This window comes from Gigantopelta aegis, chromosome 15 (genome assembly GCF_016097555.1).
Source record: "Gigantopelta aegis isolate Gae_Host chromosome 15, Gae_host_genome, whole genome shotgun sequence".
Classification (NCBI taxonomy): domain Eukaryota; kingdom Metazoa; phylum Mollusca; class Gastropoda; order Neomphalida; family Peltospiridae; genus Gigantopelta; species Gigantopelta aegis.
This window is the reverse complement of record NC_054713.1, coordinates 17,151,030-17,223,118: the sequence shown is the minus strand read 5'-3', so window position 1 is coordinate 17,223,118 and position 72,089 is coordinate 17,151,030. Positions and strand designations below refer to the sequence as shown.

The 72,089-nt window shown below is 37.4% G+C and overlaps 2 protein-coding genes across 3 annotated transcripts; both read right to left on the bottom strand.

Annotated features, from left to right (window-relative positions):
• Positions 1–14,512: 14,512 nt before the first annotated feature.
• Positions 14,513–22,180, bottom strand: LOC121390088. Of its 2 annotated transcripts, none has more exons than XM_041521804.1 (3): positions 22,102–22,180; positions 19,060–19,629; positions 14,513–16,456 (listed from the first exon to the last, which is right to left on the bottom strand). In XM_041521804.1, exons 2-3 carry the CDS (start codon positions 19,610–19,612, stop codon positions 16,227–16,229), a joined length of 783 nt encoding a protein of 260 aa, XP_041377738.1. In that variant the 5' UTR covers positions 19,613–19,629; positions 22,102–22,180; the 3' UTR covers positions 14,513–16,226. The 2 variants fall into 2 exon arrangements, with proteins under 2 accessions (XP_041377738.1, XP_041377737.1); XM_041521803.1 differs by lacking the exon at positions 22,102–22,180 and adding an exon at positions 21,467–21,529.
• Positions 22,181–28,958: 6,778 nt separating this feature from the next.
• Positions 28,959–56,746, bottom strand: LOC121390222 (E3 ubiquitin-protein ligase UHRF1-like). Its single transcript, XM_041521990.1, has 9 exons — positions 56,614–56,746; positions 54,212–54,376; positions 51,804–51,903; positions 47,010–47,070; positions 46,589–46,701; positions 38,684–38,721; positions 35,198–35,351; positions 32,337–32,452; positions 28,959–30,366 (listed from the first exon to the last, which is right to left on the bottom strand). Exons 1-9 carry the CDS (start codon positions 56,695–56,697, stop codon positions 30,043–30,045), a joined length of 1,155 nt encoding a protein of 384 aa, XP_041377924.1. The 5' UTR covers positions 56,698–56,746; the 3' UTR covers positions 28,959–30,042.
• Positions 56,747–72,089: the final 15,343 nt, after the last annotated feature.

Here is a 72,089-nt window from a genome sequence, read left to right as displayed (position 1 = left end):
AAACATATTCGTAATTCGTATTCGTAACTATTACAGGAGAAACTCAAACCGCAATGGCGTCGTCCAAGAAAGGTCTCTAGTTAAAAACAGTGTTTACTACACGGCTGTCGGAGATGGTGACGCCTTTGACAGACCACGCCAACCGGATCCGGTAACCAACGATCAACAGGCACCTGGAGGCAGTCAGACCTGTGTGAACGGCGAACAAGAAATAAAAATCATCAACCCGTTTCGTTCTGGTGTGAACTCGCACAACCAGCTTGATGCAAAGTCTCGAGGACATGACTGTGGTTCGAAACTCCACAGTCCTGGTCGTGAAGACGATCCATATGAAATCCCTGTGGTGAAATCTCCCAATATTAACAGTGCTGGTTTGGAAACCTATAATCACCTTCAAGATGCTTCTGGTGAAAGCAGTGTTCCCTGGACTGGCGAGGAAACTTATAACCACCTTCAACATACATTTGGTAAAAGCAGTGTTCCCTGGACAGGCGAGGAAATTTATGACCACCTTCAAGATACATCTGGTAAAAGCAGTGTTCCCTGGACTGGCGAGGGAAATTACAACCACCTTCAAGATGCTTCTGGTAAAAGCAGTGTTCCCTGGACTGGCGAGGAAACTTATAACCACCTTCAAGATACATCTGGTAAAAGCAGTGTTCCCTGGACTGGCGAGGAAACTTATAACCACCTTCAAGATGCTTCTGGTAAAAGCAGTGTTCCCTGGACTGGCGAGGAAACTTATAACCACCTTCAAGATACATCTGGTAAAAGCATGGTTCCGAAGATCAGCGAGGCAACTTATAACCACCTTCAAGATACTTCTGGTAAAAGCAGTGTTCCCTGGACTGGCTAGGAAACTTATAACCAGCTCAAAGATGCTATGGATATAGCCAGTGGTTCACGATGCGTCGAAGAAACTTATAATCACCTCCAGGATACTACAGATAAAAGTGGTTTGTAGACTAATAGAGAAATCTATAGTAACCTCCAAGACGCTACCACTAAAATCAGTTGCCCATGGACTACTGACGAAACCTATAATCGCCTCAAAGACGCAACCAATAAAATCAGTGGCTCGCCGACCGATTTGGAAACCTACAACCATATCCAAGATATGACCAATAAAAGTAGTGCGCTCCTGGCCGATGAAGAGACATACAGCCACTTTCAAGATACACTAAACCAAAACAGTGGTCCACGGATCGGCAAGGAAACTTATGACCATCTCCAGGAGTCTATCAATAAAACTGTTTCACCGGCTTGTTTCAAAACCTATGATCGCCCCAATAATATAACCGATAAAGGTTGTATTCCGCGGACTTGTGACCAATCCTACGATCACCCCAATAATATAGCCGATAAAGATTGTATTCCGCGAATTTGTGACTGTCACGGGGATTCTATAATTCCCGTAACTGAGTAAAACACGATTATCAAAATATCTCTCCTAACTGTATATCTATTAGATCTCTCTGTAACAGGCTGTTAAACCTAGTATGGCTCGTCTCTAGGTATGATCAGAGATACGATCTTATATAAAGTATATATTATTATAGCACGTTAGTTCTCTAGAAAACACAACAAAAACACAATACACTTTGGAATCTGTATTAATCTACGCTGACAATTGTACAGCCGTAGTAGTTAATTAATAACAACAATAATAACAACCCAGAACTGATCACTTAATTAGTTAATCTCTGGGTGTCTAGTTACACAATATGCGAATCACTTCACCGTTACACCACACCCACACGTGTGATAATTGAGAAACGTTTACAGGAGAAGTTAATTAATAAAGGAATTACAACACCATTCCTAACTGGTTAATTTTTAATTAACCCTTACTACTCGTTCAGTAACTTGTGATAATTTAGGAACGCTTCTTGGGGAACTTAATTAATAAAGGAATTACAGCTCTATTCCTAACGGGTTAATTTTTAATTAACCCTAACTACTCATTCAGTAACCTTGTAACACAGAATTAATACTTATCACAATAAAGACAATAACCTACAGTGTACCTAGGGTCTTCTAGGATGACTGGCTAAGCTTTATATTACCAAATACTCATATAATGTTAGAACAAAAAGTCTACGATTTACTTCGTCAGATGACCGAAGACACTGTCTAAAGAATATTGGTATAATACTGTATTAAAATATTTAAAGTCACATCAATCACATCAAGGTTATACACAGAGCAGAAATGATATTTACCAAAGTCCAAACGGACTAACGTTCCCAGGAAGCTTCCTAATTCGTTCTCATCGATATCTCTAAATCCTAGCTATTTATTATAAATTCAGAATTGGCCTGGGAGTACAAGGCGGTACCTCACGTATCATCTCATAGTCTGACTCTACTAGAGTCGGTATTATTTCTCTCTGATCGTCAGACTTAATGACGCCATCGTCGCCAAATCACGGTTGTAAAACCGCACTCGCAGAGGTATTACGTAACTACTCGCCACATGGCCTCCACAGCGGGACTAAGTGCATATTGGAATGCCAGATCGCGCGAGAAGTATTACGTAACAAGTTGTCCACCTGGGCTACGGGCAATAAACTGCACACGGCCCTCTAACACAATTAAAATCGCCACAGGCGAAACAAATTTAAAAGCATGTACCGTGACAGTGACCAATCCTACGATCACCCCAATAATATTGCCGATAACGGCAGTGTTCCGCGGGCTTGTGGCAAAACCTACAACCATCTCTAGACACTGCCAATAACAGCAATGGTTCATTGGCTCATGCGGATTCCTATAACCATCTCCAAGATCAATCGCTTGAAAACCAGCAGTTACGTCAATGCACCTTCCGGTCTTACTGCAGAACTGTATGAAAACCTCAGCATAGCTGACGACAGCCGCAGGGAGTTGGGGCCGGATTCTGTGGATGTCGGACACACAAGCTTCAGCGATACTTCAAAGGACACCGGGGCAGAAGAAACAGAAGATGACGTATACGTCAATACAGCTCCAACTTAAACACACTGTTCTGAGTTTGCTTCTATTGTTTCCTATTAAAGTAAAGTTTGTTTTATTTAACGACGCCACTAGAGCACATTGATTTTTTTATCTTATCATCGGCTATTGGACGTCAAACATATTATGGTCATTCTGACACTGAGGAAACCCGCTGTCGCCACATAGGCTAATCTTTTACGACAGGCAGCAAGTGATATTTTATTAGCGCTTCCCACAGGCAGAGTAGCACAAACCATGGCCTTTGTTGAACCAGTTATGGATCACTGGTCGGTGCAAGTGGTTTACACCTACCCATTGAGCCTTGCAGAACACTCACTCAGGGTTTGGAGTCGGAATCTGGATTAAACATCTCATGTCTTGACTGGGATCCGAACCCAGTACCTACCAACCTGTAGACCGATGGCCTAACCACGACGCCACCGAGGCCGGTATGTTTCCTATTAATAATGAATCGATTTAAATGCATGTACATTTATTTAAATATTAAACAAATTTTACTTTTAATGTCAGTCTGGTTACTGGTTGTCCTAATGTTAGGAAACCCAGCAACACGCAGACAATTGACACACCAAAAAAAACAAAAAACATTTAGGAGTGAAAAAATCTTACAATGGCAGCAAACTCGGGAGTCTCTTTTGAGAAAGAGGAGAGAGAGAGAGAGAGAGAGAGAGAGAGAGAGAGAGAGAGAGAGAGAGAGAGAGAGAGAGAGAGAGAGAGAGAGAGAGAGAGAGAGAGAGAGAGCCAGAGCCAGAGCGAGAGACAGAGAGAGCCAGAGACCGAGAGAGAGACAGACACACACAGAGAGAGAGAGAGAGAGAGAGAGAGAGAGAGAGAGAGAGAGAGAGCCAGCGCGAGAGACAGAGAGAGCCAGAGACCGAGAGAGAGACAAACACACACAGAGAGAGAGAGAGAGAGAGAGAGAGAGAGAGAGAGAGAGAGAGAGAGAGAGAGAGACAGAGCGAGAGACAGAGAGAGCCAGAGACCGAGAGAGAGACAGACACACACACAGAGAGAGAGAGAGAGAGAGAGAGAGAGAGAAGAGAGAGAGAGAGAGAGAGAGAGAGAGAGAGAGAGAGAGGGGGAGTTTCAAATTGCTTCAAAAGTTGACGATATAGGTTTATAACAAATTGTTTACATTGTAAAACTAATAATGTGAATGAATTAATGTAAGAATGTTTAAGGTCAACCCAGGACACAAAACATGCATGGGATTAGTGTGTCAAAGCAGGTAAATGCATCAGTAATGTGAATACGAGACTGAAGCTTAGATAGCAATATAATTATAGACATTGGATCTTTAAGGCCCAGACCCTAGTTATTAAGCAGTATAAAAATGTACACTTACTGCTTTTCTTTTTTCATGTTTGAAGTACACGTACATCCAGCTGGTTGATTAAATTAGTAATTGTCACAAATCCAATCAATGACCTTCTATTCCTGGTGCTTATAAAACTTTTGGTCTAAACTTGAGACTAATATATTAGAGTCCAACGTCATTAAAGATTGAATCTAGACTTAAAAACGTTTTATAAACACGGACCCTGTTTTTTAATACATCCGAATGCACGGTAAACTTGGTTGTTTTCTTTGTGCAAAACTGGTATCACAGACCTGCAGTAGTGAAGAAGACACACAGACTAAATAAACGAAAAAAAAAAAAAAAGACTTGAAAAACCTATACCTGTAAGTTTATTATACCCGTTGCAACTTTTTGTTTAACAACACCACTAGAGCACATTGATTAAATTAATCATCGGCTACTAGATTTCAAACATTTGGTAATTCTGACACGAGGCCCAGGCACCTAATTCACTAAACTCTCGCAAAAGACTTGCAAAGATGATGCCACAGATAGCACAAACCATGGTCTTTGTTGAACCAGTTATGGATCACTGGTCGGTGCAAGTGGTTTACACCTACCCATTGAGCCTTGCGGAGCACTCACTCAGGGTTTGGAGTCGGTATCTGGATTAAAAATCCCATGCCTCGACTGGGATCCGAACCCAGTACCTACCAGTCTGTAGTCCGATGGCTTAACCACTGCGCCACCGAGGCCGGTCCAGTACTATATCAACTTCATCAACGTATTAACTGAAACAAGTGGAACCTTTCATGGTTCTCATTCACTATACAACCAGCTTTTTTTTTTTACAGCACCCCAAGTTTTGACTCTATGTTAGCATGGCCATATCCTGATCAACATTCGGGGGGGGGGGGGGGGGGGGGGGGGGGCACTATTTGTTTTATAAACAAAGGAAACACTTCACAAATTAAACCTTGAGATATGTATGCTATATTCAGGGGGTCAACTGCCTTCCCTGCCCCACCCCCACCCCACCATCCACCCCCGGAGCGTACGGCCCTGGTTAGACACCAAATAGCCATAGCTTGAAATGACGTTAAACAAATATTTCTTTCGTTTCCTTTCACTGGTTGACCCGTTAGTTAGGGGTTATTTCATATCTCAAAGAGTCATGACTGGCCAGACATTTTGAAAAAAAAGTTAAAGTTTGTTTTGTTTAACGACGCCAATAGAGCACATTGATTAATTAATCATCGGCTATTGGATATCAAACGTTTGGTAATTCTGACACATAGTCATCAGAGGAAACCCGCTACATTTTCCTATTAGGTCAGGTCAGAGTGTTTAACGTGCACATTCAGAGCAAGCTGTCCTGGGCACATTAGCAAAAAGGGATCTTTTATATGCACTTTACCACAGGTAAGACAGCACATACCACGGCATTTGACCAGTTGTGGTGCACTGGATTGAACGGGAGAAAAAAGAACAATCAGTTGAGTGGATCCACCGAGGTGGTTCGATCCTGCAACGCATGTACCTCAGGCGAGCACTCAACCGACTGGCTAAATCCCGTCTCAGAAATGTTTAAAGACCATGGTATGATTCATCCTGTATTTATCCCTGTGGACCGGCCTCGATGGCGTCGTGGCAGGTCATCGGTCTACAGGCTGGTAGGTACTGGGTTCGGATCCCAGTCGAGGCATGGAATTTTTAATCCAGGTACCGACTCCAAACCCTGAGTGAGTGCTCCGCAAGGCTCAATGGGTAGGTGTAAACCACTTGCACCGACCAGTGATCCATAACTGGTTCAACAAAGGCCATGGTTTGTGCTATCCTGCCTGTGGGAAGCGCAAATAAAAGATCCCTTGCTGTCTGTCGTAAAAGAGTAGCCTATGTGGCGACAGCGGGTTTCCTCTAAAAAAATCTGTGTGGTCCTTAACCATATGTCTGACGCCATATAACCGTAAATAAAATGTGTTGAGTGCGTCGTTAAATAAAACACTTCTTTCTTTATCCCTGTGGCAACAGTACATAAATTTCGACTAATTCTATATTCCACAAATTAGTACACGCGCGCGTACGCACAGACATACATAAACAATATTTCACACAGAAACAAACAAAAAAACCCACCAACACACACACACACCGCACACATACATACACGCGCGCGCACACACACACGCACACATACACACACAAACAGACACACACTGATACACACACACACTAAGACACACATAGACAAACACACACACACACACACACACACACACACACACACACACACACTGCACAAACAAACACAGACACACACAAAACACAAACACACACACACGTATACAAACTGAATAACACATTTCACATTTCGAATTTCTATTTTTAACATGTTTCAAGGCATAAGTGTCATCTAGGCAAATATATACAATTCTAATATTTATTTTATTGTTAACTCTGGGGAATTTGAGATATTATTTTCATTTAATACATATACGGTCGTGTAATTATAACATGTATATATAAAAATGCTCCAACGCTAATATATATGGATGACAGATTCATTGTCGGTCTTTTCAAATCTAGTCCACATTAGATATGTGAAGAACTCTATACATAATTATAAACTGTTTGACAAAATAATATACGAAATGTACGATTGAGGTCCATTAATTTTTGACAATATATGTATGACGATCAATTTATGCATTGATTAATAACTAAACAAGGACATAATATGTAGGTAATGGAAATTAATATACATTTGCTTAAAGGCGCATACCCTAGTTTCAGCCCGTAAAAATGAACACTAAGTTTAGTGAATCTACAAACCTGCAACACACATTTGGATACGGTTATAACAGAGAGATGCTAAAGTCTGCGATGTTTAAACAGGGAAATACCGTCAAAAATAACTAGAGCTTGTCTCATTAACCATTACTTCTCAGACGAAAGTGCGTTTTTAAAAACTAGGGTACAATGTTGTAAATGTAACGCAACTTCCATTAAAAATTATAAACGTTGATCAAAATATATTTTATTGCATATAACATGTAGTGGAGAATATACGAAGAAGTGTGGATTCATGGAAAATAATCAACAAGCCCCGTAAGGAGAGTTGATGCATTTTCATAAATCCACACTTCGAGTACATTCCACAACTTAAAGGGACAGACCCTAGTTTTTAAACACTAAGGTATATTTTCCACCTAGACTAGTTTCAACCCGTAAAAATGGACACCAAGTTTGGTTCATTTACAAACATGTAAAAAATTTGGATAAAACACAGTAAAACAAGAGTCTGTGATGTTGAAATACCCTTAAAAATAGATTAAAACACGACTTCATAATCGTTACTTCTCAGACGCACGTGCGTTTTTAAAAATATGAAAAATGCATTTTGTGGTATTAGAAACACCAGGATGACCAGAAGCACTTCGCTTGTACGAAAATGGATAATCTAAACAATAAAATATAAGTAATGTTTGATTTCAGTGATCATAAACAGCTCTAATAGTGAAAAATATGTGTCTTAGTGTTTAAAAACTAGGGTCTGTCCCTTTAATTCATTATTTATTAAAACGGTTTTTTTTTTAACGTAAACACTAAAGTAACTAATTTTTTTAAATGAAAATACTGGTTAAAATGGTAAGGATTACACATATAGTAAAACTTCTAAAAACTGAACTCTCAATAAACCGGAATTCCCCCAATACCGAACGTTGTCTGCGGTCCTGCGATTTACGCATCTTTCAACGTTAAAATTCACCTCTGAAAACCGGAAACCCCTTAACTTTGGATATTGGATTAGATTATTAATGTGTAAAAATTGTATCTCTAAAACAAAGACGTCCGGTGAATTTCATTTCGACTTAATTTCTTGCTTATATCAAAGTAAGATTCAAGCATGCTTTCATGGGCAAACACACCTCAGCTATCTGGGCTGTCTGTTCAGGACAGTGGGTTAGCAGTTAGTGGTTAGTGAGGGAGAGAAGTCGGTGTAGTGGTCTTACACCTACCCATTGAGTTGTTAAAACTCGCTCTGGTTGTGAGTCGGTACCGGGCTGTGAACCCATTACCTACCAGCCTTATGCCCGATGGCTTAACCACGACACCACCGAGGCCGGTGTCCGGTGCCATGTGCATGCTCCGGTGAGGTGTGTCAAAGGTCGGCTGTATCTGTTGGCGATACACTATCTCATTTAGTCACTGTTGTTTATATGGTTCAGGGGCCGGGCGTAGCTTGATGCGCGGTCGGTCTAGGGTCGATCCCCGTCGGTGGACCCATTGGGCTATTTCTCGTCCCAGGCAGTGCTCCACAACTGGTGTAACAAAGGCCGTGGTATGTACTATCCTGTCTGTGGGATGGTGCATATAAAAGACCCCTTGCTGCTAATCGAAAAGAGTAGCCCATGAAGTGGCGACAGCGGGTTTCCTCTCTCAATATCTCTGTGGTCTTTAACCATATGTCTGACGCCATATAACCGTCAATAAAATGTGTTGAGTGCGTTGTTAAATAAAACATTTCCTTCCTATGTGGTTCAATGGTAAAGCGCTCGCCTGATGCGCGGTCTGTTTAGGATCGATCCCCAGTGGGCTATTTCTCGTTCCATCAAACGGTATAAGAAAGGTCGTGGTATGTGCTATCCTGTCTGTGGGATAGTGCGTATAAAAGACCCATTGCTACTAATGTAGCGTGTTTCCTCTCTAAGACTATATGTAAAACAATTACCAAATGTTTGACATTCAATAGCCGATGATTAATAAATAAATAAATGTGCTCTTGTGGTCTCATTAAGCAAAACAAACTAACTTTTTGTTAAAATGTGGGGCGGGACGTAGCCCAGTGGTAAAGCTATCGCCTGATACGCGGTCGGTTTAGGATCGATTCCCATCAGTGGGCCTATTGGGCTGAAGCATCCGCCTGATGGAAAGTAAGTCTAAAATCGACCCCCATCGGTGGACCCATTGGGCTATTTCTCGTCTCAGCCAGTGAACCACGACTGGTATATCAAAAGGCCGTGTTATGTGCTGTCTTGTCTGTGGGATTGTGCATATAAAAGATCCCTTTCTACTAATGGCAAAATATAGCGGGTTTCCTTTCTAAGAATGTCAACAAAATTACCACATGTTTGACATTTAATAGCCGATAAATCAATGTGCTCTAGCGGTGTCGTTAAAACCCCCAAATATTAACTGTTTGTTAAAATGTGGGGCGAAATATAGCACAATGGCAAAGCTCTTGCCTGATGCGCGGTCGGTCTTGGATCGATCCCCGTCAGTGCGCTATTTCACGATCTAGCCAGTGCACCACGACTGGTATACCAAAGGTCGTGGTATATGCTATCCTGTCTGTGGGATGGTGTAAATAAAGGGTCCCTTGCTACTAAGGAAAATAATGTAACGGGTTTCCTCGCTAAGACTATATGACAGAATTATAAAATGTTTGATATCCAATAACCGATGATTAATGAATCAATGTGCTGTAGTGGTGTCGTTACAGAAACCAAACTTTTTGTTAAATTGGAGTGATTTTAAAGTTTACTGTATGTTTACTTGAAAAAGGTGATCAGTATGTCCACAGTCTTACTCGGCGACGTGTTTTTTTTTTTACTTACAATTTTAAATCTGTTGCTAGTTTAACAATATTTCACATATGGGCCTAAAATTTTCACACGAGTGTAAAATATTAAATTAGTCTCAATATATTTTTTAACTAATTCCATATACAGAAAGGTTCACTAGCTATGCCAGTGTTGATAATGGAGGGGGGGGGGGAGCAACCCGCATTATGTATGTTTGTCTGTATGTATGTATGCATGGATAGATGGATGATTTTATAAAATTGAATACAGGGTTGAGGTTTTTTAGAGGGGTTTTTTAAAGATTTGATTGGGTGCGGGACATGGATCCCGTGAACCCCCTTTGTTTACGCCACTGGAAGAGTTATTTATTTATTTATTTTTGTTTTGTGTTTGTTTGTTGTTGTTGTTGTTTGTTTGTTTTGTTTGTATGTGTGGTGTCTTGGTTTGTATGTAGTTTTTTTTTGTGTTTTTTGCGTGGGTTTTTTTTTTTTTGGGGGGGGGGGGGGGGGGTGTCACCCGATATAACACAGTTCATGTAAATTCCACGGACATTCACCAGAAAAATGTATATAAAGAGACAAGGCTGTGTCATATGTTCCAGTTAACATTAATCCTTGATGTTATTCATTGTATAAGTCGTGTTACCCGACATCTGTTGCCAAATATATCGAATACATCTACACTACACAAAAGGTCTCAGAAACATAACATGTGTACTTCGATCGTCAGACATAATGAGAATATATCTGTATTCTTATTGGTCAAAAACCAGTAACATGACCTTCCGTAAATAGTGTTTTTGCTCTGAGACGGTCCCACCGGTCCGATATTGCCGTGAGAGATGAAAACAAATATCTATCTAATTATTGACTAGGTAACATAATGCAGCGTCAACTGCTAATTCTAATGCTAACCATAAACTTGTGACAAAACGCTTTGCTGTCCTTAATCAAAACATATCTTTATTCATATTGAGTATAATTCCGCAAATACGACAAAGACAAAGAAAGAAAGAAAGAAAGAAAGAAATGTTTTATTTAACTACGCACTCAACACATTTTATTTACGGTTATATGGCTTCAGACATATGGTTAAGGACCACACAGATTTTGAGAGGAAACCCGCTGTCGCCACTTCATGGGCTACTCTTTCCGATTAGCAGGAAGGGGTCTTTTGTTTGCGCTTCCCACAGGCAGGATAGCACAAACCATGTCCTTTGTTCAACCAGTTTCGGATCACTGGTCGGTGCAAGTGGTTTACACCTACCCATTGAGCCTTGCGGAGGGTTTGAAGTCGGTATCTGGATTAAAAATCCCATGCCTCGACTGAGATCCGAACCCAGTACCTACCAGCCTCTTGACCGATGGCCTAACCACGACGCCACCGAGGTCGGTTGACAAAGACAAGGTCAGTAATCATCCAATTGTGTAAGGAGTATCTCGAAGATTTAAAAACGTAAGCTACATGATACATCAACATGCAACTGGAATCGGCACTCTCAGGATTTTATGTTACAAATAAAACATGCATTTGGAGGCAGGTGATGCGCCACTTCCGGATCACTTCAAACTCAGTTGTGAATTATGTCAACATGCGCGCGTATGACTTTGATAGAAATGCTTGGTAATAAAAAAAGAGTAAAGTTTGTTTTATTTAACGGCACCACTAGAGCATATTGATTTTTTATCTTATCATCGGCTATTGGACGTCAAAAATATGGCCATTCTGACTGTTTTTTAAAGGAAACTCGCTATCGCCACATAGGCTACTCTTTTACGACAGGCAGGATAGCACAAACCGTGGCCTTTTTTTAATCAATTATGGATCACTGGTCGGTGTAAGTGGTTTAGACCCATTGAGCCTTGCGGAGCATTCACTCAGGGTTTGGAGTCAGTATCTGGATTAAACATCCCATGCCTCGACTGGGATCCGAACTCAGTTCCTACCAGCCTGTAGACCGATGGCCTAACCACGACGCCACCGAGGCCGGTACACTGCTTGGTAATAAAGACAGTCAACCATAAAAATAAACAGTGATATAAAATGTAAATTTATGTAAACATTTGACACCAAAACAGTGTTGTTCGAGAAGGCGTACTTACGCCAGTTGCGGATCACTTTGTCCAGTTCTAGACCAGTTTTGAAAATATCGGGTTTCGCCTTCAAAAACACAATTAAAATGTCCAACATCTTAGCACTTTCAGTGCGGTATTTCTCTTTCTAGCCAGTGCACCACGACTGGTACATCAAAGGTCGTGGTATGTGTTATCCTGTCTATGGAGGTGGTGCATATTAAAGATCCCTTGCTGCTAATCGGAAAGAGTAGCCCATGAAGTGGCGACAGCGGGTTTCCTCCTTCAATATATGTGTGGTCCTTAACCATATGTCCGACGCCATATAACCGTTAATAAAATGTGTTGAGTGCGTCGTTAAATAAACCATTCCTTCCTTCCTTCCTTTCAGTACATTTGTGAATCCTGCCTGTAATGTATACAGCATTAATACCAATAGCGATAGAGAAAGTGAGCTTTAATATGGGATTAAGTTAACCATGTTAGTAACATTCATTCAGTAAATTTTCAAGGAATTATGTTTTAAACCTAGAGGGAAAGGAATGTAATGTATACAGCATTAATACCAATAGCGATATAGAAACTAGTATCGTTTAGTTACTATTACCTGAAGTGGCTGTATTTTGTCCTTTATTTTGTAAAATGTGTATTGACCTTTTGGGACATGGGTGTATAGCGCAAGAGACAGCCGGAGTGAATCGGTTAATGAACCACCTGTTCGGACCGGTACTATGCTGTTAGTGCCAATGAGAACCTGTTCTATTGGCAATCTTGTTTCGAAGTTGGGCAATTTAACATGGGTTTCAATGGCAGATGACATCTGTGTAGTGAGACATGACCAAGCAGACGACAAGTCTATGTTCTCAGAGCATGTATGAATAAATGCCACTATCATTTTTGAAATGAGTTTGTTGAACCTGAACATTATAAAATTGGCGACGAAGTAAATCTGGAATTACTTTATTATGGCAGTTTACGGTAGAGTCGATCCGTTTAACCAGGATATCTTGGACCGCGTACGTCGAACGCCTATCGGCTTACTTCGAAGCTAATGTAGTTACGGACGCGTCAAAACAACGAGCTATTCTGTTGAGTGTTATTGGACATGGTACACCAGTTGTGGAGCACTGGCTGGAACGAGAAATAGCCCAATGGATCCACCGACCGGGATCGACCCTAGATCGATCACCCATCAACGACGGTCTAAAGACAAGGGCTAGCTCAGATTGGCTTTGCGAATACACAGTTCAGTCGCCGACTGACTTTCCTGCATCAGAATGTGATTGTGTATATATATATATATATATATATATATATATAAATCCCACTGAAAAAATTAATCCATCCTATAGTGGTACAGACTGTTGAAATGAGAAACCGCATACAGAGATTTCTACTTCGTTGGCAAAACAAAATAGAGGATCACTTTCCCCTCTACCAAAGTCGAGCAGTCAAGTATGCGAAACGCACGTGCAATGACACTGGCGTTTTATAAATGTCCTATAAATTGTCAAACTTGTACTGATTATTTTGTTCTTTGTACAGTAAAATGTAGTTTTTTCAATCAATCAAGCAAGCAATAGGGTGGAGGGCTCTCACACTGAGGGTGGGGCAACAATACTGAATCGTCTTATGCGGCAAATACAAGACACGTGTGCAGGGATGTGGGGTCTTGCCTGGCTATCGAACATAGGCCATGCGGGCTCCCATTTTTGTAGGGGGCAGGGCAGACTGATTTTTGCCCGAATTAAACGAAAATGGAGTTTAAAAAAATATTTTATTTATATTAGCCTTACTGTTGAATAATTGTAGCTGGTATTTGTACGAATGGCAAATGAGATGTTCAAATATAACGTGAGAGACAAGTGGACGAACACTTAAAATCGTAGTTTCAGTTTATAAAATACAGTATCTTTAAATTATATACATAGAGAATATTTCATGTTTTTTGTAAAATATGATTTATATCTCATCGAGTGAAGTTTGCAATCATATCTCACGAGTCGCGATTGCGCGACAAGTGTGATATGATTGCAAACTTCACTAGATGAGATATAAATTATATTTAACAAAAAACATGAAATGTTCTATTTATTATAGAACTTTTGGCAATTTAGCTTTATTTTTAAAATGCCAGCAGTAAAATAGTTCCGACTTTCTTACAGTGAAGATAACATTTTCTACAGTGACGATAACACATTTTAGAGTAAAATATCCACTCTAAAATGTGTTATCGTCACCGAGTGACTGATAACACTTTTATTTCACTGATATTTTAAGATATTTCACCAAATATTATATAATAAATATTGTCATTACCTGTAGAAAAGAACAAATAACAAAAGAAAAATAGATGGAACTACAATGATTAACATAATATTTTGTAGAGGACGACTGGCCATGGGACGAACAGTCTAGGGCTACTATGATATGGGTCCGTCACATGCAGGGCCGAATTATTATAAACTAGCGGTTGAAATGACGAATCATAATAATGTGACTGGGTTCTTTACCGGATGATTACTTATAATTAATAAATAAAAGACCGAACAAACACAATTTGAAAGGTAACACAAAGCATAGATATTTATTTACAAATGACAACAAAAAACAACAACAACAACAACAAAACAAAAAGGCATGCATACATAATACCCAAAATAGATAAATAATAAAGTTAATTTCCCCCAAAATGTGTTTGTCACTTAAACCCCGAACGTTCTCGGAAGTTAATCCGACTTAAAAAGAACATTTATTATATGCCCAATATCCACAATAAAGCAAAGAATCGAAAATTTGGAACAACCGAACAAGAACAGTTACTGAAACCTTGAAAGACAGGCCTGTAGGACGGATTTTCAGTGTATGTGTGGGAGGGGGGATTCTGGCGTGTTTTCCACGTATTACCTGAGACATTTAAGTGGGCCTGAAAGCACCCAAGTGTTCTGAAACACCAAAACACCAAAAGGACAATACCGTACCGACCGTCGTATGCCAATTATGACGTGTACAGGTAAGTTAGAGACAACTGACAAATATATAATTCATTGTTACCCTACAGAGGCTTCATCGAAACTGAGCTATAAATACACATTGTTATTGTTATTATTATTTACAAATAGGTGATTAGTTTCAAGCCTAGACCAGTGCTAAAGTTCTCTCGTGTTGCACGTCGATCGGTCTAGGATCGATCCCGGTCGGTGGACCCATTGGTCTATTTCTCGTTCCGGCCAATGCATCACAACCGGTATATTAAAGACCGTGGTATGTGATATCCTGTATGTCGGATTGTGCATATAAAAAAATCCCTTACTACCAATGGAAAAATGTTGCTGGTTTCCTGGTAAAAAATATCAAATGTTTGACATCCAGTAGCCGTTCTTTACTTGGCCACCGTTTGAAACAAAACGGATACCTGTTACTCCATGGACCAGAAGTGTTTACCGGTGCCACCGGGGGGGGGGGGGGGGGGGGGGGGGGGGGGGGGGGGGAGAGAGATTAAACTTCATATAATTTATCATAAAGGTGACCATCCCAGTAATACATTCCAATATGATGGAAATCAGGTCTTGACCGTGACTTTTCAAGTTATGAAATCTAGTAGCCCTCAGTAAAATTGGTAGCCCATAATTTTAATAAACTTTTAAAAAAGGAGAGAAAAAAAAGCTAAATAATTTATTTTTATTTAAACATTGTTTTAGGATGGGTTTGTTGTTGCTGGGGGTTTTTTGGGGTGTTTTTTTTTAAGCATCTTGTTGATTGCAGAGAAACTGGAGGTGCAAAAAAACAAAACAAAAAACATCTAGTAGCCCAGAGGACTACCAGGTTTAGACATCTGGTAGCCCGAGTGATAAATTGGTAGTCAAAACACCCCGGGCTACTGCTAATGTCGAGTCCCGGACATCTGAAAAGGATAATTTTGACCCAAATTTTATAGGTCAAATAAAGATCGCCATTCATGAATGCTGCATATCACATAAACAAGTCTATGTATTCTCTGTAATAGTGTATTGTTAATGAAGTTTTTATTTCGATCATCCACAGAGGCGGATCTCGGGGGGCTCTAGGGGTTCGCCCCATCCCCACCCCCTAAATTTTCCCATAGTTATGATATTATTATATATTAATTTTCATTTTTTTTTACGATTCCCCTCCAAACCTCCCTCAAAATTCCCTTGACATTCCACCTCATGTCACTGGGGCCCCCTAAATGGAATTTCTGGATCCGCCACTGATCTAAAACACGGAAACGGCATTCCACGTGTACCTTAAGTCAAATATGGATAACATTCCCGGAATCATTTATCGTCTCTTTAAGATGTGGAAGGTATGTGAATCCAATGCCATAGAATATGGGTATAATCATGTACATCGCAGAGAGATCTTCACAGAGTTGTTTGGTGTACAAAAGCGCGATGGGACGCGCTACAAACGTTATTATTGCCAAGTATACACAGGAATACCACAGACAAGGTCTGTTTTTAGAACACACAGCGCAGGCTTCTGAAAAGAAGAAGAAAAAAGGAGAGTTAACTACAGTTGTTTAAATTAAATTTCAATAGGTTGGATTATACAGTATCTAACCACCGAGGGTACTTTTCCTTTTTTTTGTGTGCACCACGACTGGTATATCAAAGGCCGTGGTATGTGCTATCCTGTCTATGGGATGGTGCATATAAAAGATCCCTTGCTGCTAATCGAAGAGAGTAGCCCATGAAGTGGCGACAGCGGGTTTTCTCCCTCAATATCTGTGTGGTCCTTAATCATATGTCCGACGCCATATAACTGTAAATAAAATGTGTTGAGTGCGTCGTTAAATAAAACATTTCCTTCCTTCCTCTCTGTCAGATGATGCATATAAAAGATTCCTTGCTACAAATGGAAAAATTCAACGGGTTTCCTCTCTGTAAAAATATATGTCAAAATTACCAAATGACATCCAATAGCCGATGATTAAAAAATCAATGTGCTCTAGTGGTGTCGTTAAACAAACCAAGCTTTAAAACAAACTTTTTGAACGTTTTATGACATAGAACTTCCCTACTGCTACTATTAAGTATCCCATGATGTTTTATTTTTTATTATTTGTTTTTATATTTATGCTTCTCTCATATTACGACTATTAAGTATCCCATGATGTTTTTTTTTTATTATTTGTTTTTATATTTATGCTTCTCTCATATTACGACTATTAAGTATTTTACAAGATCTTTGTTTTTGTTTTTGTTTTAAATATATTTATATGTATGTCTATATTATACTATTAATGAATCATGTTCCAATATGTCACGAAACGTGCCCCTACCCAACACCCCAATATAGTATCTGTTTCGCCACCATTGAAGTTTTAAACAGATTGTAGTGGACAACTGAAGCACTCAATATATTTTATGTATGGTTATATTGATGTCGGACATATGGTTAAGGACCACACAGACATTGAGAGAGAAAACCCGCTGTAGCCACTTCATGGGCTACTCTTTTCGATTAGCAGCAAGGGATGTTTTATATGCACCATCCCACATACTACAGCCTTTGATATACCAGTCGTGCACTGGCTGGAACGAGAAATAGCCCAATGGACCCACCAACGGGGATCGATGCCAGACCGACCGCGCATCAATGCAAATTCAACGTCTTTCTGATCATGCTGTTGTTGCTCAAAATGCATTTTATCAGGGCCGTACCCAGCGGGGAAAAAAAATGCTCCTTTTAGTTTAAACTGCCCTTTTAGGCTCTTCATACTGCAGTTTTACATAATTATATAATATTTATTTTTAACATAAATAATCATATTCATGTATTTACTTTTGTTTTACACACAATAGCCGATGTGTATTTTTGTGCTGGTGTGTCGTAAAACATGAATACATAATCATATACGTACATTTGACAATCAATAGCCGATGTGTATTTTTTTGTGCCGGGGTGTCGTCAAACATCCATTTATTCATTCATATTCATGTACTTACCTTTGTTTTAAACCCAATAGTCGATGTGTATTTGTGTGCTGCTGTCGTCAAACATCCATTTATTCATTCATATTCATGTACTTACCTTTGTTTTAAACCCAATAGCCGATATGTATTTGTGTGCTGCTGTCGTCAAACATCCATTTATTCATTCATATTCATGTACTTACCTTTGTTTTAAACCCAATAGCCGATGTGTATTTGTGTGCTGCTGTCGTCAAACATTCATTTATTCATTCATATTAATATACTTACCTTTGTTTTAAACCCAATAGCCGATGTGTATTTGTGTGCTGCTGTCGTCAGACATTCATTTATTCATTTATATACATGAACTTACCTTTGTTTGGCACCCAATTGCCGATGAGTATTTTTGTCCTGGGTTGTCGATAAACATTCATTCATTCATCCACCTATTCATTGACTTTCATTTCATTTCAACTTATTTTCCTGCTTATATCCAATAAAGGTTCAAGCACGCTGTCCTGGGCAAACCTCAGCTACCTGGGCTGTCTGTCTAGAACAGTGGTTTAGTTGTTAGTGGTTAGTGTGTGAGAGAGAGAGAGAGAGAGAGAGAGAGAGAGAGAGAGAGAGAGAGAGAGAGAGAGAGAGAGAGAGAGAGAGAGAGAGAGGAGAGTGTAGTGGTCTTACACCTATCCACTGAGTCGTCAAAACTTGCTCAAGGTGGGAGGCGGTATCGGGCTGCGAACCCAGTACCTACCAACCTTATGTCCGATGGCTTACCCACGACACCACCGAGGCCGGTATCCACCCATTAATTCATCTTACGAAGGAAGGAAATGGTTTATTTAAAAACGCACTCAACACATTTTATTGACGGTTATATGGCGTTGGACATATGGTCAAGGACCACACAGATACTGAGGGAGGAAACCCGCTGTCGCCACTTCATGGGCTACTCTTTTCGATTAGCAGCAAGGGATCTTTTATATGCACCATTTCACAGACAGGGTAGTCATCTTATGAAGATACTCTTTTTCTGTGCCCTGATTAAAATGCACAGCCTCACTACTTATCTTAAGCAAGGTACGGCCCTGTTAACGAAACACCGAAAAACGCCCATGGCACCTCTAGAACTAAGGTCAGTCTCTAACTTAATAAAAACAATGTTACCTGTTTTAGATGCTCCTTTGATCCATTTGTAAAATAGTATCGCCAGCATGGTGAAAACCGGGAGATAATAAAATACGTATGACAGTACAACGCATCGTAGACAGATATCATTGCCGATCTTGGAAGATGAAACCACAAAACTGTCATCCACGTGTACGATATACGTCATATCTTCTGCTGGGTCCATATTTCCCCAGAGATTCGTACAGTAAACAAAGATTGATGAGAAGAACGAAAAAGAAAAAAGGGAGATGAAGAATGCTCTTTGTAACAGCGACTTCTTTAAATCCTGGTTGCAGTGTAATTCCGATAGCACCATGGAGTTCAGAAAGCCCATCACTAGAATGAGGTAGAAACTTGATATGATCGTCAGTTCGTGTTCAAGAAAGCAAATGGCTGCAATGTTCATGAATAATACTGTGGCGCCACCTGTGGATAGGACAATAAGTGGAAGTGACCTAATTAACGAATGTCCGGTGTTAATGTTTAGATGCACCAGCGGTAACAGTCCTGCGAACACCCACGTTACTGGAGCCAACACCAGTGATGGCATGTTCGTTTTTGCTTTGTCTGCAAGAATAAAAAGTTTGTTAAAGTTTGTTTTGTATAACGACACCACTAGAGTTATGTGACGAAGTACACTGTGTCATTAAAGCAAACCATTTTCGACAAGTACAACTTTCTTACTGTTAACGAACATGTTACGGGCTGTTAGTCTATGTATATTTATCCTGCAACCACCTTTTCTATTGACAGAATATGATGACGGACAAACCAAAGTCATATTCTGCTACTAGATGGTTATGACTTTTGACGTCACTCATATGACGTCACACGCACAATAATAGCTTTTCCCCTTAATTTTTGTGGTCTGCAGGATAAAGATTAGTTAATGACGTCGGATATTTGCTTTATCCTGTTCAGGCTAAATGAGAAATTACGCTCGGCAGAACCTCTCGAAATTTCCCATTCTTACCTTCACGGGATAAACTAGTTACTATCTACTTATACAAGACGAGCGAGACGTAGCCCAGTGGTAAAGCGCTCGCTTGATACGCGGTCGGTTTGGGATCGATCCCCGTCGGTGGGCCCATTGGGCTATTTCTCATTCCAGCCAGTGCACCACGAGTGATATATCAAAAGCCGTGGTATGTGCTATCCTCTCTGTGGGATGGTGCATATGAAAGATCCCTTGTGGATTTCCTCTCTAAGACTATGTTTGACATTAATAAATCAATATGCTCCAGTGGTGGTGTTAAACAAAACAAACTTTATTATATACACAAGCTATGTATTGTAGTTAGACAGGCAAGGGTTGGGATATGTAGGTGAAAAGCAAAGTTGAAAGATGAAAGGAGCTGCCAAGTCGACAAAAAGGACACCACTAGAGCACATTAATTTATTAAAAATCGGCCATTGGATATCAAACATTTGGTAATCTTGACATATATACAATAGACATATTTAATTGTGTTTGGACAGGCAAGGATTAGGATGTGGAAGTGAAAAGCAAAAGAAGTTGAAAGATGAGAAAAGCTGCCAAATTAAGAAGAAATACATATTGATTTTAAACGAATAGAACTGGAGAGGAGCTGTGTACTAACTAACCAACTAATTAAGTAACTAAATAATATCGTAATCTCGATGTTGAAGCGACCAAACCAACAGAGTCGAGATATCGATATTTGGAGATAAACATAATTACTATAGTTGTACATTTTATCTTGACCTCCAGACATCGACGATTCGAGATAAACAGTAGTTTGGTTCATTATTTTATGTCTCGACCACGAGATACCGATGGTTGGAGATAAACATAATAGTTATGGTTTAATATATATATATATATATGGACATCGAGATATCGATGGTTCGAGATAAACAATACTTATGGGTGAAACGTTTTCTACGTTTGGACCTGAAGGTATTTTTTTCTGACGACGTTACAAACGCATGCACACCACCCAGAGGTAAAACACAGAGGTAAAGTCTTTGCTTGATGCGTGAACGGTCTAAGATCGATCCCCGTTAATGGGCCCATTAGGCTATTTCTTGTTCCAGCCAGATATCCACGACTGGTGTATCAAAGGTCGTGGTATGTGCTATCCTATCTGTGGGATGGTGCATACAAAAGACCCCTTGCTACTAATGGAAGCGGGTTTCCTCTCTAAGACTATATTTGAAAATTACCAAATGTTTCACATCCAAAACCGATGATTAATAAATCAATGTGCTCTAGTGGTGTCGTTAAACAAAACAAACGTTAACCACTATACAATCATGTCGTTGACTTCGTATATTGCACAACTGGAATGTTGGGATTTTGTTTTTTTAAATTTAAATAACCAAATAATATATTTCTTCTTCTACACATAAGCAAACGAGTAAATTAACACAAATTACATACCCATATTCTTTTGAAGTGTTTGTTTAGAGAGACAAACTTGACTTCCATTCAGCAGGCCTATGGATAAATATCTCAATGTGATTCTCTAGAAAGCGTGCAACAGGTGGGTTTTTTGTGTCAGCTTATGGATTTGGAGCGATTTAGTCACTGACATCTGGCTCAGATGTCTTGCATTTAGAACTGTAACCCAGATAAACAATAACAATATATATATACAGATATATACATACATATACATACGTATACACATACATATACATATATATATATATATATATATATATATATATATATATATATATATATATATATATATATATATATATATATATATATATATATATACGTATACGTATACGTATATAGATATACATATACATATACATATACATATACATATACATATACATATACATATAATATATATATATATATATATACATATATATATATATATATATATATATATATATATATATATATATATATATATATATATATATATATATATATATATATATATATATGGGTCATTATCAGATAAAGTCCCATTTTGATGTCGCCAGCCTTTAAGGGCTACGTTTTACAACATTACTCATAAGATTCTCATGATTTGTAACTAAATAGTAACTTACAACAAGAAACATGGAGGAGGACAGCAGAGAAGGAAATCCGAGAGGGCAGTCAGAGCTTGGGGCTGCTGGAGAAGCTGACAAAAAACAGGCAGCAGTGGCGACCTCTGGTTACAACCGTATGGGCTTCTCAGAACAAAGGGGAGTAAGTAAGTAACTTACAATATTAACTCGCTGTCGCCACATAGGCTACTCATTTACGACAGGCAGCAAGGGATCTTTTATTTGCGCTTCCCACAGGCAGGATAGCAGAAATCATAGCCTTTGTTGAACCAGTTATGGATCACTGGTGGCGTCGTGGTTAGGTCATCGGTCTACAGGCTGGTAGGTACTGAGTTCGGATCCCAGTCGAGGCATGGAATTTTTAATCCAAATACCGACTCCAAACCCTGAGTGAGTGCTCCGCAAGGCTCAATGGGTAGGTGTAAACCACTAGCACCGACCAGTGATCCATAACTTGTTCAACAAAGGCCATGGTTTGTGCTATCCTGCTTGTGGGAAGCGCAAATAAAAGATCCCTTGCTGCCTTTCGTAAAAGAGTAGCATATGTGGCGACAGCGGGTTTCCTCTATAATAAAAAAAAACTGTGTCAGAATGACGATATGTTTGACGTCCAATAGCCGATGATAAGATAAAAAATCAATGTGCTCCAGTGGCGTCGTTAAATAAAACAAACTATACTTTGCATCCTCAAGCTCACGACTGTATCCAAATCTTTGATCTTGTGTAATATCCCCTCCATACTCACACAACTCATCTTGTGGAATATTAATGGGAAGATTTTTTTTTACATGTCGCACTGACATTGTTTAACAACGATGGCCAAGCAACTTCATATTCACGTGAATTTTCAATAACGGAAATGCTGAACTCTTAGAATAAAATAGTTAAAATCACGACAAATAGCAAATACTCAATCTTGACTGTTTTGTTTCTTTGAATGCTATGTTTTTGGTGCTTTTAGTGCATTTAGATCAATTTTCTTGTGACAAGCAAAATATGCTTACGCATTCTAGCCGATATGCGTTTTTGTGCTGGGGTGTCGTTAAACAAACATTCATTCATTCTCATTCTCGAGATAATGAGAAAGTGAGGCGGGGATATACAGCAGTTTTTACAAAGGTACATGGACTTCGTTACGTGTGACATAATGTAATAAATATAGAGATGATGAAAAAAGAGAGTTTAGTATGTGTACGTCTGAATATCTACCGAAGTGTACCTTTGATTGCCTTCACTTCTGGCACCTTGTACGGCGAATTCTGCTAATTTGCCAAACTGATGGCACTCTGCCGACACATACATAATTTGTGTATGGTCCTCAATAGTGCCTACATCACATACCACTTGAAACCAGAACACGCACTTGAAGTTGTGCTTATTGGTCAGCATTTCGAAGCGGTGTTCCCATCAGCGTCTTAAAACGTTTCAGGAACGTTCTGGAAATGTTTTAATGACAGTGTTGTTATAACGTAAAATATTTCAACCAAAATGCGTCTGGACAATTTTCACACCGTTTCAGCTAATACGGATAGGCTGGAACAGTTTAGGTATTGAATTAATCTAATTAAAATTAGCTCCACGATTACATGTGGATCTAACAGCTCATGTCCAGTTGACCTTCCATTCGACGAATCAAAACCCTACTTGCAAAATCATGCCAGTCATTTGAAAAGAATTTGAAAACATTCGGGATTATGCCGAGGGTATACGAAATTATTCGGGTGAATTACGAAGTATGCCGGAAACTAATTGCAATATAAAAGTTTATATAAATTTCGTTTCAAGACGAAAAAACAACAAACAAACGTGATGGTATAGCCATAAAATCTGTTTATACTAATATACAATCCAGTTTATTACTGCACATTTTCCCCGGGGGTTTTTCAATGTTGAAATAGACCAACAAGTTCGCCTATTGCATAAATAGTCTCGCCTGATATTTTTAGAATGTGCATGCACCCGAATAACGCTATAAAAGGCGAAGTGTAATTGATCGATATTTAAATTGTTATTTATAGATGAAATGTCACCTGGACATGGGAGTCCACGCAATGCTGTTAGATCTACTGGTAGACCCAGTAGAGCTAATTTTAATCAGATTGGTATTGAATGTGAACGCTTTGTTGTGTTTTAACTAAGTCGTTTGCATCTTGTAATCAAATTTGACGTAATACTAACCAGGTGTTGAGTGTGAACGTTAAGACGCTTTCAAAACGATATAAAAAGGCTTGTGGGAACAGCTGATGGATATTGATAAAAACATGTTTCACGAAACAGTTAGGGGTCGTTTTAGAAGTGGTTTTAGTGGGAGCTCATCTTAACATACATTGAGGCAGATTGCTGATGCTGACGAGGTGTCAATAACTGTTCTGGATAGTGGAATGTATGAAATTGGTGAAAATCGATTTCCTGTTTTGTTTCTTTCTTTCTTCTTCTTCTTCGTGTGTGTGTGTGTGTGTGTGTGTGTGTGTGTGTGTGTGTCTGTGTGTGTGGCCAACACGCAATAACTCCATTAATGTAAGTACAATACCTGTTTTTGGCATCGACTGGGTGGTGAAATAGGGTAAGATATTCAAATTGACGTTAACATTGTGGAGTCAGACCTATGGACTCTTGTTTTTGTCCCTTCGTGCCACAAAATACAGACAACATGGATTATTAAATATTCCGTAACCCCAATATGTAAGTCTAAATAGTTGATAAGGCAAGGACAATATTAGTGGATATAAACTGGATGTAGTATTTATTAACATTTTATAATAAAACGAATCATATGACAGACCCGTGACGACCGGACGCCGACTAATGTGCCTACTCCAGCCGGAGTTCGTACTGGCAACAAAGCCGTGCCCTTCCTAGGGTCTTCAAAGGTAAAGGCTCACCGGGTGCACCCAGCATGAATACGAAAACCATGTCCATTCACGAGGGTCCCAAGCGTGAACGTATTCATATCCATACCATATGAGTGTACCCCAACACACGGCGGTGTGCACCTACCCAAATACATTTAGGTTACCATTCTCGAGCGAGGGTCCCTAACATTGAGAATCCGCCCTGTCACCACCAGTCCGCCACAGGACTCGTTTATATATATATGAGGACATCCCACAATCCATTGACAACATTATAGTGCATACTGTGGATGCCTGTATGAACGAGTTACAGCACGCATATCAAAGACCACAAAACACCTTCGTGTTCCCTTTAAGGAATGTTTGCAAAACCTTTTGGAATGTGTTTAAAAGGATGTCGTTTCCCACGTCCGACAGGTGCACCCATCATCCCTGAATAAGCCTTTATCCACACTAACGATTTCATGCTTAATCCCAAATCCCCCATTTTTACACAAGTAGGAGGTAAGTGAAGGCTTTAAATCCTGCCACCGCAGGATTCTCATTAATATGCACGATAACTAATTAATATGATAATATATGCACGACGTCACAGATCAGCCGCGTAGAGGAAAGGTCGGCGGACTTTGTGCACTAATGCAAATTTCGAGGAGTTTATTAATTAAGCTGGAACAATGGGTAGTAATCAATACCATATACGGCAAACGGCGCGAGTCACGTGGTCGTTGTATGAATGACACGGACCAGGTGTTCGGGAAAATCAATACGACTACACCAGAGTGAAGGAAGGAAATGGTTTATTTAACGACGCACTCAACACATTTTATTTACGGTTATATGGCGTTGGACATATGGTTAAGGACCACACAGATATTGAAGGAAGAAACCCGCTGTCGCCACTTCATGAGCTACTCTTTACGATTAACAGCAAGGGATATTTTATATGCACCATCCTATAGACAGGATAGCACATACCACGACCTTTGATGTACCAGTCGTGGTGCACTGGCTGGAGCGAGAAATACACCAGAGTGAATGCGACGTCACGTAGTAGCAAATTGTGTATACCCGACCACGGTTCGGTATTGATTTTTTTCTTTGCTAGACAAAAGAGCAATATTGTATTTTAAATTCTAAAGTTTTAAAAGATGGGATTTGTTGCGATTTAGTTTATCTCAATTCATGTAAAATTATCGAATTTTATTGGTTATTTAGCCTTGGAAAAAACACGTTATACCCCGCGTGGGCGGAGTCAAATCTCTTATACCCCACCTGTAACATCGAACTGTTGTTATAATGTATTAATACGCCAAGCAAAGATTCGTCCGTTACCAACATACGGTAAATAAAACGTGACTGTCAAACGATTTGCCAACCACTTGGAAAATGAAATTGAAGAAAAGCGAGCATTTTAATGTGGCGAAGCATTGTAATAATACAGATAATTTTGACTTTAAATGACGTCAGTTTACATTTCCTAACAATAACATTAAACTGGGTACATGACGTTGCTATTAATGCACTTGGATGTCTTTGAAGAAAATGTTGTAGGCCTAATTAAACATGTCGGCAAGATAAATTCATCACCAGGGGTTTATGGATTTTTATAGGCCTACCCTCTGTATGCTCTTGTACCCCTCGCCTTTGGCTCTCGCTATGCTCGTCTTTGGCTCGGGGTACAAGAGCGTACAGAGGGTATAAAAATCCATAAACCCCTGGTGATGCTTCTACAACTTATAATAAAACGAACTGGATCATAAAAAGGTGCGGGGACCTGCCTCATCTCTAAAAAATTAATTAAGTGCCATCTTTTTTTTAAATTTGTTCTCAATGTCCATTTAAGTACCCATTTCAGAGAGTTGGTCCACGCGCTGTTTTTTTGTTAATCTCCCCTCCCCCACCTAAAATAGTGGCTGGATCCGCCCAAAAGTAACAGAAATCAATAAATAGTTCACTGTAAATATAAATCGATAAATGTTTTAAAATCTTGATCCCCAAGATTGTTGGTTTAATATTAAACTATTAAGAGTTCTCACTAGCGGCTTAAAATAATGTCACATCATAATAAAACCTCAGGCACGACAGAGGGGGGGGGGGGGGGGGGGGGGGGGTGGAGCTGGAGGGGATCTAGCCACCCCCACTGATTCTAAATAAAAACTATTATTGGTAGTAAATCTTAAGGCAGAGATGAATTTTACTTGCAGAATGCAGGTACTTACATTTCAGGACATTTTTTTTTTTTTAAATGTATGAACATACCCAGGAACCCCCTTAGAAACTTTGTTTTGTGCCATCGATCTCAGTCTGGCCCACCAATGTCCACTGTGCCTGAACATTCCTGTTATAAAATATTTACAAAAAAATAAAAGATTAAAGAAAACATTTTAAAACTTTTTATTGCAAAAATATAATTCGTAACAAGTCTTTAATAAAAAAAACTGTAAAAGAAATATAACTAAATTTCCATAAACATAAAAGAAACTATAAGTAATGTACATTTAAAAGTGGTTTACTACAAAGAAATGTTTTTACCTCAAAAGGAATTGCATGCACTAGCACTGAAACTTATTGTTAATTCAAACTTCACAAGCAGCTAAGGGAGACTACCTGGACAACTACGACAACTCTCCAGAAGAAGCTGTACGGCACAAGAATTGAGTGATCTACAGAGAACAGTATCGTTCATAGTCACTGCTGGCCTCGACGTGTAGTCAACAAGCGAACGATTAGAAAAATAAAACTTCACAATGGAACCAAACGAAAAACGTACCCTCAACTCTACATTAACATTATGATTTCTTGAAGAAATGTTTATTAGAATTTGTTTTATATCAATGTAAACTGCACCATTCACTGTTGATGCTACCTCATAATGTAAAATTATACTTTTTCAAATACAAGTGTAAAAAAACATGACTGCTAGACTAGGTATGGGAAACTAAATCTCAAGTATAGTGTAACAAAAACAAAAACATTTTGTCACGAGACAGTTTCCTTTCTACCGATAGTTATCCATCCTTAAAGCTAAAATATGTTTTAAAATGGGAAAAAGTAAATGTTTACCATGTTTTACAGACATACTTCTTTGGTGTTAAAAGCCACAGACCCAAGTTTCAACCCTTTCAAATGAACACAGAGTTTGATTAATCTACAAACCCTTAAGGCATCTGGATAAAGTTACACTAGATTAAAACAAAGTCTACGACACTGAAATGGGGAAAATATCCTTAAAAAAAAGAAAGCTAGAGCTCGTATCCATAACCGTTACTTTTGAGAAATTCATGCTTTTAAGAAAAAATATATAAAAAATGTATTTTATGGTATTACAAACACCAGGAGCCTAATTCACAAAGGTCTCTTAGTCTCTGCTAGACAACAAGTCTTTTAACATTAGGTCGCAGAATATTAGCAGGAACACTTCGGATGGACAGAAACGGATAATCTAAATAGAATCTAAGTATACTGTCGGATTTCGATTATCAACATCGGCTCCAATTGCCTAAGTGTTTAAATTCAAGAATCTGCCACTTTAAGGAAGGTTCTTGTTCCTTTGGAAATGAACAGATGAAAGATTACTTACTATATATATGATTTAAAACCGCTGACCCTAGCTTTTAGGTACTACAGAACTGGAGATTAATGGCAACACTGATCGCAATATCCATAGCTACAATTTGAATTGCCACTGGTAAAGGTATTCAGAGATTGCCGGTTTCTGCTGCTGAATAAAAATTATTGCCTTTTAATTTTTTGTCCATTTCTTTCAAAAGAAACTAATTTCAAAATGGCTGTGGACAGGCTCAAAATTGTTGAAGGTGAGCATTTAAAAAGTTAAAAAACTTTTAAATTTGCCATAGGCAAGTTTGAGACATATTTTAGCTAAGGGTGGGATATAGCCCAGTGGTAAAGCACTCGCTTGATGCATGGCCAGTTTGGGATCGATCCCCATCAGTGGGCCCATTGAGCTATCTCTCGTTCCAGCCAGTGCACCACAACTGGTATATCAAAGACTGTGGTATGTGCTATCCTGTCTATGAGATGGTGCATATAAACGATCACTTGCTACAAATGGAAAAATGTAGCATGTCTGACATCCAATAGCCGATGATTAATACATCAATGTGCTCTACTTTTATTTTGACTAGTACAGCCTTTTTTGTTGTTATTTTTTTTTATAATTTACTGACACATATTACTTACAAGTTTAATTAAATTATTAATTTTGGCAAATTTAATGTATTAATTGTTGTCTTTGTGTTAAAAAAAAAAGCTAAAAATTAATTTTATATGAAATAGAAAAGCATGTTCCTCTAAAACTACAATCCATGGCTTTAATTGTGTGGTTAAGAGTACATGTAAAATAAAGCAGTGTGTTCGTAAAATACTAACTAATTTTATAAAAAAAAAAACAATTTCATGAAAAAAGTGTAATCTTTAAATTCCTGGACAATGATTTCCAGTTCATTCAAACATACACTGTAATAAAACAATTTTTAATTAACTTTCTTGCATGATTCAATTCAACTTTTTTTTCTTCAAACAACATTAGTCACAACTAGGAAACAGTTTCATCAAACTCAACTTGTTTACTTTGTGTTTGGCTTTTTTCAAACATATCTTTCATGCCAGATAATTACAATAATATATATATATCTTGAATTCCCCCACCTCCCAGTTTATACTATAAACAAAAAATCTATGCCAAAGTACACATTTAAGTCATTTATTTAATTTTTCCATTTTACCTTTTATTCATAAAAAACCCCAGATTTAGTATTTCAGGTTTAGTTGTTATTTTTACCCAGTGTACTAATAAAACCATAGTCCATCCCACAGGGAACACCTTTTTTCATGCTATGGAATTTACTACAAGTTATTTATTTTTGACCCAAATGTTTTCTAAATTGGACACAAAAACAGTATTTTTTTGTTATTTCCAAAACACATTTAATTTTCTTCTTATGTTAAACCAAACTTAAATTATTTACAAAAAAACTACATTTTTGTTGGAGAATGGGATGGGATATAAGTCATTTCAACTTTTTCAAATTTTCTTCCAATTTAGCCACTGGCAGAATTTGATACATCACTATTTTATCAGCTCAGAAGAGTTATTTTGATCATCTGACTGATCAGCAGAATCGGACTTTGCATCATTCAAATGAGCTTGAGAACTTGATTCTTGATCAGCACAATTAGAGTTCTTTAAATCCAACTGGTTGTCAGAATGTAACCTGTCCTCTGATTGGTCAGTCGGTTGAGATCCCACATTTGATTCCTCATCATCTGATTGGCGGGGAGATCCAGACTGCTCGCTGTCTGATTGGTCGGACAGTTTTTCAGAATTCCCAGTGTCTGAACCAACTCCAGAATCCTGGGAGTCAGGCAGGTCGTCCTTCACGGTTTTATTGCTCTATTGTAAAAACAATTAAAAAAAAAAACTAAGTAAGTCAAAAGTTTATGTGAGTCTGGGAATTGCTCAGTTTAATTGCTCTATTGAACAACAAAAAAAAAAAAACAAAAAAAAAAAAAAAGTGAACAGTTTATTTACGGTTATATGGCGTCAGAGATAGGGAAAAGGACCACACAGATAATGAGAGAGGAAACCTGCTGTTGCCACTTCATGGGCTACTCTTTTTGATTAGCAGCAAGGGATCTTTTATATGCACCATCCCACAGACAGGATAACACATACCACGGCCTTTGATGTACCAGTTGTGGAGCACTGAATGAACGAGAAACAGCCCAATGTGTCCACCGGCGGTGATCGATCCTAGACCGACTGTACATCAAGCGAACGGTTTACCACTGGGCTACGCCCCGCCCCCAGATTAAGATGGATACAGGCCCCCAGATTTCACGAAAACTATCATTTCCGGTACTGTGTCGGTAAAATCATGGAACTATGATTACTACTGCATGATAAAGTAAAGTTTGTAAAGGCTGGTAGGTACTGGGTACGGATCCCAGTCGAGGCATGGGATTTTAAATCCAGATACAGACTCCAAACCCTGAGTGAGTGCTCCGCAAGGCTCAGTGGGTAGGTGTAAACCACTTGCACCGACCAGTGATCCATATCTGGTTCAACAAAGGCCATGGTTTGTGCTATCCTGCCTGTGGGAAGCGCAAATAAAAGATCCCTTTCTGCCTGTTGTAAAAGAGTAGCCTATGTGGTGACAGCGGGTTTCCTCTAAAAAAAACAGTGTCAGAATGACTATATGTCTGACGTCCAATAGCCGATGAAAAGATAAAAAAATCAATGTGCTCTAGTGGTGTCATTAAATAAAACAAACTCTACTTTCATTATATCATGGAGCAGGAGCCCAGTGGTTCAGCGTTCGCTTGATGCATGATCGGTCTGGGATCAATCCCCATCGGTGGAACCACTGGGCTATTTTTCGCTCCAGCCAGTGCACCACAACTGGAATATCAAAGGCTATGAAATGTGTCATCCTGTCTGTGGCATGATGCATATAAAAGGGTCCATGAAGTGGCAACAGTGGGTTACCTCTCTCAATTTCTGTGTGGTTCTTAACCATATAACCGTAAATAAAATGTGTTGAGTGCGTCGTTAAATAAAACATTTCCTTCCTTCCTTCCTCTCTCAATGTCTGTGTGGTCTTTAACCATATGTCAGACGCCATATAACCGTAAATAAAATAAAATGTGTTGAGTGCGTTGTTAAATAAACCATTTCCTTCCTTCCTTCCTTCCTCTCTCAATGTCTGTGTGGTCTTTAACCATATGTCAGATGCCATATAACCGTAAATAAAATAAAATGTGTTGAGTGCGTCGTTAAATAAAACATTCCTTTCTTTGTTATAAAATGATGACGATTTAATGTGTACATGTACATGAAAAATGGATCATGCCCAACAAGATTTTCCCCAAGTGCTAGGCAAACACTGATTCTAGCTATTTTCTAAGGCCTGAACTCCAAGCAACAAGTAAGTCAAGAATGATAAGAATCAAACCCAATTACAAGCTGAAGTTAAAGGGACATACTCTAGTTTCAACCCGTGAAAATTAACACTAAGTTTAGTTAATCTACAAACCTGTATCACACATTTGGATAAAGTTACATTTGAGTGAAACACGAGTCTGTGACTTTGAAATGGTGAAATACCCTCTAAAAATAGACTTAAACTCAACTCTATAACTGTTACTTCTCACGCACGCGTGTTTTAAAAAATATGAGAAATGGATTTTGTGATATTAAAAACACCAGGATCACCAAAAACAAAAAATGGATAATATAAACAATAAAATCTAATTAAAATATGATTTCAGTTATCAAAAACGGCCCTAATAGTAAAAAATATGCCTTACTGTTTAAAAACTAGGGTATGTCCCTTTAATATTTATAACAGTATAATTTGTTACCTGAACCAACTCCCATGGTGGTGAGGGCTGGTCACTACATCGTCGCAAGGCAAACTTCCACACACCAAACCCTGACAGACCTGTTGTGTACCACGCCTTCTCAACCGTGTAAATTCCTGAAAAACAAACAATCATTCTTTGTTGTGAAAATTAAAATAAACATTGGCAGACTTACTGGAGAAAAAGCCTTTTATTAATACAGTGAAACCGGTCTAAACTTGATCATACAGCAGTGTTCGAGATTAAAAATTTTGGGCAGTATCCCAGTTGGATACTAGCATTTCAAAATCTGGTATCCCACCTGAGAATTTAGTATCCAACGTATATGAAATTCATAAATAACATCGTAACAAAATTGGATGACACTGTTCTAGTTCCCAGTCTATTGCTACGCAGTAATCAAAACTGCAGCATCTCTTTTTGAGTAATACTGACATAAATTAATATTTAGCAGTAATCTATAAGTGTTTCTGACATTACTAATGATAAATCTACCTGTGTCAATTTTCTGCAGATGGGGAATCAATATCTCAAATAAAATTTGAAGGGAGGAAACATCTAACAAAAACAATAGTGACTTAGAGGTTCCCAGTCCATTGCTATGCTGCTATTGCTCCAGTGTAGCATTAGACTGGGTACGAGTTAGGTGAGATATTGCTACGGCATAGCATTAGACTGGGTACGTGCTCGAAAATACTGTTACTTAACTTCACCAGTAAATGATGACTTTCATTGTTTCAGTGAAAAATAACAATGCAGGATTAAAAAACCGAACAACATTTTATGGTATCCCAGTGGGATACTGGGTTATTGAAGTCTGGTATCCAAATTTAAATTCTGTTATCCCCGGGATATTGGGATACCATTAATCTTGAACACTATACAGCAGAACTAAACCGGTCTAAACTGGATCATACAGCAGACCTAATATTTATTCGATTTACACAGGATCATACAGCAGACCTAATATTTATTCGATTTACACAGGATCTGGTATTTAGAGGGTTACATATTATAATTTTTTAATTAAAAAATATGGGACCATAAAACTTGACAAGAATCTGGTTTGTCCAGGGTCAGTGGTTTAAACCAGTTTCACTATATTTTCTAAGACATGAATTCTCTGTGAACTGAAACCAGAAACTATTTTTCACCTACCTCTGACACTTGCCAAATTCAAATTTGAGGAAGACTTGGTGAATTTTATTTTAATTTGGTGGCAAATATTTTCGTAATAATTGATATTTTGTTGGAAAGTAAACTACAGGTTTTGCAATTTTGAGACAATCTTGTGAAAATTTCGCAACAATCAAAGCTTGCCCTAGGTACAGCTACCTCGTATGAGGTGCTAACTCAGTAGCACAGGATGTGTCCAAATTAGTAATATTTTTTTTCTAAGAGATTTGTGTTTGCTTATAGAAAGAAAGTAATTAATGTTTTATTTAACAATGCACTCAACACTTTTTATTTATGGTTATATGTATATGGCGTCAGTTGCTTATAGAAAGTAGAACCCTACAATCAGGAAGGAAGGAAATGTTTTATTTAACGACGCACTCAACACATTTTATTTATGGTTATATGGCATCAGACATATGGTTAAGGACCACACAGATATTGAGAGGAAACCCGCTGTCGCCACTTAATGGGCTACTCTTTTTGATTAGTAGCTAGGGATCTTTTATATGCACCATCCCACAGACAGGATAGCACGGTCTTTTATATACCAGTTGTGGTGCACTGGCTGGAGCGACCTACAATCAGATGTACATCAAAAGGTGCAGCTGTAACCGAGATTTTACTGACAGCCATTTAACTTGTGAAAAGAAGAGGTTGAGCCAAGAACTGCATTACGGGTGCAGTCTCTGTGTATTTCCCTGCATCCTCGTCCTCTGCTGCTAATAAAACTGGTCTGACCCACGGCACTAACTAACGACCGCCGGTAGTAGGGGTGTAGAGTAGGTGGTTACAAGTGCCTCTTAACAATGTCAGCGATAACTACTGAACACTCCCTGAAGTGGTCAGACTAAGTAAGCCCACAGCTAAAAGCTGATGGGGAATGGCAGGTGTGTGGCACAAACACCTGCCACAGTTGAAGAGAAGAGGACTGGGATGTGGAGGTAGACAGCGAAAGATGTTGAAAGAAAGGAGAAGTTGCCAGATCGGGAAGAAAGGGGGCAGTGGGATAAAAAAAAAAAAAAACCCATCTAGGTCCAGACTCAAGATTTCACTGGCAAGGTTATGCACTTTGTTATTTACCAAATTCCATAACTTTTAAATACAGTTGCTAGGACATATTTACATGTAGAGTTTTCAAAGATTTCTCTGCCATCAGGAACAACATAGCATTCAAGAAACATTTATTTTGTGCATTATTTGTTCGCAACACATGTTTCAGACATCACTACACAATTTAAAAACATTAAAAAGTAGTTGCTAATCAATTTTTAATTGACTAGAAATATCCTTAATCAAGATTTTGAAAACAAAATGTTCCCCGATGCAAGGTTGTGATTCCAGTGTCCACCCTTCTTGTGTCACTTCAAATGAAAAAAAACCCAAAAAACAATTCCACCAGTTCCCCCCCTCCCCCCTACTCCTTGAATGTCTACCAGCAGGGCTAGCTGTGGGTGAGCAAAACATTTCGCCAAATTTATCTTTAAAAAAGGTAAAACCCAGTTATTTGCCAACAAAACATCAATTATTACTTGAAATGTTTTCGCCAAATTAAAATAAATTCACCAATTATTCCTAAAATTCGCGAATGGCAGAGATAGCCCTGACCAGCCCTATTCAAAGTTCTACATGTGGCTTTCCTAGAAATCTATGAAACCTCACTGAGGTGAATAAAATGTTTTTACCATCATATCTGTAGCCTTCCTCAGGTGCAAATGGACTATCAAGTTTGTAACCTCGAATGACGCGCACAGGGCGACCGGTATCAACGCTCGTCTTCAGTGCCAAATTACCTCTCGACAGGGTTTGATCCTTCGACTGGGGAGCAGTCCTTAGATTCTGTTTAAAAAATAAAATAGAGCTGTACATAATATTCAGAGATGTATTTACTAGGGGATACAGCTTTGCCTATTTAATAAGATTTTCACTAGGTTTAGAGTTAACAAGAGGCTAGGGCCTCCACGAGTTTAAAATATTGGACTCGACTACTCGAGGGTCAAACTCGACCCGAACCCGAGTACCCGCCATTTACACCAGATGATAATGAGACTAATATAAGGAATAAAGTAAACTAGCAAGTAGCATTCTGTTTTATCTTAATTCCAGTGCTGAACATGGATCCAAATCACGCCACTGGCAAGCTCTGGATGATCAGAAAATTTTGCCAAATTATACAAAAAATGCCAAACCTATAGCTATTTTCCAACAAAATATAAATTATAACACAATATTTTTTTTGCCAAATTGAAATAAAATTCGCTAATTCTTGTCAAAATTTGCCAATTGTTGTCAAAATTCTCAATTGGCGAATTTGGCGAGTGGCAGACCTACATTGTAGTCCTGATAATGCTTTCCACACATTCCACGTTTGTTTTTACTCCATGTTTCATAACTTTATAATGTAACCGGCGTCAAGGATAATATGGCAATATGACATATAAAAAAATATAATTAAATGACAGTGTTCTTCTTTGCACGGGTACTCGAGTCCTGTGAATGGAATCGAGTCTTGCTAGAATCGGCTCGGACCCGAGTACTCGCGGAGACCCTACAAGAGGCCTATTGAAATAGAGTTACAGTTTGTTAAAAAGTTTTTTTAGAGCACATTGTTTAATTAATCATCGGCTATTGGATGTCAAACATTTTGCAATTCTGACTCGGCCATCAGAGGAAACCCGCTACATTTTTCTTAATTAATGCAGCAACAGATCTTTCATATGAACAGTTCCAACAGATAGGACAGCACATACCAAGGCCTTTGCCCTGTTGTGATGCACTGGTTGGAACGAGAAAATAATAATATACAAGGACGTAATTAAAAGGCAGCAGGTGGCGATATTTTGTTGCCTATTTAATTGGAAGGAAATGTTTTATTTAACGATGCACACAACACATTTTATTTATGGTTATATGGAGTCCGATATATGGTTACGGGGCACATATATGTAGATATTGATGGAGGAAACCCGCTGTCGCCACTTCATGGGCTAGTCTTTTCAATTAGCAGCAAAGGAAAGAAAGAAAGAAATGTTTTTTATTTAACGACGCACTCAACACATTTTATCTACGGTTATATGGCATCTGATATATGGTTACGGGGCACACAGATATTGATGGAGGAAACCCACTGTCGAAACTTCATGGCCTATTCTTTTCGATTAGCAGCAATGGATCTTTTATATGCACCTATCCCAGACAGGATAGCACATACCATGGCCTTTAATGTACCAGTCGTGGTGTACTGGCTGGAGCGAGAAAGAGCCCAATGAGCCCACTGACGGGGATCGATCCCAGACCGACAGCGCATCAAGCGAGCGCTTTACCACTGGGCTACGTGTTGCCCCTATTTTTCCTGTATGGAGACATATTTCAAATGTGCAAATGTTACACATTGGCAGATAATGAACACCAGGTGTATAATTTGCCATCGATGAGGAGCTTTACTAACGGCATTTTTATGCTGTCGAGTGATACTCCAATCCTACATGTATGTCAAGTTATATCTCAGCATTAAGTCTAAGCCCTGCGGTTAGAATTATATACACATCATAAGGATTTGAATAAGAATTGTATGCACCATGCACAAATTAGTGTCATGTTCACTGGAATAGGCCTCACAAATTGCTAATTTTACTTCTAATAACTTATGTATTTATATATTTTTTCTTCAAATACACATGAAAACAGGGCTTGAAACTCGCCAAAAAATATGTTGGGCCAAAATTAATAATGGATGTTGGTAAATTTTTATGTGGAATAAATATATGCAAAACAAGTATTAATAGCGGCTCTCATGTTATAGCTCTGAGCGACTAACGTCATTATGTTTTAATATACAAGTCATCCCAACGGGACATTGGTCGCATTTGGCAACCTGGCCACAGGCCGTTTCGAGCCGAACCCAATATATTTTCCTCAATTCCATCATCTACATGTATACCGGAGAAACATTACAAATAACATTTTCCCACACAATCGATTATGGATTTTTATAATTGGTCATCACATCGGTAGAGCCAAACCAGCTTTTTCAATTATAATCGATTGAAATATCACTAGTAGTAGCTGACACGTGCGACGGTTATCTTGTATGTTATCTTCTTATCAGTAATTGATCAAGTTGTAGGTGTATTAAAATCCAGTGCCTACACAGGATGGTGCACACTGTAGAGTCATGATATATGTTTGGTTAATAGTATGACCAAGAACAGTAACTCTGTTTAGTTGGTTTGGAGTTGGCAATAAACGCCTCGTGCACAAGTCAGTGTGGTCTCCAAGTTTGGAATCTACAAACACAACATGGTGGCAGCGGTGGGATTAAATTAAATCCCACATGTAATTATAGTAAAATGTGGGACAGACAACAAACTGATTAGAATTTCCAGGGATGTGATCAATAGGCGGAAGTCGGTGAATATTTGCTGGCTATTTAATAAATGCTTGCCGAGTATTGATTTACTAAAATATAATACTTCCCGTACTATTCACACTTTATATGCACAGCTTGCCGTATGCACATTTCGAGCCACATGCTCCTACTTGATGTAATTTTATCACTGGACCACAAAATGAAATAGGTTTTCTTTAAGATTTTGTTACAGTGAAACCTTTCAAAACCGAACCCTCTGTAAACTAGAATTCTCTCAAAACCAAACCCTCTGTAAACTAGAGTTCTCTCAAAACCGAACCCTCTGTAAACTAGAATTCTCTCAAAACTGAACCCTCTGTAAACTAGAATTCTCTCAAAACCGGACATTTTTCAATATCTGTACAGAAGAGAAACTCTTTAAACCGGACACCTCTTAAAACCAGACTTTTTACTTGGTCCTGTGGGTGTCTGGTTTAGAGGAGTTACACTGTATTTCCATAATAACATTATATTTTGGTATCGATGTTTTGCTTCATATTTTATTCCACAAGAGTCCTTATAATGATACACCATGCCAAGAATTTAGATACTAGACTTTTGGAAGTTATACACAGCCACAAACTGGTTTTCAATGCCTACATACTAAACTACTAAAATAAAAATGGTAGGCCAAGTTACAAGATGCAAAGTGGGTTTAAAAGTTCTAATATTTGTATATTTATAGTAAAATACAAACACTAGCCAGGAATTAGGACAGGCCTTTGATTTATAATTCTAAATATAAGTCACTGAAACACAATACCTTTGGGTTCTGTCGTGTTCCTTTCAAATCTCTACCACCTACAAAAAAGAAAAAACATTATTTAGTAAAAATATTTAAATGCTACTTCCCAAAAAGAACAATTAATCAAATCTAGTTGAAAGATATACAACTGAAAACAAACATGTTAAATGTCATACATTTAGTAGTTAAACAAATATTTCAAATTTAATTTTAATAGTGTAGCAAAATCCAAATATATAAATATATATTGTTATCTTTCATTTAGCTGTTAAAATATGACGAAATTTAAACGATTCCCTTTTCTCAATTAGCCTTTAACAAAAACAACAAAAAACAGAAAACAACAATAGGTCTTTATTAACAAAAAATAAAATTATTTGTTATATGATGCCATTAAAAAAGAAAGAAAGCATCATGTAATAATTATAGGATATGAAACAGGCATCCTTAACGAGTTTAATATCCTATTTACATTACCCATCATCAATCTTAATCTATATCACTAAACTCGTTTGGTTGACGTTCCTGTAAGGTTCTAGTGTGCCAATCGATGACGACGAAGTGTTTTGCTATTCAGAATCCATAAGTTTAAAGAACAAGGCAGGAAACCAATCTAAGATTGTAGACGTTGAAGAGGGAAAAAGTTCCATTTCTCCGGTGTTAACAACATTTGTGCCTTCAAAATACGATCAGACACCAAATAGGCGAAATTACAATTTGCTTTCTAAAAATCGGAATTTTGAACAAGACAACCGTAATAGCGCAATCTATGTTTTAAATTCATAATGGTTGGTTTCTATGTTTTGATAAGTACAAAGATATTTTTAACCATATGGTTAGTAATAGACCATTCTTACAAATGATTTATTTATGCTAACCCATTCTTCCATTTCAATGACGTGCACTGAATTTATATACAATGCTAGATGTAATCCATATTAGGTGATAAAGATGGCTGCATCCTTTGCTGTGGTATTTATGGAATTCATCTCTGTATGCAATATGTAACACAATGTATGTAGGGCAGTCAACTGGACCCGAGCTGAAAAAGATTCTTGCGAAATGTAACATCGAGTAAATACAAAGAAGGATGTCGGCAATGCATAACAAAAGAAGGAATGAAATGTTTTATTTAACTACGCACTCAACACATTTTATTTACGGTTATATGGCATCCGTCTTATGGTTAAGGACCACACAGATATTGAGAGAGGAAATCCACTGTCGCCACTTCATGGGATACTCTTTTTGATTAGCAGCAAGGGATCTTTTATATGCACCATCCCAAAGACAGGATAGTACATACCACGGGGCCTTTGTTGTGGAGCATTGGCTGGAACGAGAAATAGCCCAATGGGTCCACCGAAGGGGATCGATCCTAGACCGACCACACATCAAGTGAATGCTTTATCACTGGGCTTTGTCCCGTTCCTGCAGATCAAAAGAATGAGAACTGTTAAAATGGCCTTGCATAATTTATCATACATTGTATTCCAAAAAACAAGAAGCAGAAATTATGCCTGAAATAAGTTAGTCATACTAACATTAAGAAATCTGCTAATTTCAGAAGTCTGATTTCAGGAGGGGGGGAATTGTTTTGTTTAACAATACCACTAGAGCACATTGATTATTAATCATCAGCCAGTGGATATCAAATTTTGATCGTCAAAGAGGAAACCCACTATTTTTTTCCATTTGTAGCAAGGGATATTTTATCTATGCACTATCCCACAGACAGGATAGCACATACCATGGCCTTTGATATATCAATCACGGTTCAGGGCCATTCCGTGGTATTTGGTCCATGGGTGTGGAAATTTCAAAATGATCTGTTAAACTAAGTTTTTAGTATAGCTTAAAGATAACACCCTTAAGCACATACAAATATACTTTTATTGCCAATTTACTCATCTTTTATGGGTTTTATTTTTGTAAGCCAGGATGTGACATTTGTTTTTTGGTAATATTTCATGACTGTTATGGCAAATTTAAAAATTAGGTATCAGGACATCATATCTAAAATATACTGCATATGAAAATACTACTTTGCCATCTTTCATATCATAATTAGTATATTAAATTATTTTTCAAAATATATAATGTCTGATTTGACATATAAAAGTTAGTTTTATTTAAAAACTATTTTTCAGAAATAAAAATATTTTTTAAATTTCCCTTCTTCTCAATGTTCCAAGTATAAATAAAAGGTATAATGATGACTGGTTGTATTAAATGATTAAAATAACAACCTTAAACGTTGAGCCAGAACGAGACATTCAAGAAGGCATGTTAAATTGAGTAATGATTAAAAATGTATTATATCTCTCTATGTAGAGAAATTGGCAAAACTGACTAGATAATGCACATGTACACATGTACCTAAAAGAAATTACTTTTATTTTCAATATTTTTGCTCTCACCATCAAGAATCGGAAACTGAGAAACTGTACTTTTGGGGGAGCATGTTCGAATATTTTAACATGGATTTATGTAGATACAAAAATACTATTATCAATTAATTCTATGCTACTATGTTTTGACCAAACAATGAATTAAGCTTATACATTAATTTATTTTAGTAACAGAAGCATGTTAAATGTCGACAATCCCGACTAGTTAGGCCTTTGCATCTATAGGTAAATTTATTGTTAGTCGTACGCGAAAAACTCTAAACATCTGGATCACAAACACCGTCATTTTCCACCTTGTCAAATTCATTATTATACAAAATATTCCATAACAGCTGACTTGGGATAGGAATGGTTACATTTTTAAAGAATACTCTGAACTAGACGGTGTTTATATACGATGTGATTATATATACACGAAGGCCGTGTCTATAACCTCCACTAACGAGGGCTGGCTATATTCACAGCAAAAATGTATATAGGCGGTAAATAAGTACATGTATTTGATTGATCCACCCCTGCACGTGCACCATGTAACATCACCATGGTGCAGGGGTGTAACATTCTCTTTGAGAATGGCCAATACAGCACAAACTGAAATTTGAGTAAAAGTCAGTATCTATCTGTGATATTTGTATTTTTGCAGTTCTTTACATGTTTTTATTTAAATCTTGACTTTTTATATTGATGTTGATCATCACCTTATGTGACGGAACATGCTCTTAAATTTGTTTCGCCTGTGGCGATTTTAATTGTGTTAGAGGGCCGTGTGCAGTTTCATTGCACGTAGCCCAGGTGGGCAACTTGTTATGTAATACTTCGCGCGATCGGGCATTCCAATATGCACTTAGTCCAGCTGTGGAGGCCATGTGGCGAGTAGTTACGTAATACCTCTGCGATTGCGGTTTCGACGACCGTGATTTTGGCGACCAAGGCATCAGTAAGTCTGACGATCAGAGAGAAATATACCGACTCTAGTAGAGGTGAAATATCAGATGATAAGATTTTCGGTGCCACCTTGTACCCCCAAGCAATATTCTGATTTATAATAAATAGCTAGTTTTTTTAGAGGTATCAGGGAGAACGAAAAGGAAGCTTCCCGGGAACGTTGTCCGTTTGGACTGGTAAATATTTTATTTCTGCTCTGTGTATAACCTTGATGTGATTGATGTGACTTTAAATATTTTAATACTGTATTATACCAATATTCTTTAGACAGTGTCTTCGGTCATCTGACGAAGTAAATCGTAGTCTTACTGTTCTATATTTTATACGAGTATTTGGTAATATAAAGCTCAGCCAGTCATCCTAGAAGACCTAGGTAAACTGTAGGTTATTGTCTTTATTGTGATAGGTACCAGTATTAATTCTGTGTTACAAGGTTACTGAATGAGTGGTTAGGGTTAATTAAAAATTAACCAGTTAGGAATAGAGCTGTAATTCCTTTATTAATTAAGTTCCTCTGGAAGCGTTCCTAAATTATCACACGTTACTGAAAGAGTAGTAAGGGTTAATTAAAAATTAACCAGTTAGGAATGGTGTTGTAATTCCTTTATTAATTAACTTCTCCTGGAAGCGTTTCTCAATTATCACACGTGTGGGTGTTGTGTCACGGTGAAGTGATTTGCATATTGTGTAACTAGACACCTAGAGATTAACTAATTAAGTGATCAGTTCTGGGTTGTTATTATTGTTGTTATTAATTAACTACTACGGCTGTACGTTTGTCAGCATAGGTTAATACAGATTCCAAAGTGTATTGTGTTTTGTTGTGTTTCTAGTGAGCTAAACGTGCTATAAATATATATGCTTTATATAAGATCGTATCTCTGATCATACCTAGAGACGAGCCATACTAGGGTTTAACCGCCTATTACAGAGAGATCTAATAGATATACAGTTAGGATAGATATTTTGATAATCGTGTTTTATTCAGTTACGGGTATTATAGAATCCCCGTGACACCTTATTTGTTTGCATTACCATAGTTTGACACCCTATAGCTGATGTATTTTTCGTGCTGGGGTGTTGTTAAACATTCATTCATTCATTCATTCATTGATCCATATTACCGAACCATCTGTAACAGGAGGTATACATACTAAGTACTGTACGAACAGTGCATTTTCTGAACAGGGGACAGCGTGGGGGAGTATATGAATTTAGCGGACCCTTTTGTGTACGTTTTCCATAGATATATGAATAGCGTCATATTGTCCCAACAGTACTAACAAAAAATTAATTATAATAAATAAATAATGATGATGAATAAATAAATAAATAAATTATCAGTGGCTGAGGTAGATTAACCGAAAGAGAAACTAACTACGGACAGTACACAAACTAACAACAGGGCTTGAACTTAATAATTTTTCACTGATTGCAATTTTGAGGCTCCTTACGTAAATTTTGTAAAAAAGTTAATTTTACCGTAAATAAATGACTAAAAGGTTATTTTGCTGTATTTAGTCGCATTTCAAATGCTCAAAATTGCAAGGGCCAATAAAACTCAAAATACATTTTTTTATAGGCTACTAGTAAATCTTAGACCACTGCCGGGTCCCCCTCTAAATTTATGTAACGTTTCTGTAACAACCGCCCCCACCCACCCCACCCCACCGCGACTTGATTTTACCAACATTATAATACATGTAATAATAATAATAATACACAATTATTACTACTATTACTACTACTACTACTACTACTATTATTATTATTAGCCTACTACTACCTTTTTGGGGTGGAGGGGCAGAGTTTTATCTGGTGGAGTTTTGGCTATAAAAATGCAAGATTAACGTGCATGCACACACACACAAACGGCAGGCTGAACTTGTCCCTGCACATAGAACTGGATTCAACTGGGTTAAGTAATAATTAGCCAACCTTTGGACGACATAACATGCAACAGTACACTGTTTTTTTACGCTATCCATTAAAACCGAAATACCACTTTGCGAACCAGTAAAAATAATTTGCACACGCGCCTAATAATAATAATAATAATAATAAATGGTGAGTTCATGTTCAGACTATTTATTATTTTATTTCAGCATATTCGCGGTTATTTTCGTCATGAAATAAAAAATGTTTTTATTATTTGCCATGTATATAGCCGGCACTCATTTGCCAAGTCTCTATACATGGCGATCATTTGTATAAAATCTACAAATAAATTATACAGTTGTCGTATATATAGCCTCATCACTACGAGTCTGTTTTTCTGTATTTTTATGACTTTTTACAAGAAGACTTCCAAATTTTTAAAATGAAGCATGTCGTGGAATTCCCTCGATCGTAGTTCAATTAAAATGTTTTGGATCATACAGTAACTAGGTTTGGTATTCCAAATGAATGTAAGTTCCATTTATAATGCATATTTAGAGAAATAAGGCCTACTAAATCCGTGATTGAGCTCCTTTAATTGTAAAATATATTGTAAATTGCAAACAAGAATTCTACAGAATTAAATGTCTGGTCTACCATAAGCTTATTCAGTGTCATTGATAGTGTATCTGTAGAATCTATCTCAATGCATATAAAAAAAAAAAAGTTGACAAATTTTACGTGCACTGAGATGAACATTAATAGATAGAACTATAAATGAAGCTTTACTGATGCAGGACATGTAATTTATGTGAAATGTAGCTACATTTGTACAATCAGTGTGAGCTAATTTATGCAAAAGTTAATGCCGCAGCCTATACCTATACTTCAACCTTTTTAGTTTGTACATGTATTGTAATGTTTAGGTAAGACAAAAATCGCCAGACTTTGCAACATCAGGATAAACAATGTTGTTGACAGTATGGTCTCTGGTTATAAAAATATATTAATTATATGAATATTGTATGAGAACCTTTTGTTTTGCACGACAGTTCAATTAATTAGGATTTTATGCACTTATTTTGATGATAAAAACACTTAAAACAAGTAAATATCATTGATTTCATAAATTAACAGTGTTTCCTTAGTAGTATTTGATATATATGTTATTTATTAGTTGTATAAGTGAACTGGACAAAAAGTCACGTCCTGGCTCGTCATGTCCTAGCTCGTACTGAAATGTTTAAAAGTAAATGTTACATCATAAAAATATTTTTTTAGTAAATTGCAATACGGCATTTAGAAATAGACTGGATATTGTGTAAACAGTGTATTTCAATAAGCAAACATTCTATCAGGAGAGCAGAGTTTTGGAATTTACTGCAGTGTTAAAAAAGTGATGTCCATTTTCGTCACGTCCTGGCACATTTTACTTTTCACTTTATAAGTCATTTTTTTTTATAAAAACAAAATTAGGCCTGACATGCTTATACTACTATATGTAATGAGTCCATAAATGATAAAACCGCATTTCCATTTAAAAAGGATTTTTAGTGAAGGAGATCATAAGAGTCAGAATGGCACGTCCTGGCTTAAAGCCGCACGCCCTAGTTCCATCCAGCGAAAATAAATTATAATTTTGGTTAATCTACAAACCTGTAACACACTTAGATCACGTTTTTGTCAAATGGAGTGAAAAAGCAGGTTTTATATCGATAAATACCATGTCCCAATTGCTTGATATAATTAGTTAATCAGTTAGTATTCTGATGTCACCGGTAGATGTCGCTCGAAGCACAACAATGCCTACATCACGACAAATTTGTGTGCACAGACTTGGGGTGCGTTCCTTTCACCTCTCCTGGACATGTTCCAACTGTTCTGTCCTGGTTGTATCCCCTCTCCAGATATCGTAAGACTTAGCAAAATTATTGGTTTTAAGGGTTTGTAACATTTTGTATTGAGATACTTACTTGTCTGAACTTTATTATTAATGAAAATGTTCACGAACTGTGAAGAAAAATCTCACAAATGAACAACAAGCAAACGACAACAAATCGGATGTCGATTGCACGAACCGTGCACAAGAAAACAAACTGAACCAAAATGATAAAGGTCACGTGGTATACCAACGTCTGTGACATTGAAATGGGAATATCCCCTCTAAAAATAGATTAGACCTTGTCTGCTCAACGTTTTTTTCTCAGAAGCCCGTGGCTTTTTATGACATACGAAAAATGCATTTTGTGGTATTACAAACACCAGGATTACCAAAAAAACACTTCAGGTGAATGGAAATGTATATTCTAAATAATAAACGGTAAGTAAAGTGCAATTTTATTTGTGAAAAAATGGGTTTAATAGCGAAAAACAACTAGGGCGTGTCCCTTTAAATCATTACCATGGAATGGCCCTGCACTGGCTGGAACAAGAAATAGCCCAATGGGAATCGATCCCAAACCGAACGGGCAGCTCAGGGCTAGCCCTGGGTGTGTAAAACATTTAGCCAGATTTATCTATTAAACTCTAAAAATTGCAGAAACCCACCATCAAGAAAATATCAATCATTACATGAAATTCTTTCGCCAAATTCAAATAAAATTCGTCAGTTGTGTTTAAAATTTGCAATTTGGTGAGTGCCAGAGCTATCACTGGTGCTAATTTGAGGAAAAAGACAAAACCCACAAACCTTCTCCAGTGTAGGTGAAACACTCTCCAAGGTCAATGTTGTCGGCATAGCCACCAGACAAAGCAATGGAATAAGCACCTTCAGGTCCCCCGTGAATACCAGCAACAGTTGGTCTGAAATTCAAAACAGGCACAGGGCATTTACACCTGAAAATGTTTTTAAAATTCATGGATATTTCCAGGACTTTTCCAGATAATGTCTTAAATTTTTCAGGAAATGAAATGCTCAATCAATCAATGTTTTTATAACAAATTGTTTTCTGAATTTAAACAGGTTTTGACGACAACAAAGCAAGGATGCGAAAATAGGTACACGCGTATATATATATAAAATTTTAGCTAAATACCGTTAGGCATTTAAAATAATTTAAAAAAAAAGGCTGATCCACTTGGACCGGTAGGGGTCAAATAAAAAACTATACCTGTGAATGCCAGCACTAGAGCACTCTACTCTCATCTGCCACACGGTTCCAACCTCAACACCTGGAAATAACACAAACAACTCTCAGAAATCCCAACCTCAACACCTGGAAATAACACAAACAACTCTCAGAAATCCCAACCTCAACACCTGGAAATAACACAAACAACTCTCAGAAATCCCAACCTCAACACCTGGAAATAACACAAACAACTCTCAGAAATCATTTAAACTGAGAATTATTACTCAGGTCTCATTAAAGGGACATTCCTGAGTTTGCTGCATTGTAAGATGTTTCAGACTAATAAAATATTTATACGATTAAACTTACATATTAAATATATTATCTTGTTTAGAATATCAGTGTCTGTATATTCATTGTGTTTCTGGTTGTTTTAATATTTGTAAGAAGCCCAGAGTGGATTTTGTCTTCAAATATTTTTTTTGAAATAAATGTACTAGAACGATCAGAAACACATTTAATATACAGCCACTAATATTTTATGCAGAAAAATATATTTGATATGCTTGGTTGCATTTCTTTGAGCTGTTTCATACCCACAAAACTATTCACAAATTTATTACTCCAAACAATCCATGTCACAATAACTTTTTCCTTTGAGTATATAAGCATTTATTTTCACTGCAAAATCGAGAGAACATTTCCATCTCAGTTTTTTGCTATATGGCCGCATCTGATTGTACTATGTGTTCGACAGGTTGGTCCGGAACCCATTCACACCTGCTGCCTCTTCTGCTATACACCCATGTCCCAAAAAGTCAATGCACAATATTACAAAATAGAAGGGGCGAAATCCAGCCAGAAGGCTTACCATTGAAAAACACAAATTGTTTTAATTCTTCCCCAATTGCTAGAAGTGAATGTGTGAACCACAACATATGCCACAATTAGGAAAGTTCTATAGTGGACCGTGATGAATGAACTTTCACCCGAAAACTGGCGAGATGAAGCCCAGTGGTAACCGTAAAGTGTTCGCTTGATGCACAGTCGGTCTAGGATCAATCCCCGTCGGTGGACCCATTGGGCAATTTCTCGTTCAAGCCAGTGCTCACCAACTGGTGTAACAAAGGTCGTGGTATGTAGTATACTGTCTGTGGGATGATGCATATAAAACATCCCTGGCTGCTAATCGAAAAGAGCAGCCCATGAAGTGGCGACAGTGGTTTCCTACCTCAATATTTGACTGGTCCTTAACCATATGTCTGACGCCATATAATGGTAAATAAAATGTGTTGAGTGCATCGTTAAATAAAACATTTCCTTCCTTCCTTCACCCAGAAGTGAACTGTGTAGTGAGACCTCACATCAATGTACCTGTAGAAACTGTCTCCCAAGTGTCCACAAAATTAAAAGTTTAGACTATAAAAATGTTTCCCATGTAATTCATGTCATTTTTATAACCTAGAAGACCTAGTGTTATGGAGAAGGCCTAGTAAATTGTATAACTTGTGCCTAATCCATTTGTTCTTTAAAAAGCAATAAAATATGTTTTAATTAGGGGTGTAACAATACAGTAGGGTTGCGATACGATACGCATCACGATATTCACCTCACGACACGATAAGTATCGCGATATTAAATTTACAATTAAAAAATGTTGAATTGTTGGTCTTGAAAATTATTAATGTATGAATAAATCCAGACTTATAATATTTGTGAGGATTGCAAAGAAAACAACCACAAATAGTTCACAAAGGTGTTGAATTATTTGCTTTAAAAAATCATGTTCGCGTGTTGAATTAAACCGTCGAGCAATCATGGATGATGGCGATTAATGTGTGACGACATATTTGTTGTGGTGCCATTTAATTAATTATGGACTTGCATGCCTGATACAGTCTTATTTGTACACACTTTTCTAATATCGATCTCATAATAAATGAGAAACTTGAGAAAACGCCACACGGCAGACTTGTACTTCGCAGGCGGATTTTAAAATTTGTCTGCTAAGAACTCTATGCTTTGCAACAATGATGCACATTTCAAGCAAGCGATTGGCCACAAGTCTGGATATCAGCCAATCAAAATTAATTTAACATAACGCTATATACATCTGTGCGTGGACTGATTTCTGATAACGGTAACTGGAATGGAAACTATGGGAAGATATGCGGTTTGCGTATGGTCATATTGGATTTAAATTTGACAAAACGTACATTTATTTTGAATAAATCAATATTTAAATGACAAATGTCGATTTTTTAAAAACGTAAGTATCGACACAATAGTGCATGTATCGTGAACCATATCGTAAAGAGAAATATCGCAACATGTCGACTTATCGATAAATCCCTAGTTTTAATCAATATAACCTATTACAACCATGTAAGTATATCCCAGTTTTATGTAGGAACATAAAATTGATTACGCTAGGCTGTATTACAGATTGCGAGAATAATCGTTTGGTTTGTGCTGACGTAACCTATTGCCATTTGCACAAAATGTTTAACAGTGCTAAATGATATTTTGTTTGTTAAAAAGCAAGTGAATTAATATTAATGATTTTAAGCATTAATATTTTTTCTAAATAGAGGTTATTAAAAGAGTGTTTTTCGGTATCATCAATATCATATATTAGGAATAAAAATTGTGAAACGACAAATTTTTCACAATAGTGACATGAAACATAACATGAATACATCAAAAATTGTAACGCGAGCAACCAAAAAATATGTAACGCGAGTTACCAACATTTCATTTTAATAGAATAACAGTGTCTGAATAATTATGCCAACAAGGCAACATACTTCTTACTAACACCAAGTTAGTTTTTGCTCCTACATTTTTACCATACTAATTCTTTTGATTTGCTCAGGATTAATAATTATACATTCAACACTTATTTTCTTTATTACATTTTATTAGTTAAATAATCAATGTATATTATAAAAAAACAAAGAAGAGGAAATATGATGATTAGTTTTCATACTGTGAATGTGTAAACATTGGTTACTCGCGTTACAAAAAAGGACATGACAAAAAATTAACACACTTAAAATCCAAAGTCTCCTCATACTGTAACAGTTATAATAAAAGTGGATATATTGGTGTATAGCTATGGTGTTTAGGCATCTTTATATGATAAGAGTTTTGAAATTGTACAATTAATACATTTTTGGTTATCAAAATAGTTGGTTACTCATGTTACGGTTACTCACATTACAATTTGTCTGCTATTTGGTAATGGCTAAACAAATAAATTTTAAAGACAAATAACAGTTTTTAAACGTCAAACTGTTATTGAAAGAAACATCAGAAAGCCACACAAATTAACTGGGTAAATATTACCAACAAATTAATCTTACAAGTTAAACAATGAATAAATTAACCATTTTCGGGAATTTGCTTCAATTTTTAGAAAAATGAAATTTGAATTAAAACAATACTCTCAAAAGAAGTAGAAAATGCCCCCTTCGCGCCCCCCTCCCCGCTTCCTACACCAGTGTTGTGGTTCAAATGTATTTAAATACAGATTTTCACTTTCATTACTCATATGTGGTACTTTCAATTTTAGAATGTAGGCCTAATTGTTCACCACGTAACCGATTCGCGGTTCTCGTTATTTTAAAGTTGCGTAACTTACACGCAAACAGAACAACAGTTCCCGTGAAATATCATGCCCTGCTTTCAGTCTTATTTATTTGCTGTAAAAGTCATTAAAGAAAAATGTTGCTGTGGTCAGGAATTTAAATTGCCGTGGGTGGGCTCTTTCATCCACAACAATTTTGTATTTAAATTGCCGTCGGTGGGCTCTTTCATCCACAACAGTTTTGTATTTAAATTGCCGTGGGAAGGAAGGAAGGAAATGTTTTATTTAATGATGCACTCAAGACATTTTAATTACAGTTATATGGCATCGGACATATGGTTAAGGACCACACAGATATAGAGAGGAAACCCACTGTCGCCAATTCATGGGTTACTCTTTTCGATTAGCAGCAAGGGATCTTTTATATGCACCATCCCACAGCCTTTGATATACCAGTCGTGGTGCACTGGCTGGAGCGAGAAATAGCCCAATGGGTCCACTGACGGGGATCTATCCCAAACCGACTGCGCATCAAGTGAACGCTTTACCACTGGGCTACGTCCCATCCCAAATTGCTGTGGGAGACATTGTTAAATTTGAGCCCTATAGAAGTATATAATCTCACTTCATTAAGATGAGAGAAAATTTACATTCATGCACAAAATTTATCAATCTGATTAAAATTAGCTCTACTGGTCTACCAGTAGATCTAACAGCATTGCGTGGACTCCCATGTCCAGGTGACATTTCATCTATAAATAACAATTTAAATATCGACCAATTACACTTTGCCTTTTATAGCGTTATTCCGAAGCATACAAATTCTAAAAATATCAGGCGAGACTATTTATGCAATAGGCAAACTTGTCGGTCTATTTCAACATTAAAAACAAGGGGGAAATGCAGTAATAAACTCTGGATTGTGATACTAGTATAAACAGATTTTATGGCTATACAATCATGTTTTTTTCTTCTGTCTTGAAACAAATTTTATATAAAATTTTATGTAGAAATTAAGTTTCTGGCATACTTCGTAATCATTTCGTATACCCTCGGCATAATCCCAAATGTTTTCAAATTCTTTTCAAATCACTGGCATGATTTTGCAAGTAAGGTTTTGATTGGTCGAATGAAAAGTAAACTGGACATGAGCTCCAACGGGGTGCTGTTAGATCCACAGGTATTAGTAATTAACTAGTGGAGCTAATTTTAATTAGATTGATAATTTATATAGGCTACTAAACCTGGAATAGGTCCGTATGTGTGAGGTCTCTTTTCCTTGACAACCTTCGGTTTGTCGTTGTCGTCATCAGAATCATCCTGCAGCTCTGCTGTACCAACTGGCTGGAAAAAAGAACAAAAAATATCTTATATTCAACAGGGAACATTTTATTTTCAAAATCTTGAGAAGTGATATTTATAGTCATTTGAAAATTGATTAGCAACTAGTTACTGCTTAATATTTCAAAATTGTACGTGTGACCATATGTGAAATTTGAGTAGTGATACTGAACAAAATGTTATCCGTTTAACAAATAATGTCCCCAATACTGTAACATTAACTGCATTGTAATATAAAATACAGAGCTAAAGCTTTAGTTAAAGGGACATTCCTGAGCTTTCTGCAGTTTTTAAGATGTTATTGACTAATAAAATATTTCTACAATTAAACTTGCATATTAAATATATTTTCTTGTTTAGAATAACAGTGTCTGTATATTCAACGTGTTTCTGATCGTTCTAATATTTGTACTAGGTTAAATTTCATTTTATTTCCTAAAATACATTGTGTATGTGTTTTCGTACATGTATACAAAATTATTTGAAGACAAAATCCAGTTTCGACTACTTACAAATATTAATCCGACCAGAAACACGTCGAATATACAGACACTGTTATTCTAAACAAGAAAATATATTTAATATGTAAGTTTAATCGTAGAAATAATTTATTAGTCGGAAACATCTTACAATGCAACAAACTCAGGAATGTCCCTTTAAATTATGTGTCTTCACCATCAACACGTACAATTTGTATATATTGTGAAATCACGAAACAGACTTGCAAGCTGGGCTTCTAGATTATGGTAGCCCCACTCCCATGGCTAGTGATATTCAATGTTGGGCTAGTAAATAACTATTATTACCATACCCAACGGCTAGTGAAAACAAAAGTTGTCAAATGCTGCATTTTAATCTATTTTTTTTAAATATGAATATCATGTAACCCACTCTCACACTAACACACCCCCAATCTTAGTATTTTAAGCTCCATCTCCCTCTTTAGATGACATATCCGATTATTACTATTAATTAATAAAATTGTATTTACTTAAAGTAAAGTATGGCTAGTAGATTTTTAATCGTAGCTAGTAAATTTCTTAGATTACTCATCCCATGGCTAGTGAATTTTATAAAAATTCTAGAAGCCCTGTGCAAGTCTTGTCCAGGATGCAAGTTTGTGAGTAAAACAGCACATACAGCCTGGTATTTAAAATGATAATTTTGATTTGTTTTAATTTATGACACCACTAGAGCACACTGATTTATTAAGGCCAAGTAAAAAAAAAAATTGGTTCCTGTTACATGCCAAAAACAAATAGGGTAGGTAGGTAGGGAAAACTATTTCCTGAATAGTATAGCAGATTAATATATTAAAAGCTCTTTCTTTGTGTTACAGTGCAACTGACAATACATACTCTAATGAGGGTGAATATGGTAGAAAATAATTCCTTGAATGTCGTTTCATTTAAAATTGATTTAAATAATATTATTTGATTTGAATGAGCAGTTTTGACATTCTACTCTGTAAATGGAAGACGCCATTGACACCACATGCTCTCGGACGTGTTCGCGTACTCATTCGGAACTTGTGAATCCAATCGGAACACCTCGTCACATTCCGCTACGCTTATATTTCGTGGAAATGTACGAGGAGTTCCGAATGGCTCTCGGAAGCTTTTCATTTGGAACTCTTCGGAAGTAAAATTGCGCGAAGTGTTCCGGGTCTTCTGGTAACGAGATCTTGGACTGACAGATCTCGTGGCATCTCTCCGCAGTTGTTGTTTTTAGAGTCGACGAAAATTAGGATTGATATTAATGGATTATTAAATAAAACAGGTGGAAAAAAAAAGGGTGGGGGGGAAAGGTTAAAAAAAAGTTTAGGGTCGGCACCAAAAATCTAGGGACGGTTGAGTAACCGGAACCAAACCATTTTTTTTACTATGCCTAATCATCGGCTATTAGATTTTATTTAATTTTGACATATAGTCTTAGAGAGGAAAGCTGCTACATTAATAGCAAGAGAACTTTTAAATACAGAGGGCTGAGGGCTAGCTCTGGCACTTGCCAAATTCACCAATTGCGAATTTCAAAATCAATTGGCAACTTTCATTTTAATTTGACGAAATAATTTTATGAAAAATTGATATTTTGGCGAAACGTTTTGCTGACCCAGAGCCAGCCCAGTAATACACCATCCAACAGACGGAATAGCACACACCATGCCCGTTGTTATACCAGTCGTGGAGCACTGGCTAGAACAAGAAATAGCCCAATGGCAAAAAAAAAAAAAAAAAAGGCCTAATGGGTCCACCAACGGGGATCGATCCAAAACCCTGGTATTTAATGCACAAAGTTAAAAAAGTGAAACCTTTCCACTGATGCGAGCGGAGCGGCGTCGGGAACCTCGGATTGATCCAGAGTTTTCAAGATCTACTTCCACCGCAAGTCTCTTCTTTGGTCTCGAGTTTTTTGACACGTCAAAACAAGACTTGCGCTTGATTCCCTTTTTAATGACACGGCCAAGAGGTTTGAACTGGAAATAAAAAATCAATCATTCATTTATGAACATAAGCATACAATACAGGGGGCAAGGGCCCCAACTGTCCCCCTAGTGATGGAGCAAAAACTCAAATTCGGGCAAAAATGATGCAGATATCCGGGAAAAAATGTGCTAACCTCAGACCCTTTTTACCATGTATTTCCATCATTCTACCCTCAATATTAACTGTAATCCATGTAAAAATGCGTAGAGAATCGTTCGCAACTCTATATAGCTGTTTGGTAGTAATGCTATCAGTGTTTCTGCCAGAAAGAAATTTTTGGGTATGGCGCTATGAAATTGAATGCAGCCACAGTCAACAGGGGGGGCCTCCCCAACAAAGAAAATGGGTTACATTTAGGGTTAGGGTTAAGAAAATCATGCAATAATGATAAGAATAATTAATTTTGTCAAAATGTTAACTTAAAAAAATAATAATTTGGGTATGGTGCCATACCCGTTTTACCCTCTGGAAGAAACCCTGGCTATTACTAGTATTAGTATTATGACTAAATGTTGTCATCCAGATTTGGAGTTTCATTTAATTTGGGCAAAAGCCAACCTGCCCATCCTCTTCCAACCCCCCCCCCCCCAAAAACATTACAGTACATATGCCTATGCTTACAACTTATACAAGTTTAACATTTTTTTTTTTTTTAGAACTTTCTCTAATTTTTCAGTGAGTCAGTATTTAGCACAGACTCCAAAATATGAAGATGGTCTTCAAGACCTTGTATAATAATAATAAAGTCCTACAAATAGACACCCTGCCATTCCAAAATCGGGGCGGAAAGACCTCCAAACGTTCCAGCATGCATGCTAATACTACTGATCACTAAAAATATGGATCGTAGTCGTAACGGCCCCAGTACTAAACGGCCTTAACAATAATTGGTCAAAACGGCCCTTAAAAAGTCAAAACGACCAAAGTGAAAAAGTCAAAACGGCCCTTAACAAAAGTCAAAACGGCCAAAGTTAAAAAGTCACAACGGCCCTTGAAAAAAGTCAAGACGGCCTTAGATATAATACTTTAAAAATGTATTTCATCTACACAAGTGTCGAGAAATGCAGGAGTCTTGACGTTGATCATGACGGTATCAAAGATCGGTCTATCGGTCTTTTCAAATACAAGGTCAATTGGTGGTCTTAATTATATTAGTAAATTGGGGAACAGGCCCGTTGTGGCCCCCGGGTGAGCAGCACCACTAGGAACTCGTTCAGACGATACGCACTCACCCGGAAAGCCTAGATGGTCCACTACCCACACCCTTCCCTTTCTGAGATTGAATTATTAAAATAATGAATTACAGGGCGGGCACGCACGACACCCCGACGAGTAGCGCCACATGGAACTCGTCCGGGGGGCACAGCCGGGTCGGTCTATCAGTGTTGTTAAATAAAATGTTAATTGGTGGTCTTAATTACAATAGTAAATTGCGTTGTGTAGGCTAATAAATTGTTACCAGTGATTCCTTTGTTTTGGTTATTTTTATACATATTTTTGAACTGCCTGTGATATAGGCTATATTGATTACTAATTATTACTAATGGGAATTAATTTAACGTGATAGTACCTATTGGCCGTTCTGACCATTTCTTTTGGCCTTTTTTGTTTGGCCGTTTTGACTTACATGTTCAGGGCCGTTTCATCATGGGGCCGTTTTGACCGCATACCAAAAATATCATGCTAATACTATCACTAACCCTGATTCGCCTGAATGAACTGAATGCTGGAACGTTCAGAAGTCTTAACTGCCGTACCATTAATGTTTAGCAGCAAGGGATCTTTTATGTCCACCTTCCTACAGACATGACGACACATACCACAGATTTAGTAATCAGATCTATAATAAATGCTTAAGCCAGTGTTTAAAATTTAGCAATTCGCTAATTCGGCAATGAACAGGGTGAGCCCTACAGACACAGGCCACTGGTTTTGAGGTCTACTTCCTATTTTTTGCCAAGCAATTTTCTAAAAAAATAAAATAATAACAATTTAAAAAATTAATAAACCAATAATGAATAATATATTTTTTCGTTACTTATACAAGAGTACGAGTTAGACAGATTAATGTGTAGTCTTTTTCACAAATAAATCAATTACTGAAAAATGTCGCTTGCAACTACGACATCGGACCTTTAACTGGGCACTTCAAGTTCAAGGCTACGACGTTCTACTTTCCAATGCTACTCTTCAAGTTAATCTACGTAACAATCTGCATATAACTTACAGGGTTAATAAGTCCTATCTCTGCTAAAATTCGACGATTGTCAGCAAGGTTTTGCAAACGCAACTTTTCATATTCGCTGGACATTTTATTTTGTAATCGACAAACTGAACTAAAGAAGTGACAACGTGACAATTTCCCGCCACAGTGTCTTCTTTTGGAAATTCCTTATTTTGTACTAGAGCATCTAGGTAAGTGATCAATACTGTTCGGGCACACTGGGAACAGAGCTGTCAACCTGTGGCAGTTCTTAGGGTGACCAGTCATAACGTCCCCGCGTCAAATCGTCCCCGCGTACGAAGGACCATAACGTTTTTAAAAATGCCCCAATGTGCTTTCTAGGATATTAATTTGACTAAAATAAAAACAAAGAACAAATCATATAATATAGGCCTAATAAAAATTATAAACCACGATTATTAGATATGTTTATTTTTAGATAAAAATGTGAGATTATAGTAACGTTGCCTGAGAGCGTGATGTTTGTTACAAATGCGTCATACTCACGCCAAATGCGTCAGAGTTTAGTTAACCAAGATAGGGAGCCGTTAACTATAACCTTTCAGTGTTCGAGATTAACAGTATCCCGATATCCCGGGGATATCAGAATTTAATTTTGGATACCAGACTTCAAGAACCCAGTATCCCACCGGGATACCATATAATACTAAATTCTCAGGTGGGATACCAGATTTTGAAATGTTAGTATCCAACTGGGATACTGCCCCAAAATTTTAATCTCGAACACTGCCTTTTTATTCCAGCACTCCTATTGGTCCAAACCAGCCAATCACGGATCGAGACCATCACCTGCACATGACTGTAAATAAACTGCACGAATTTACTTTTGCACTCACACCATGTATTACCAATGATAAATACAATTCCAACTACAAAAGGTGAGTCAACTAGGGTTCCAGATGCAGAGACAGATAAGAAAACTTATAAACCAACTACCCAGACAACCAGACAAGACCCCAAGTAAGCTTACTCAATAAGATATTAATAAGATATTATTGTCTGATACCAATAAGAAATCACGTAGTAATAATAATTCTTCAGGGAGCGGGAATCAAAAACTTTTTTTCTAGTTCAGATACTACTCCCTCCTACTAACAATTGAAACCATGGTGTGCAAGTGTACGATTGTTGATGAATGCTATTTGTAACTACTAACAGTTGACTCCTGAGAGTAATCATTATTTTATTCATTGGTAATAAAATTAAGTATGCCAAGCAATAGGCTTTTTAACCAATACCTACACTATAGGGGTAAAACCCTTCAAATTAGATAGCTAGGCTAGTATAACTCCCCTTCTGTCATTGTATTCAATGCTATACAAAACCAGAGGGGGTGGGGTGGTCCTGATTGGCCATTGAGATTCACTAGAATAGGGACTTAGGACAATAGGTACAACCTTAACACGAAATTAGGATTCACAAACAGACAGCACGCACACCGCATCAGTACACAGGGTGCATTGACTAATGATAACAATGCACCCGCCCCCATTTAATGACCCTGCACGTACTCTAATAAGGAACCGGACAAAAGAATACCGGTTCCGACTACACAACTGCACTGCACCCAGGGGAAGCTGAACAAAAGAATACCAGCCTCCCCTACCCAAATCCCAAATACTTGCTGCTGGTAGTCTAACTTGGTATTTGGTGACATTGACGAGGAGGACGCCGTGGATCACCCCAACAACAACACCTAGACAAAATCCCCCGGAACAACAAGCCTTACCTACCGGCGTCAACACAATTGCACGAGTCTCCCCTGGGTTGTCATGCCACGACCAGAAGAGGTCAGGCCCTTTCTAAAGGGCCCTATGGGCAACCTAGGGAGACACCACAGCATCTTAGAGGTCTCATTAACGAGCTACTCTCGATTCACTAATGGGCAATTCCACGCTAAAGTGGACACGGAGTGAAAAAATCAGATCATGTTATTCCTTATATATTAAGATTGTTTTTAATGTAAAAATGTCTGGAGAATCCAAATCTGATAAATAAAATATTGTAAAATAAATGGATGTGTTTGACTTTAGCTATTTTATGAGGATACCGTCACACTAAAAATATGACACTTCCGTAATACACACTATGAATTTATGTACAGCAGCCATGTAATTGAAGGTAATATTCTTTTTATTAGTGTTTTTGTTTTAGCACTAACAAAATACTACACTTCATAATCCACTTTAATGAAAAAAAAAATTCTTTTAGATTTAGGGGAAATTAGAAAACAGAATCAGTTTGTAATTCCGTTACCGAAAACAAACAAAAAATTAGACTGTATTATTCATTTATATGTAATCAAGGAATCAACTCATATTCTCTGAGTATATGCTAATGAACATAATCAGACACATTTACTTTCAAATTCATACATTATTAGTAAAATTATATAGCTGTAAACATATGTAATTCCGTTACCATAGGTTTGTAATTCCGTTACCGTCTTTGGTATATATTGTCAAGAAACACTTTAATATAAAGCTACATAGTACTAAAATGCTACACTCTTATCCATATACACCAATACATCAAGTGACGTAACAATAAGAATATATACAAAATCTTTTTTTTAAAATCCATATGGTAATAGTACTAGTAGTGGCTCCAAATGCATTTGCGGAACACCCATAGCAAATATAAATGTCATCCATTAACAATATAGAAATTAAGGAAATCTTATCAACTTTAACCAAACAGTACTACTTAAAAGCTTCATTATGCTGACTAAACATCTGCAATATCCATGACAAAATTCAAGTTATAATCGAAACCTACTAGAATTATATCGGGGCTCAAAATATGAAGTAAAATATGGCCTGCCATTATTATTTTTTAAATAGCAGGCAAAAAGAAATATGGCCTGCTGTGAAACAAAAATGGCCTGCTGGAAATAAGACAGCACAACGTGAATGTAGGGATTGGGACAATGTGTGAAAAATTAGGATCTCTGATATGTAGTTTAGAGCATTATAAAATTAAAATATAACAGAATCATGAGCTCGGCCTCAGCTAAATAGAAGATGAGATGATCGTACATACATCTGTTTTTTTGAAAAATGACGCGATTTTGAGTTAATTTTAGCAGGTGAATGTTTATTTCACATGCAAGATTTAAAAATAGACTTCTTTTCACTTTTTACAGGCCACTATTTCCTGCCCTGTACATATATCTTTAAACATATATAGGGTCCAGAAAGTGGAAATGTAACATAACATATCTACTTGGAGCAAACTTTAATGTTACTTTATCCAAAGGCATTTATTGACTGTACATGTATTTAATAATTTATATTTAAATGACAGGATATCCAGAAAATGGAAAGTATCATTCTAATTACCAACATTATGCTTTTAAATGTATATAATGGACAAAAAGAAAGCAACCGTTTTATAGTGTTAATGCTGTCTTTACAAGGAAATCTAATCTGAGTAAAATTCTTAAAATGGAAAGATGGCATGTTTGGTTGGCCAAAAAAGAAAATTCTGGTGTTTTGAATGTTGTCATGTATGTTACCATAACCTTAGATAGATGAGTAATTTTATTATTAGGCATAATATCTTTCACACCATAATACAATCTAGATGTTTGACGGTCAGTCTATATAATTTTAATTGGCCTGTGTTCCTTTGACCTGGTGTAATTCTCTTTGTTATTAACAATGTCACTGTTCAAGAATTTTTTTTCAATTGCTGTCAAACATTTTAAACATTTACTATGTAATATGTACACAGTTTAGTGCTAGTTTAAATTTCCACTCATAATATACATGCACGTGTACATGTTACCGATATTGAAACTAGTTATCATTTGAAATATTAATATGAATGCTTAAAACAAGTATACTGAATTATTATTTAACTTATAAAATTATGCAACATATTTGCAAATCAAATTTAAAGTAAATAAATATTGTTTTTCAAAAGTAAATTCAGAGCGGTAATTCCGTTACCGAACTGTGTAATTCCGTTACCGGCATTCAATGTTGTACAATAAAATTATGAAGAGATAATTTGTATTATCTCGCCTTCATGTAAAATTCTTTAATCTCATTGGTTGTTTGCCGTTGGACAAATCGCTTATCCCCCTGTGGGCGGAGCCAAATTCTCTTATACCCCGTCTGTAATTTCCCAACAGTTTCCAGCCGCCCCAGTTAATGCTAAAGCAATAATTAGATTATAAATAACATTGATAATCAATCAAGTATACATCATTAATTTAATTTTTACTATAAAATACACTATTTCAATACTTTTAAAAGCTGCAATGTTGAACTCGGCCACCTAATTACGGTCGTGGTGTTATTGTATTAATGCGCGATTAGCAACATTTTTTTTTTTTTTTTTTTTTTTTTTTTTTTACTACATACATTTCTGATAAAAAAAAGGTTTTTTTTTTTTTTTTTTAAATTATTAATATCTGTTTCAGACAATTTCATATTACAAACATTTGAAGTTAAAAACTCGTTTATCGATGGAACTATTTTTCGTCACTGGCAAGTGATTTCGTTCGCGTCCGCGTGGTACGGCTCCGTTAATAAATTGTTAACAATTATTGTCTGGCGTTAATTTGATTATTTGGCTATATGGTTTAACATGTCGGCAAGATAAATTCGTTGTAGAAGCATCTCTCGGGGTATATGGCTTTTTATGTACCCTCTGTGTGCTCTTTTACCCCCTCGCCTTCGGCTCGGGGTAAAAGAACACACAGAGGGTACATAAAAAGCCATATACCCCTCGTGATGCTTCTACAACTTATAATATAATTTCTATTTTGTTAATCACAAGTCATTAGGTCATCATTCCATCATGAAGATAAATAATTATTTCATCATACTTCACAGAGTTTGTTGATGTTTTGCGGTGCCCGTAAAAATGGTGTCCGTTTTTACGTAATTCCGTTACCAAACTTTAATTAAGTACTCATGCACTACACCTTGCAGTAGGGAGTCTCACTTCTGCTCATGACAAGCACTAGTGCAGTACTAGTGTATTACATAGTTACATCATTATGATAATTTTTCTTATGTGGACTAGCTGAGTTTAATGCCTGAAATATCTCTCCAACTCGTAATTCCATTACCGTGGAATTGCCCTAATGTCACAACCTATACTTTAGCCAATTACTTTTTGACCGACTGTTCAAAATTGCGCCAAATTTCCTCAGTCAAAATTGCGCACCTTTTCTCTTTGGCATATAATTGCTCAATCATTCAAAATTCCCCCCCCCCCCCCCCCCCCCCCCCCCCCCGCCGCCTGCTACCGACTTGGTCGGGCTGCTGGTGCTCCCTTGCACCTGCCAGTACAGGCGGTTCCTCCTCTCCCCCCCCCCCCACCTTTCCTGTCATGGACGGAGGAGCCGGCCAAGGCCGGCTCTTGTGCCCATGACATGCGTGCGCTACAACAGCTTGTTCTGAATGTGCACGTAAAACCCTATGACCTGACCCATTTTGAGCGTTTGACCTAATTCATTCAACATCAGCGCATACCGGCTTGTGCCTATTTTAACACAGCGAAGGCTGTACATTGTCGTACATTTACACGGTAAGGAAAGCTGTACCTAATAAAATACTCTTGTCGACGACGCAGCAACTTAGTTTGATATTGTTTGTCTTTGTTTATTTTGTTTGTTTATCTGTTTGTTCAATATATGAAGGGAACTTCCTGGTTAGGTGGCGCGGTATGGGATTTCCCCGTTTTTAAAATCGCCATTAGTAAGCCAATCAAAATTCATCTGGGCTGTGACGTCACCATCCCTTCTTGGGGGGGTGACGCTAAGGGGGTGTGGGGGGTGGGGGGTGGGGTGGGGTGACACCTCTCCCATGTTAAATGAATGGGCCAAAGAGAGCCAGAACCCTTGGTTTCACCATTACTGTTGATCGTAATGTGACAGGAAAATCTAGTTATAAAGGACATAGTCCAAAAGCATGCAGTGCTTGCCTCGGTGTCAAGTGATCAGGCCTACGTGAACTGTCACAGTCGCACTTGAAACAAAAACTACTAAGAAACCCAACATAATTAACAATGACCACTACTAACACAAAAGATGAAATAGACAACACATCTTAACTTATAACTATTTTATATTTAAAGATTGAAAGCAACAAATTAGTTAGAAAAATACTTAATATTATTAGTATTATAATTAATATTTAATTGGAATATTGGCTAATATGACGATATTTTTTCAAGGATAAAACGAGCAAAAGACAAACAAAACGCCGATGATGATGGAGATTATATTATCAGAGATGTTAACGTTAATAACGCTGGCGCTAATGTTAACTCGTCTAACGTTAATAACAATGTTAACCTCTATAATAAACAAACATTTTATTTTTGCCAAAAAATATACATTTTGTAGGCATACATACATATTTATATATAATATAATATAATGTGCACACTGCGGGGAATGGTATGTAGCATCGGGTTACAATCGATAAAATGATATAGTAAATGGGTAATGCATGCATAGCAATAATATACAATATAATAACATCTGTCATGTATCAATGTTGTCTGTTCTATGCGTGGTAGCAGTTTTCAAATACTTACACAATTTAATTAGCTGTTTTGAATTGTCGCTGGACAGTAGTTGCGTTAATTTAAATGTTGATGGTTTATTGTAATAAAAAGGTTTAATATATTTATCTCTTATGTTACTGAAGAAAGGACACACTAGAACAAAGTGATATTCGTCTTCTACTGCATTCATATTGCACAGACGACACATTCTATTTTTCCTGTCAATATTGTGGTATCTGCCCGTTTCTATAGAGATCACGGGAAGATAATCTATATTTACTCAAACTATGTTTGTATTTCAAGGCAATAGGTTTCTGAAGATAAGGTTGTAAGCAATAATTATTAACAACGAATTTGTATAACAGATATTTTGGAGAATTGTTGAATACAGCATACATAGATTGGATAAACTGATCAGTCATTCTCTGTTTGAATAGTGATATAAATGTATTGCGATTTTCTACATTTTGATTATACCATATGTGACCAAAACCATTAGTGAGAAGCAGGTCTCTTATTTGGCTAACCCGTCAACAGAACGTGGTTTTCTTATGCACTCGTCATATAGGGTGGTATAACACTCTTTCAAAATACAGTTATCTGTATTCAACAAATTTATCCAATATTTAACCATGCGGATGTTCCTACTTATGTACAAAGGTGATCTACCCAATTCAAAATAGACCATCATATTAGTAGTGCTCCTTTTCACGCCTAAAATACGTTTACAGAATTGTAAATGTAGGATCTCGTGACTACTTGCTTTGTTAAAACCACAAACTTCACAGCCATAATTTAAAATACTGCTAACATATGTATTAAACAGAGATAGTTATGTTTCTGCATTTAAGAAATAGTTACTAGTTTTACCAAATAGAGCAGCCATAGCTTTTCTACCTTGGTTGCATATTACCTTCTGAGTGGTATTAAATTTTCCATTATAATGAAGACAGACCCCAAGATAGTTAAAACTGTCAACAATTTCTAAATCGGTTTCGTGGTATGTCCACCTTTCTTCAGGTTTCACATTTCCACCTTTTCTGAATACTACAATTTAGTTTTATTAATATTTACTTTTAAATTCCATTTGTTTGAGTATATAACACAGTGTTTAACATACTCTGCAATTCAGGCGCACTTTCGGAAAACAATACTGTATCATCGGCATACATCACTAGACAGAGATGAAGCATAATTATTTAACTGGTATAGTCGGTCGGTGGAATTTAACAGTTCATGGCGTAAGAGTTTCTCCTTGAATTAGACCGGATTTGTACCAGAAGGATTCAGATATATTTCCCTCATATTTCACATATGATTTTATCTGACCATACATTGATTTCACAACATTTACAAGCTTACTATTTAATCCTAATTTATAAATTGTTAGCCACAATGCCTTATGCTCAACTGTATCAAACGCTTTACTAAAGTCAATGAAAGCACAATAGTCTTTTCTTACTGCCAAGCGTAATAGTTATAAGACTCTGCAGAGCAAAACTAGCGTCAACTGTGCTAAAACCGGGCTTAAACCCAAACTGTGCATCAGATATAATATTGTAGGTTGAACTCACATTCAGTAATCTATTGTTTAAAATTGTTGTGAACAATTTTGATAAGTGGCCCATGAGCGTGATACCTCTATAATTATTTAACTCGTTTTTATCACCCATTTTAAACACAGGAATAATTGTGCCATTGCACCAATTTTCTGGAAAGATGCCAGAGTCTAAAATAACATTAAACAGTTTACATAGTATAGGCAGCATTATATCTTTACATTCAGTGAAAAACTCATATAATAGGCCATCAATGCCGGGGCTTTTGTTACGCTTAGCTTTGCTTAACACATATAGAATCTCATGTTCGGCAATACGCTTATCTAATTCTTCGTATAAATCTTGGCTATCTTGATTAGTGCAATCGTTAGTCCCATGTGTATCATCGTTTTGTGTAGAACAAGCGAGGTTTTTCAAGTGATTCATAAATGTGTCTATTGTTATATCACAGTTATGGTCTTTTTTAGATTTACTAAACTTTTTGTAAAATGCTTTAGGGTTATTTTTCCTAAGAGTACCGATCATATTTCCTTCCTGCATTAGGTAAGATGAACGCAGTTTCTTTTGTAACACTTTGTACTTATTTTTAGCATCTGATAGTTTGAATCTATTTAAATGACTACGGTTGTATTTGAATTGCCGGAGAGCGCACATATGTATAGCTTTGTGCATTCCTCAATGAACCAAGGCTTGTATTCACGGACGATACCGCGTTTGTTAGTGTGTACTGAGCCGTTGTTACCTATTCGAGTTTCGCGCTTACGTATCTCGTTAAATATATCATGTAACACCCCTGTTAGCTTATTTACACACTCATTAACAGAAGTCTTTTTAAGAATAAGGTCGTCAATACAAGCACTTAGTCCTTCTTGTTTAGACATAGCATTGTTAAGTGTTGCTTCTTTTTTATCATCATTCCACTCATATAGGCCTACATATGTTCTGATTGCCTTTTTACAAGTACATGTACATTCATTTATACCATACGATTTTCTTAATAACATGAATAATCAGAGTGAATATTAAAATCTTCAACATAAAAATCGTGTCTAACATCTAGCGAATATTTATCTACAATACAGTAGTCTATTACACTGGTGCCGTTTTCGTTATAGAATGTGATTTTCCCAGTGCAATCACTAGCTGGCCGGCCGTTTAATAGTCTAACACCAGACGCTATGCACAGGTTTAAGATAGATCTTCCTAAGGTGTTTACTTTCATGTCTTCGGAGTTTCTTTTATAATATATATCGCTTTCGTAATCAAAATGCTTTGGTACACAGCCGATATCATCAAAACGTGTGTTATCTTTTTCTATGAAATCACTCTCGTGGCCGACACGACCGTTAAAATCACCCATTAGTATAACGTGCCCCTGGTCTTTAAAACATTCAACATTTTCTTCCAGCACTTGGAATATGTCACAATCATAAACTGAATAAATTTCACTTCGATCTGGGGATGAATATACAAAACAGATATATGTGTCTACATTGTCAACAAACAGAGATTTATCACATCTTATCCAAATTATACTATCATGTTCTATGTTCAAATTTTTTATTTTATCATTTTAATATTCTTTATATAGTAATACCAATCCGCCACCTCTACATCTCGTCCTTGGCACTTCTACACTGTTATAGCCTTCAAGGCTTAGTTTGGTATTGATATTTAACCAGCATTCAAATAAAAACACGATATCACTGTTACCAAATAATTTAACAAAGTCTGCGTTCTTGATTTTGTCGGCTGCACCACGTTGAATATTCCATAAACATATTTTTAAAACATCACGCTTTGTGGATACCCTCCACCCACCCCCACCCCCCACCCCCTCGCACTGTCCTATTCTGCGCTATCGTTCGATCTGTGTGGAGGGGGGTTGTCCGATGTTGGCGTAGAGGGGGTTCGCGGGCGTTTCGAAGCAGTTCTAGGATTATGTTCCTTGGGCTCACTACGCCTTCTAAAGCTGAGCGTACACTGTTACTGTTAAGCTAGGTTCATACTTCTCTGCCGACACTGGTCGGCAGGTACCCGGCACACTCCGCTTTGCACAAGCTCGCCGTTCAACAGACGAGTGTATTTCGGAATTTTCACGTGCGTTTTTTCACGGCAGACAATTCATACTTTGCATGTTGTCGTGATTCATCATCAGATATATATATATATATATATATATATATATATATATATATATATACACACACACACACATACATATGCACACACACATACACACACACACACACACACACACACACACACACACACACTGTATATATACATGTATGCATATTTGCACGGTTTCTATTTTTCTCTTATGACAACAGATCATGTATATAACTACTTGGCACTGATAGTGGTCTACCAAATTTCTATGGATGTGTGAAAAACATATTATCCATAGTGTTTAATTGAATTTGTTTTTTTTAACCTACATGTAATATTTGTAAGACATGTGAATGCTTACTGACATTTTAATATACTTTTACATACCTAAATAATTTAACATGTATGCTTAATGACATAGATGTGCAAAGTTTGTCATTTCAAAGTGTTTTAGGTAAGCAGAATTACATAATATTATACAAAAACAATTATTTATGCAGGGAAATAAGGTGTGATTGGGGCGTCGACAGCAGAATTGTCACTAACTACAATCAGGGGCGTGCGCAGGAAATTTTGCAGGGGGGGGGGGGGGTCGAGGCGCGAAGCCTGTGGTGAGAAATTAACCGCTTCTAGGGCTATTCCGAGGTGTTTTCTGCTGGCTAGCCGAGCTGCTTTCTGACCACATTCACAGGAATGTAAAAAATCGGGATATGAATTGTTTTTTTCGCCTTGAGCAGGGCAGGGGTCGACCCCCAACCCCCACACACACCCCCCTCCCCCCACCCCCGCACACGCGCCTGACAATGTAGTTTCATACGAAAAGAACTTAAGTTATAATTCATGACTGATACCGACTCCAAACCCTGAGTGAGTGCTCCGCAAGGCTCAATGGGTAGGTGTAAACCACTTGCACCGACCAGTGATCCATAACTGGTTCAACAAAGGCCATGGTTTGTGCTATTCTGCCTGTGGGAAGCGCAAATAAAAGATCCCTTGCTGCCAATCGGAAGAGTAGCCCATGTAGTGGCGACAGCGGGTTTCGTCTCAAAATCTGTGTGGTCCTTAACCATATGTCTGACGCCATATAACTGTAAATAAAATGTGTTGAGTGCGTCGTTAAATAAAACACTTCTTTCTTTCTATTGAAGGAAGGGGAGCTTTTTTAACGCCAGCCATCTTTATTTTTACCTTTCGAGAAAACTGCACATCATCGAGTTTCGTAACATAACTTTCAATATGTCCATTTTAGTCATCAGTTCTCCTAATACTGATGAAAATGGGGGCAATACTTATGAACATCTACACCACAATACTGTACAGTATGTTAACACGGAGTTGATGGAGACCATGTGTACCTCCACATCAACGAACCAACACAACCAAGGGCTGACAATTCACAGACGTCAGATCACGATTATTATAATACTGTGAACAAAGACTGACTTAAACACTTACGATACACGCTTGTAGACACGGAAGAAAGGAAAATAAATGTAGTTTTTAGTTTGTTTTGTTTTAAATCACACCACTAGATCACATCGATATATTAATCATCGATTACTGGATGTCAAACATTTCGAAATTCGTAGAGAGGAAACCCGCTACATTTTTCCATTAGTAGAAAGGGATATTTTATATGCACCATTCCATACACAGGAAAACACATACCATGGCCTTTGAAATACCACACATGGTGCACTTGCTGGAACGAGAAATAGCCCAATGGGATGGATGTCTAAAGTTCATACACAACGGATTTTAACAATATAAAGTAAACGTTTTACCACTGGGCTACGTCCCTCCAGGGAAAATACATCTATTACAAGACTTGGGGGTATCCACATTGTCTACGATGTCAAGGAAATGTAAAAAGGTGTGTGTATCGGGGATGAGGGGTAGGTGCGATTATTGGTTTTTTAAATGTATATAAAGTTTTATTTACATGATTGCAAGACGGTTTAGCGAACTCGGAGTACTAGGAATGAAAGTCTTGCAGACTTGTAGTATTAGGAATGAAAATCCTGCAGACTTGTAGTATTAGGCATGAAAGTCTTGCAGACTTGTAGTATTAGGAATGAATGTCTGGCGGACTTGTAGTATTAGGAATGAAAGTCTGGCGGACTAGAAGTATTAGAAATGAAAGTCTGGCGGACTTGTAGTATTAGGAATGAAAGTCTGGCGGACTAAAGTATTAGAAATGAAAGTCTGGCGGACTTGTAGTATTGGGAATGAAAGTCTGGCGGACTTGTAGTATTAGAAATGAAAGTCTGGCGGACTTGTAGTATTAGGAATGAAAGTCTTGCAGACTTGTAGTATTAGGAATGAAAGTCTCTGAGTACTAGGAATGAAAGTCTTGCAGACTTGTAGTATTATGAATGAAAGTCTTGCAAACTTGTAGTATTAGGAATGAATGTCTGGCGGACTTGTAGTATTAGGAATGAAAGTCCTGCAGACTTGTAGTATTAGGAATGAAAGTTCTGAGGACGTGGAGTACTAGGAATGAAAGTCCAGCGAACTTATAGTACTAGGAATGAAAGTCTGGCGGACTTGGGGTACTAGGAATGAAAGTCCAGCGGACTTGTAGTACTAGATATGAAAGTCTGGCGGACTGGGAGTACTAGGAATGAAAGTCCAGCGGACTTGTAGTACTAGGAATGAAAGTCCAGCGGACTTGTAGTACTAGGAATGAAAGTCTGGCGGAATCGGAGTACTAGGAATAGAAGTCCGGCGGACTTGTAGTACTAGGAATGAAAGTCTGGCGGAATTGGAGTACTAGGAATAGAAGTCCGGTGGACTTGTAGTACTAGGAATGAAAGTCTGGCGGAATTGAAATACTAGGAATAGATGTCTGGGGGACTGGGAGTACTAGGAATGAAAGTCCAGCGGACTTGTAGTACCAGGAATGAAAGTCCGGCGGACTTGTAGTACTAGGAATGAAAGTCCAGCGGACTTGTAGTATTAGGAATGAAAGTCCGGCGGACTTTTGTACTAGGAATGAAAGTCCGGCGGACTTGTAGTATTAGGAATGAAAGTCTGGCGGAATTGTGGTACTAGGAATAGAAGTCTGGGGGACTGGGAGTACTAGGAATAGAAGACTGGCCGACTCGGAGTACTAGGAATGAAAGTCTTGCGGACTTGTAGTATTAGGAATGAAAGTCTGGCGGATTTGTAGTACTAGGAATGAAAGTCTGGCGAACTTGTGGTACTAGGAATAGAAGTCTGGGGGACTGGGAGTACTAGGAATAGAAGTCTGGCCGACTCGGAGTACTAGGAATGAAAGTCCAGCGGACTTGTAGTACTAGGAATGAAAGTCCGGCGGACTTGTAGTACTAGGAATGAAAGTCCAGCGGACTTGTAGTATTAGGAATGAAAGTCCGGCGGACTTGTAGTATTAGGAATGAAAGTCTGGCGGAATTGTGGTACTAGGAATAGAAGTCTCGGGGACTGGGAGTACTAGGAATAGAAGTCTGGCCGACTCGGAGTACTAGGAATGAAAGTCTTGCGGACTTGTAGTATTAGGAATGAAAGTCTGGCGGATTTGTAGTACTAGGAATGAAAGTCTGGCGAACTTGTGGTACTAGGAATAGAAGTCTGGGGGACTGGGAGTACTAGGAATAGAAGTCTGGCCGACTCGGAGTACTAGGAATGAAAGTCTTGCGGACTTGTAGTATTAGGAATGAAAGTCTGGCGGACTTGTAGTACTAGGAATGAAAGTCTGGTGGACAAATATTGTGAGTAACGCAAGTTACACGCGCTATGATATAGAGTATAAATATGAAACTATACTTCATAATACTCACTCATAGTATCTTACTTTGAAGTTTGTTTTCGCTGTCCTTCCTCTTTCATAACTTCTATCTTGCAAATATATATATATATATATATATATATATATATATATATATATACAAAAGATTCTATTTCCGTTGTAAGACGTTTTGGTGTAGTATTTTCAGTCATTCTGAATGCAGGCGCTGGTTTATATACGTTTGATAAAAGCAAGATGCACGCACCGGTTTCAACTTACAATCAAAGTGTAATACGATTACAAACATTATCTCACGTGCCTATTGTGTAGAAAAACTAATCAAAAGGGTAATATTAAAGTAAAACAATAAATTGCGTGGCTTTTAGATTCGAACCCATACTGTTAGTATTCAGAACACAACACTTATCCATTCCACTACGAGGAAGGACTGGCAAAAGCTGGGGTTTTTTAAGTCATGCCTTTCTAATAACTCGTGCAGAAGCGTACCCTGTAACATACTGATTCCTATTAATACCCAAGCGGACCAGTATTACTGGCGGAGAAGCGTTCCTGCCACTGTGGAAGGAATCTAAGTCCGGTAGGAATACAAATCCTAGGTGTACTATATAGAAACAAAAATAGCAACATTAAATTCCGAATGCAAGTCCGGGTAGGACTAACGATCCTTATGTATGAAGGTCCTCGGTTCCTAGGACTTGCATTCCTTTTGCAACGGTTTCTATTAATTGCGCTGATATGCAGACCCAAAAGACTAGACTGTAGATATACCAGCCCTGTATGAACGATATGTTGCGGGGGGGCAGGGGGGGGGGGGGGCAGCTTCTTAAAGAAGGGGCATACGCCATATTTGATCTTTATTCATAAATAATAGGACATAAAAACGTAATTGTTTTGTGATTTTCGTGTGTGTTGGGGGGTGGGGGGGGGGGTGGGGGGTGGCATAAGACACCCACCGTTACTATGGGCCTGTATATCCCTGTAAACATTGGGTGCAGTATATTCTTCCTGGCTCAGCATGTATAAGAATGAGAATACACTGATCACCAACACTGAGACTAGTATGTTCATACCCATTTCTCTTCACGTTGGTAGACTCGAAAAGTGGAAAGTGTAAATACGAGAGAACCATGACTGAATGTTGATGCAACTCCATAAACGATGGCGACAGAACTTATGACAGTATTAAAGGGACATTCCTGAGTTTTCTGCAATGTTTTAAGATGTTATCGACTAATAAAATATTTCTACGATAAAACTTACATATTAAATATATTTTCTTGTTTAGAATATTAGTGGCGGTATATTAATATGTACGAAATTATTTGAAGACAAAATCCAGTTTGGGCTTATTACAAATATTAAGACGACCAGAAACGCATTGAATATACAGACACTGATATTCTAAATAAGAAAATATATTTAATATGTAAGTTTAATCGTAGAAATATTTTATTAGTCGGAAACATCTTACAATGCTGCAAACTCGGGAA

Coding starts and splice junctions, on each gene's coding strand:
- LOC121390088 (XM_041521803.1), bottom strand. Junction 16,457..19,059: donor CAAAGGAGCATCTAAAACAG/GTAACATTGTTT, acceptor TCTTCTTTTCAG/AAGCCTGCGCTGTGTGTTCT.
- LOC121390222 (XM_041521990.1), bottom strand. CDS start 56,697: ATGTCCAGCGAATATGAAAAGTTGCGTTTGCAAAACCTTGCTGACAAT. Junction 47,071..51,803: donor CACATACGGACCTATTCCAG/GTTTAGTAGCCT, acceptor TGTTATTTCCAG/GTGTTGAGGTTGGAACCGTG. Junction 30,367..32,336: donor CACCATGGGAGTTGGTTCAG/GTAACAAATTAT, acceptor TTTTTACAATAG/AGCAATAAAACCGTGAAGGA.